Raw genomic sequence first — 72,089 nt, 5'->3', positions numbered from 1 at the left:
TTCTTCATGGTAAATAATCGAGTTTCGAAATCATTCATCCGAAATAGTTGCAATGTCATTTTATAACCAAATATTGGAAGAATTTGTTCTATAAGTATAAAAGAGACACATAAGAACTTTAATTGAAGATTTCAGATTTCTTTTACAAAGGGAGCGGCTCTTGATTTTTTTTCATATACACAAAAGGAATTACAAATTAATTTTTTTTACAAAATATGAAAATTACCATATAAATTTAATCACCTTTAACAAGCGTTAAATATTTTCATTTTTTAAAATAAAAAATGCCTAATCATTTCAAATGAATAAAAAATAAAAAACTAAAAAAATAATTTGAAGTTATATATAACAAATTATTAATCACCTTTGTTGTCTAATCCATTCGGTGACATTGTTAAACTAATTTCACTACATGAATCAACACTATCATCAATTAAATCATCATTGCAACGATTCTCACGATCATTAATATCAGATTTAATATTGAATATTTGATAAAAACGATTATTATCAATTGAATTTCCGCTATTATCAATATTATTATTTTTATTACTGCTACTAATTACATTATTACCATTATTTTGACTAATTATTGTACCATTATAATGTTGTAACAATGGATTATGATGATGATTATGACTATTGTTATTGTTATGAGAATGATGATAATGGTTTGTACTTAAATCCATATTTAATAAATCACTTGATTTATCTGCTATATCTAAAATTTTACCATTTTGTGAAAATGCTGATGCAACAACAGCTGCAGCTGCAGCAGCAGCAGCCGCAGTACCTAATGTTATACGTCCTTTAAAACGTTGATCAAAATTTGAATTTTGTAATAATTGTTGTTGTTGTTGTTCAGTTGAACTATTTATTAAATCATTATTTGCAATTAAATAATCATTTTGTATAGCGTTATTATTAGCACTACTCGCTAATAATAACTCAGTTAATTTTTCCCGTGCTGTTATATCACCACAATTATTCATCATAAAATGTGCTAAAGTTTCACGATATCTTGGATCCGAATGATTTAAAAAAGATCTTGGATCTAAAAAATTTGACATTATTGATGTTGGTGTTGATGATGTTGTTGTTGTTGTTATTGATGATATTCTTAATCCGTTTTCATCTACTGGTGGTGGTGATGATGAAGATAATTGTTGCAGAGAGTGATGGCGATCTATTGTTGATATTGAAAATCTTTTATTTAAATTTTGTGTTGTTTCTGCTGATAAATTTTGTAAATGAATTGCTAATGAATTTGTTGGATTCGAAAAGAAATGTGATAATCGAGATTCTTGATGTAGTGAATTATGTTGTTGTTGTTGCTGCTGTTGTTGATGATGACTTAAATGTGGATGATGATTTAAATAACCCATCCATGGATTATAAAATGGAAAATTATTTAATCCTAATTGTGTAAAACCACAATTTATTGATGGTGTTGTTTGTTGTTGTTGCTGTTCGGCTATTGCTACTGGTAATGTTTTTATTGACTGTTGTGATGATTGATATTGTGTTGAATCATTATATTCCGATTCTATTTGTATTTGTTCTGATGATGAAGGAGATGTTTGATGATTATCATCTTGATTATAATCTAAACTATCTAAATTGCTATTGTTATTATTATTATTGTTATATGCTTTTGTTGGAGATTCTATTGGTGAAGATGTTGTATTATTATCCATATTGCTGTTATTTGTTTGATTATTATTATTATTATGACTTGATAATAAATTTTCAATTGAAAATTGATTTGTTAAACGTGACATTCTTGTGTTAGATACGTTCAATTCAACACTGTTATTATTATTACTATTATTTAAAATTTCAATTTCTGTTTTATTTTTATCCATTTTGTAAAATAATTTTCTCACTTTTTAATTAATATTAATTAAAAATTAAAAATAATATAAACAATTTTTTGCTTTTTCCATAATTGAATATTTAATTTTATATTTAACTAATTAAGTTATGCGCAATTCAATCGAATAAAATCCGCACCCTATAACAATTCTAATTACCGACGACAATTCAAAACTAATTTATAATAATTATTGTTACCTATAATATTCAATTGTATTTATTATAAAAAATTATTCCAAAAAAAAATTAATAACACAATTTTATTTTCACGTGACCGCTTACATTGAAGTTAGAAAATGAACTGAAAATTTTATAAAAGAAAATTGTCAAATGAATACTCGCATGCCTGTCACCACATATTATACCCTATACATATATGCGGATATGTACACATGTATGCATAATTGCCAGTTATATTGTTTGTTTTTCTTTTTAAATTCTGTTGTTTGTTTGTTTATTTAAGAGTCATCCCTATATTCATAATAAAACATACAATTATTTATTTTCAAAATTAACTCATTCTATTTTATTTGTTTAACACACACACAGACTCACAATTCATAATTTCTATTAATATAATATGTTTGTGTGCATATACACTAATCCCCATTTATTAATTCAATACAAATAATTCGTATTAAGTGATTTAAAATTATCTTCATTTTGAAAATAAAACAATATAAGAAGAGTAAATGAAAAGGGTGTGGTCGCTTTTATACAATAATAGTAGGAACATTATGTATCGTTCAGATGAAGCGGTCTACTGTTATAATTGTGTATGTGAATTTTAAACTAACACATTCAAATAAAGCTCCTCCTTTAATACCATTGATTGACATTTTTTATAAAAATTAATATTTGAAATATGTTGTGTGCGCGCGTGTATGAGTGTATTCTACGAAAATATGGCCGGTGTATGGTAATAATGATCTTGTTTTTTGTCCGTAAAGTTACTTTAAGAACATTTTTGTGTTGTTGTTTTTTGTGTTCTTTCTTAATTTGTATTTAATTTGTGTTTTTTTTTCGAAATATCCGCTATGGCCTTAGTAACTTAATTGATTTCTTTCTTTGCCCCCATACTTTTAGAATTTTTCTCTAAATTAAAATTTAAGAACTTTATTATAAATGATGATGATTATTATACTTGGTTTTCCTCCCTTCCTTCCTGCTTTATATTATAATTTATAGAATATATGTATATGTAGATATTCTGCGGTTTTTATTTTAATATTTTTTTTTCTTTTATGGTAATTACGTTAAATAAATTGTGAAATTATTCAAATAGAAGATAGAATGGAATATATCATTAAAATATTTCCATTTATTTAAATATGATTGCGCAAATATGTATACATATGTATGTAAGAATAGTAAATAGAAATGTGTATTATGTGTGTATGTACATATTTATACAAATTATTAATGTTTACTTTAGCAAAAATGTGTGAGTTAGGAAAATATAATTATGAATTTTTGCGGTAAATACGTGAGAAATTAAATTTAAACATTAAATAAAGAAAAGCATAAGATCTATATACATACGTGTGTATATGCATGTGTACACGAGTATCTCAGTGGTAGATACATAGTCACATACTTTTGTATGTAAAAATACAGAAATGGGCGATTTTGTACAAATATTTGAAAATTTTCTATTGTAAATTTCTTTATGTTACGAATTGACACTAATAAAAGTTATCACAAAACTATAGAAAATAGACAATTTTTCTAGTGAATTGAATTAAAGGTCGCCCACAATTTTCAAGGTAATTTAGAGCAGTTTTAAATTTTAAATTCTTCATTTTACCTTGAATAATGGCAGTTTGTTGTTTTTTTAAGCCTTGCGATTGAAAAAAAAGATAATACTGAAATTTTGGGCTACGTTTTTTTTTGGATTTTTAGGGATTTTGGGATCTTAACCGTTACAAAACTGGTTGTTTTTAACGGTACCAGCGGTACCTATAATTGCTTTCCCATTTTCAAAATTTTGTGAAGCATGAAATGTTCACACACAATTTATTTACTTGGCGAGACTTTTCGGAGAGGCCAGAGTGTCAGAAAGCCTGAAAGATAGCAAAAATCAAGAATCTTAATGTGTAGATGAGTTCCATAAATCATGACTTTTATTTTAAATTTATAATTTTCTACTGAAAAATATTGTTTTTCCTATTTTAATCTTATATTAGAATTAAATTTATTAAATTTAGTCAAATAAATATTGTTATACGTTGCGTATAACAATATTGCCTTTTATATATTAAATTACTCTTTATAGAACATAAGAAACCGAGACACGAATGATCGAATATTAAAATTATTACAAATTTTTATAAGATCGCCCAAATAAAATATATTCAAAATTCTTATAATATAATTTAAAAACGGATGGAAACGGACAATTAATTTTATTATAGAGTTAGCAGTAAAGTATAGCAGTATAATACTTTCCCAAATTTCTTTATCAACACTCAAATATAAGCACAGATATAGTCAAAAATTTAATTTTAGCAAAATGTTGTATAAAATTATAATTTAAATGTGTGTATTATAAATTATTCTTATAAATTTCATGTGTTTGTGTGCAATTATGTATACGTTATATAAATTATATACGTACAATATATTTTGATGTAATAAAATGAAAAATATGATGGAAAAATGGGAAAAATTTTTAAAGAGGAAAAAGGAAATTGAGCAGAAATCTTTTAGTAATTTATTTTATTTCCTCTTTTTTTTTAAATTTTAATATTATACATTTAATTCGTAACACATACATACATACATATATAGATATAAAAGTTTATATATACATATAGACACCTGATTATTTTTCGTAATTATTTAAATGAAGAAAAAATTTTACATAATAATTTGCTTAGCAATTTAAAAAGGATACTAAAAAACTTTCGTTCTACTTAGAAATTAAGTCATAAAAATTTTTAAAGCTATGGGTGAAGAACTTTTTGTTAAAATATTGATTTTAATTAGTATAATAAAGGATTCATTTTATACAATGAAAATATTTCCATAAAAAGACTTTTAATTTTGCAATTAAATAAAATTAAATTTTGATTATATGAGGGGCATTATAATAAGAGTAAGAAAAGTTGCAAGAAAAATGGTACAGGAACATCCCATGACGGCAAGGTGATAAAGTATACGTAATTCTTAAAATACTTTGTTGCGGCAATCGAAATTAATTTGAAATGATGACCAATTTCATACTAATTAAAAATTAACATGTTACGATTTATATTTATAAAAGTTACTGTTTTTTGAATTTTCAACTTGATTTCGACTACGACTTTTTTTTTGAAAACTTTCGTATATATCAAACCAACCTCTAAAATGTTTTAGTAAGATAATCAAACTAAATTCAGGTTTTCATATAATTTGACTTAAAAGTCCCCTACACTAATATTCATATCAAAATTTTGCCAATTTATTTTAATTTTTTGCAACATGTGCGTTACTGGCTTACAAATCACGTAGTTTATGCTGTGGCTTGGAAAATCTAGTCTCAATAGATTTCAAGTTTCTGAGATCTTTCCTGTAATATATGCGGCTTAATAAGACGTATATATATTAAGAAGACTTGCAAAATCCACTATATAAGTACAAAACGCTTCTGAAGCAGTTTATAAATATAATCAATTTCAACATTACATGATCATTCAAATATATTCAAAAAACGAGATATACGCATTAGACGGCTAACTAATATTTAATGAGAAAAATGATTTGATCATTATAAAACCTGCATAAATTAAAATTCATCCCAATGATTTTCATATAAGGGGTGAACTGTGAATCCCATTACAAATTCAAGCAACTCTTTCGAAAGCTTAACCGTCTATTCAAATAATGGCGAAAACTGAATATTAAAAAAATACATTTCCGAGAAAAGCTTACTTATTACAACATCTTCCTAATCATTAAGCTCTAAATCATTCTTAATGTATCACAGAGTAAACCTATATATCAAATCACTTCGCATATTTGCATGTCCATCCACACAGTGGACTCTGTTCTATTTGGCTATACTAGTCTAGTCCTGATTATTATTTACGTAAGTTTTAACAAAAATTTTATAAGATTTTCTTAACTCACGTAATGGGGACTATGTGTTGCTAGTAATGTCGAATATTTTGACCAAAAGTTCTAGAACAAAAGTTTCTTATCTCATCATAGATTATGACGTCACAAAATATTGAGCCATTATGCGGAATCATCTATTCGCTACAATAGCTGTTATTTTCATAAAAGAACCTTCTCGAAAAGTAAATTCGTTGGTAAAATGCAAAAGAAGCAAAAATTTCCTTTAGTAAGCCGTCGGCAGACGGCCCCATCAAAAAGGTAGATTTTTTTTATTTAAAACGATTTACAATTTGAATTTTACCTGTTTACGAACTTATTGTAAAGATCAAAATTGATATAGCAAAATTTGACTTAATTTATTTAGGAAAGAAGCTCATATTTTGCGTTTCTGTCAAACATTTCATATTCTGTTGTTCTATTTATAGGTGTGGTACCTACATAAAAGAAATTTTAATAATTTTTATGATTCTGTTAATTTGTAACGCTCAAAAATAATTTATTTTCTGCTCTTATTTCTTTAAACTCTTCATTACTTTAATTTTCAACGTCTACCTTGTGTGAAAACTGTTATAACTTTAAATAACTTTTAATTTCATGTAATTTCTAAAAATTTTCTACTTGAAATATCTTTAACGAATAATTTTTCAAAAATTACAGAAAATACAATCTGATGAGAACAATTTAATAACAACAAAAGTTTTGTGCTTTAAACCACACCCACTAAATAAAAAAGAAAATAAGTGAGTGTGAGTAGATACACACACTATTAAATATTTTTCATTTTTATGTTTATGTGTGAGTTGAATTCTAATTATTACGCATACTCCTAAATTACAATGATTGTGTTAGTTTATGAATGTATGGGTTAGTTTATGAATGTATAAATGTTCAAATGAATATTTTTATAATAAAGGACTTTTTCATATTTTGAATTTTATTGTTATAATTTAATTGAATGCATTAGTATTAGTTAAGTGTGTCGCGAGTTTTTCTATTTATAATAATTAACGTAAATAATATAGAAAATTATAGAAAGATAATCTCTTGGTTTTTTCACATGGAAAGCTCTTAAATACTTAAAAATTTTTTATATACACATTAAGTAGATTGTCGCATTACTTTTACAATTATAAGTATATGTAAGTAAAATATTTAAATTATAAACGCGATATTTAAATTAATAAATTAGAGAATTTTGCATTCAACTGTAATAATAAGAACAACAACAATAACAACAATACTAGCTAATTAGCAAAAATTTTCATTCAACTGTGATTAAAGTCGACAAGGACTTAATTATAATTTTTTTCTTGTCTTCTTTTTTATTTATTGCTGAAAAGGTAATTAGCCATTAAAATATCATCAATCAGAATTATAATTATCTTAAATTATATAATTAAATAATGAATAAAAGCAAAATTAAAAAAATATTAAGGCTATTATTATTGTTTGCTTTTGAATTTATGTGAAAATCATAGTAGGCAGTGGATGGAACGTTCTTTTATTCTGTTAAATTCTGCTATACGGAGGTAAGAATCAGTCTGCAAGTTTAAAAATATTGACACCATCTATCACAATAAATTTATATACTATTCATTCCTTCTACATACTCAGTCTCGTGTATTCGAGAACCGATAGGCAAGTTGTACGTCCTTAGAAAGAATGAAACCATTGAGAAAAAAAAAATCTGTCGTTCTGAGAAAAACAATAATTTCTTTCGAAGTATGTATTTACAATGATAAAGAAGCAAAGATGTATAACTAGATATGTATATGTTTACGCCTGTAAGTATGCAAAATTTTTAAAAGTGCTAAACGTGCAAAATGAAATTAAGAGTCCGATCGTGTATATCGCTACTGTGAGAAGAAAATGATTAAATATCATATATGTTTGTTACAATGTAATTTTCGAGTGAGTTTATTTTGTTTTGCGTATCTCGGTTATTTCCAAAATGTATACAAAATTTATTCACTTTGTTTCTGAAGGTGCGACGTCCAACCGATAATTTAAGAAAACAGAGAATTCTGATTTGAAAGCGAATGAAAAGTGAGATGAAAAAGTGAGTTACGTGTTTAGACCGTATAATTTATACCTTTTACTAATGACTCTTAGCTACTAAGAAACTTACCAATAATTCCGCATAGGATAAATTTTGTAAAAAAAACAGCTGGTTCCGGGGATTCTAACAAAATATATCGTATGTTATCAAAAACGAAATGGAAAAATTGAACACCTTTTAAAGTACTAATTGTCAAAAGATAGCCCAAAATAATCTGAATATATTAAAATCTAATAATCTGAGAAAACTATAGCAGAAAAAATATTGGAAAACCTTTTGAATTTTATAATTTATGAAATTCTCAAATATGTCATACGGTATACTTTATTATATCGAAATATAAAATTTTTAAATGAAAACACTGACTAATATTAATTTGACTAATCTAATTTAATTTGATTGTTTATTTTAATTAAAAATTTATTTTTTGTTTTCAATTTCTTTTTTTCTATATTATTGTGCTAAAAATTTTTTAAATTCTTTCAGAAATTATAGAATTTTATAAAAGAATTTTCAATGAAATTTTTTCTAATGATTTAATTTTATTTAATGATTTAATGTCCGATTATATTTTTTGAATTAGTTTTTGTTAAATGAAATTTGTTATTTTGAAAGCCAAAAGAAAATTTGAAATTATTTAGAATTTAAAAAATAAGAACAAGGAAATTAATATAAATGTTGTGTTACTTATAGGAATAATCTTTATAAATATTTAGATTATACGGAAGTTGATTAAAATTAGAAAAAAAAATAATTGAAACAATCATAAATTAATTGAAATGATTTTAAGTTGTTTAATTAAAATTAGAACAAAATTAGAATAAATGGAGTTATTTTCAATAATTCAGTTGCAACTTGACTATAAGTTCGCAGTCGATTTCATACTTTTGGTATTGCACGAATTTTCCTAACTGTTCACATTTCTAATTTACATGAACAAACTGAACCTAATTGAAAATATTTCGTAAATTTTAATTTTACAACTGCTTGAGCTTTCCTTTCTACACAAATATCAAATTTGATGTTCTTGCAAGCGCGATTTTGCTTTTAATATCAAGAAGTTCGTATTGAAAAACATTTAATATATCTCTTATGCTATATATCTAATTATAATTTCTATCGTAGATTAGTGATCAAATACATTGATCGCATTAGATTACTGAAATAGAGTTAACTAAATAACCGACGGTCTGTACTAATTATAATTAAGAGTTTGTTTAACTTTCATAAATACTTGAATAATTGATGAATAAATTATAGAGTCACTAGTATTATGTATTTTCCTAGGAAGTACGAATTCTGACGAGTATAATATACAAAGGGAACGATGTTGAATACAGTAATGAAATTGATTACCACATTATGTAGACCATCTAAATTTTTTAAGAGAACTCTTATAGTTTAATACGACATTAAAAATAATTTTCCGATAAATTTAATTATTACTACTAAATTGTAGATTGCAGATTTCTAAGGGAACCGATTGGGGCAGGAATATTCCCCGGGCCACCGGAACCATTCGCGACTTATTGTAGCCTCCCAACGCCCCCCTGCAATGTCCTCATTCCAAATATGAAACTGGAATGATTACTACTAAAATTATATTTTTTGACCCCGTCTTGTTTATTTAATTTTGTGAAATACTTAACTCTCTTTGTTGTATTCACATACAACTTTATGAGCATGTATAGTAACCGGATTAGACAAATATATTGTAAATTTTATTGCTGTTATACAAAAAGTAATCAAAAATATAATGGTTACAACTATACTAATTGCGACATTACTATTTAAAATCACATCTCAAGGCTTCAAAGTTTGAAAATCAACTCTATTTAATTCACTCTATATTAGATATGACCATATAATACTAGACGTAGTTGTCAGAATAATTTAGAGAAGTACATGTTCCCAATGAATTTATTTTATTTTAAATTTCAAAAATTTCTAATTTTAATTCAATATACAAAACATTTTTAATATCTTAATCATTTTCAAAACTATATATTACAAGTGTATAATATAAATTAATCAAAATCAAAGAATTCATCAAAAGAGTTCCGAATTCTTATTATTATTTTTACATAAGGAATTTCAAATTCTTATTTTTACCATTTAAATCTTTATATTTAATTTTTCAATATATATTTACAAACATATATATAATAAGATTACTATAAAGTCGGCAATTTTTCAATTGTAATTCAATATAAAAATTCCCAGAATAAATCAGTCCATTAAGGTTTTGAATACCAAATTTTTTTTTCAATTCTATTTGTACTCATAAGAATCAAGGAAAAATTGAAAATGTTTAAATATTTTTAATTGCATTATCATTTTTTTTTATTAGACATTTAATTTATTTATGAGATTTGCAAAAAATAATGAAAGAAATTCATTGATTCTTTTAAGTTTTCAATGAAATTTTAAAATACAAAAACAAAAAATAAAAGAAATTATTCAAAAATTAAAAATTCTAATTGAAGAAAAACGGTGAAATTCTTGAATTTTAATTTTTAAAAAAATTCTTTTTTTTTTTTACTATGTAAAACAGTTAAAAGAATTGAAAAAACCAAGAGAGCTATAAAAGAATATGAAAACCATTATTCCCTGTAACTAATCGAATCGATTACTTTCAGAGAATAAATGCAATCGAATGATCAGAAAGGGGAATATGAGTATATTCAAAAGAGAGAGGAAGATAGAGGGAGAAATATTATATTCCCATGTCATAAGTTAGTAATTATCTTGTTAGACAATAATCGATTACTAAAAAGAATCATGCGATATTTACATTGTAATGATGCATGGAATTTAAAAAAAAATTTTTGTTCTATACCATTTATTATAGAAAATTAAAACATATTTGCTATGAAGTCTATTATATGTGTATGTATGTGAATATTAAAGGATATTTATAATGATTTTTTCATTTGCTTGTTGTATTTAATTTAACTCATTTATTGTGGTCAGTTTCTCATATCTATATATATAAGTATATTGTGCTAAAGCATTCATATATAGACAGTGAACCAAATCATTCAGGTTAACTACAATAATAATTAGAAGTTACATATATATAAATAAATTAAGAATTCAATAACAAGGTTCAATGGTACAATGAGAATTAAATTGTTGTAACATCATATTTTATATTAATTGAAATTAGAAAAATAACAGAAAATTATATTTAGATGATAGTAGAATCAAAACCCATATATTTGCAAAATTTAAAAAAGTTAAACTAATGACAATCTTGTGAAAATACACATTTTACTCTCATAAGCATGTCGCTAAGCTTTGCTATTTCACTAAAAAAAAAACAGATCGTAGTAGAAACAAAACCCTTAACATTTGAATGTAATTAAATGTATCAAAACCTTTTATTTGCAATACAAAAAATTTTTTGTAACAAAATCCCATGTTTGCTTGGATTGTAGTATTAGTAGCCGTAAAATATTGTTTCAAAATACATTATTTGTAAATTTAAAACTTGACATAACATATTTTTATCATGAAACATGATGTTAATTGACAGATTTCAAAGATCGGTAAGACTTTTGAGAGTAACTAATTTATTCTATATATATTTTATGGCTTTAGCAAATTAATAAAATAACTTGTGCATAACTTTCAAATGTTTATGCTATTTCTAGTTTTTAAACAGCTAAAATAATTATGCAATTATTAGCAGTCCGATAATTTAGTAATTATTTGCAAGGTCTGCAGGATTAATTAATATTTTGAAAAGCCTTCGAATTTGTGATTAATCGATTGATTGTGATTAAATGTAAAATTTTTGATAATTAAGAAAAGCTCGATAGTTTTTGATAATGGTATGAATTTTGCAGCATTAAATGTTAAAATGTTTTTCAACAATTCAGTAATTGAAATTGCGAGTAAAATCTCTATACCAAATATAGAACTTGTGATCGAACACTTGTATAAGTTTTTATTTACAATATTAATTTAATAATTTAATCTGAATTTATTTTAAAAAAATTTTCCAAAATCAAGATTTTAGTCACTTAAAACAATTTAATATTCACTTTTATAATTTCACTGTTGTTATTTTATTTGTAATAATTAAATTACCATAAAAATAAAAAAATAATTATTAATTTAAAATTATTTCTCAATATATTTTTATGTTTAAATGAACAAGTTTCGTAAAGTATTACAGATTTGTCTATTCGTTTGTACGTAGTGCAAGTGCTATTCAGTTTGTACTTAACTAAGTTCACATATTTCGAAAGCTATTCAAAAGTGCAATTTATTAGAATTTTGCGTAGACAAACAAAGGTATACAAACAAATTAGGCTATCAATTATTTCCCTAAAAGCGATTGTATATTGTATGAGTATGTATGGTGATTACTGAGAATCATCGGTAGAATTTTTAAAATTAGCGGAAACACATAAATAATTTTGAGAACGTATATGAGAAACTTTTCATGTTGGAATACTTAAAATTTTAAAGAGCAAATTTTTGAGTCGATTTTGAGTCGAATTTTATTAAAAAATAATTAAGATGTAGTCGGTAAATTTACTAGGAAACTTTTTTATAATCATAGATATTATTTGAAAAAAATTGTAGTCAAATAGTTTCAATGTAATTCATAGAATTATTCATTCGTATAACCGATTTCGTAGAGTAGACAGGGTCAACTCTACCTTATTCACATGGTTCTTAGTATAGCTACCTAACATTAATGTTGCACATACAATTTATACACATTTTGTGTGTGTCTATAGTACAGCTAAAAGAATTTTTTAAATTTTAACAAGCATTTTAAACTTTAGCATTGTTGATACTTTTCCCATTAAAGGTTATTGAAGTTATAGAATTATAATTATGTGCATGGTACTACTTTTTTTCTATAAATTTTAAAATTATAACAATAAATATATGAAAACAACAAAAAATACATGAAAATAATAATAAAATAATGAAACCTATTAATTAGGATCAATTTAAAAACCATTTACGATGGCACAGGACTATATAATATAAAAGTTTCATTGGAACCCTTTCCCTTCAAAAAATTTTTCAATAAAAAAAAAATATGAAAAAAAAATTTAGTAAACAAATTAATGTTTACATTCATTAAGTGTTTGTAATGTTGTAAATATAACATTTTGTCAACAAAACTCTTTTTCTCTCTCTCGGCGGTGTGTAGGTACTCATAATTTTTTGTGGTTAGGAATTTTGTTTTATTGTGGTTTGGAGAGAAAAGTGTATTATTTTTTTTTTGTTTTTTATTTACGGTTGTTAATTTAATCGGGATTGTTTTTTTTTTGTCATAATGCATTAATAATATCAATTTTGTTATATTGAAATAAAACGTTATAATGTCATTATGAACATATGTCAAATTCACAAGTTTAATAATATAATGTTGTTGATTCTCTCTGTGCCCCTCTCAGGAGGCAATTATATTTTTATAATATTTTACAATGTCATATGAATAACTTAACTTTTTAGTACACATACATAATGTAAATTTTACATGAATTTATTTTAATTGTAAAATAATGAGAATTATTATAAAAAAAATAAATTGACTTTCGTATAGGGTTAATTGAATTTAAATAAAGTTGTATTTTAAAAGGCTATCTTCTATATGGAATATATCAGAGGACTGGGAATAATTTTTATATAATGATAATAGAATATAGGGGCACATGAAGGATGTATTATGAGGAATTAGTGAGTAGCCGGGTTCAAACTATAATAAGTTTTATGGACATTATCTCAATTAAAATAAAGACTTGTATAGACATTTGATTTAAATGATACTAAATCAAGCATCAATTTTCAAGTAAGTTCAACAGTTTTCGAAGTTGCAACCCAAATGTAAAATTGCCACAGAAAGAAAATACAATTTATTCAGACACAATAAGGGTTTTGCCATAATATACACTAAATATACAAAATTGGATACATTAAATTCAAAAATTCCTACAATTATCACAGAAACCTGGATATTAGAACATAAAATTGAATTAGTTAACATATAGCTTATAATACAAAATTGAAATTATATCTGAAATATAAGCTTATTAATTTGATTTCGAACCAAAAAAATCACGAACACTAAACGAAGTGGTAACTTTATTCGTTCTAATTCTAGGCGTTTTATTGTGTAACTCGTACATATATATCAACCAAATGCGGCGATATTCTGATCGAATTCGAAAAATTTTTCTAAACTATCACTGTAAAATTTTGGAATATACAATATCAAATTACCAGTATACATATATATTTGACGACCTGGAATTAAGTTTATGTATATAAGTATTAAAGTATAAGTATTCTTAATTCAATAACATTTATATTCAATAGATGTCGCTCCCGATTTCTGATATATATGAATTCCGGAATTAAATTGCTGTATATACCATACATATACATAATAATATATATTTTTTGTTTATTTTACTGTTCCAATTAATTTCAATTATATATATATATGTATAAATAATAAAATATACAAAATTAAACATATTTAGATTAACAAAATATTGAAATATAAAATTCCATTTTTTTTTTCTCAATATTGATCATCAACTGGCTGACCTCTCAAATCTTTTAAATCTTTACATATAAAATAAATTACAAAATTTTAAATAAATTATTATTTTTAAATTTTCATATATATATGTATGTACATACTCTTTTATATTTATAGATATAATTAATTAAATATCTTATAATATATTTCTTTTTAAAAACTAATTTTATATTCAGAAGACCATATAGCAATAATTTATTTATAATTAGCCTTAAATCAACGCTAAAAATTATTATCTGGCAAAAGTAAAATTTTGAAAATTTTAAATTACTCTTAGATTTCCGAAACATACACAATATTATATACGCTTTTATATATATACATACATAATTTTTCTGTTAATTTCTAACCACTAAAATACTAAAATATGCAGAAAAATTTAATTAATTCAAATAAATTTTTATAATTTATATTTAAAATTGAAAAATTGAAATAAAAAAAAAAATTTAAAATGTCTGCAAGTAAAATATAAAATCCCCACAAATTTTTATACATGATTTTTAAAAGAATTTTCAAATTTTTGCATTTCTTATATTTTTTAACAAATTAAATCTTGTTGACAAACAATTTTTTGTTTTTTGATGTACTAAAATTCAACTGAGTGTGTCATTTTTTGGCACATTACAAAGAAGGAATTTTTTTCAAAACCTTAAAAGTTTTCTTTAAAAAAAGAAAAAATTCCAGTTTTGTTGTTGTTATTTTTTTTTTGTTTAATTGTAATTATTTTATTGCCATCTTGTAATATTGTTATTTCAGGAAAATTGAGATTACTAATTTCGATGACAGTTTACAGTGAAAGCTTTATAAAATGTTATTGGAAAATTAGATGAAAATAACAACCACCTGGATTTCAATTGAAGCAATTAACAAGATTTTGACATGTGAAATTATATAATTTAACAGGAGGTGTTGTTAATAGTACATTTTGCAGAAAATATCCATATTTGAACTATTTCACTTAGAGGAAACTAAGTATAGAACTTATTGATTGTAAATAATTTTTTTATTATTTCAGCATAATTAAGTTTTACATATACACTGTTAAAAATTTAGGTATTAAATTTAATAACATTTTTTTCGTATGAACTTTGTGTAATAGGAAAAAGATGACGAAACTTTCATTATAACCAACTGACTTTGTTCATTGATTCAATAGGGTTGAAGTTAATTTCAATAGAGGTTTGGTGAAACATTGAATCAAAAAAAGTTTTTGAGAACATCAGAACTCAAGACATCTATACTTCTCTATGAATACAATCTAATAGTTTACTAGCTTTGTTAGAATTTGAAATAAATGTTGAAAGAACAGTTTCACAATGCTGTACAAGCTTTCCGACAAACTATTAGTGTAAATTCATATATACACAGGGATTTCTAAATATTATTTAAAAAATACACATTGCAGCCGTTTATATGTTGGTCACGTCAAAATTTTAAATTAACATGAGTTGTAAATTAAATTTGTAGACTATTAGGATGCCAATTGTATAATATTATTAGATTTATAGGAAAAATATATATATAAATTCAATATTATTGTAATATTAAAATTTAAACTAGACTAAAAATTCAATACAGATTGTGAAAATAACAATTTTATACAAAATTCTAATATTGTTCTCCTACATTAACAAGAAGTGTGGTTATTAAAATATTCAAATATAATTCAATATTAAAAAATCTGTACAGAAAAAATATAACTCGACTGTATATACTATATGTATGTATGTAAAATTAAAGAAAAAACAACGAATAATTTATTTTTTTAAAATCAATTTGTTTGTATATAATGTCGGAATTATTGCAAATCTATTTTTATGTGACTAAATAAAATTAATCATAGTGAATTGAATTGAAAACAAATTAAGGTTAAATATTCTTGTCGAAACGGATATAAAATTAATTTGATTTGTATTTTATAGAGTAAATTAAATATAAGTGACTAAATTGTTTCTTGTTCTTATAACTTACTTCCTTGTATTCTAATATGAATGTGTATTATACAAGTAAAGTATTATATTGTGTTTTGCCTGAATTAAATATAAGTTCCAGATTACCTTTGTATGTTCGCAAATAATAAATAAATGTTTGTAAAAGATTGTTCGTTAAAATTCCTAAGAAAGCGGCATAGTTCACTGTCTAATATTTTTAGGTTTATTAAAGAATTTCAAACAATTCCTGAGAATTTCAAGGCATATATGTATATTCAATTATTATTTCTCATATCAAGTCTTATATACTTATAACATGTACAATTAGTTAATAAACAATATCTAAATTTGTCTTATAATAAAATTGATAAACACTATTTGGATAATTTTACCTTATTATTGGAGCTCCTTTTGTTACCATATATTTTGGGTATTTATATATAACTCTCATTGATTTCATTAGTATAATTCCTATTAGTATAGCTCTAATTGATTTTATAACAATCTTCACTTTGTTAACAATCTTCTTAATAGAGTAATATTGGCGGTCCATTTTACTCTTAATTAGGAGCGACATAGAAGCTAAATTTTCGTCTCAGAATTCTTTAAAATTATTTTGCATTTCATGACAGCATGATATAACTTAATTTTCCTTTTAATTTGTGATTTTCTTTCATACATATGTACATTATGTAAGTATATGTATTTAAAGGCAGTTTCTGTTATACATAATTAAATTCTTGAAAATCATACTACATTGCCTTCCTTTGTTATCCTGGGTACATTATTGAAAATTCAAAAAATGTAGACCTTTTATAATGAAAAATTATAATAAATTGTAATTAATTCAAAATTATGTATAAACACAAAAAAAAATTTTATTCTGGAATAATATTGTATAATTTAAAATGTATACGAATAGCTTGCTATAATAAAAATATAAATCAAATTAATTTCAATACATTTGGCATTCTTTGATTTACACATTGAAATTCTTAAATTTTCAAAAATTTTTTTTCGAAAAAAAAAAGTGAAAACGAAAAATATGAGAGAGAAGAAAGAAATATAATTCCCCAATTTACAAGAATGAAGTTGTTTTTCTCTTGTCGCCCATTGTATATATGTATCTACAATCTACATGCATGTATGTATGTATATAATGTACGAGAATTGAAAATATTTGTGGAATTTTTAACAATTTGTCAGCAAACTAATTTGAATTTTTGTATTTAGTCTCGTAAATGTACACATAAGTACATACTTCTGATTCTTTTTTATTGTTGTCGAATAATTTTTGTGGCCATATCATTATCATTAGTAGTGCCACATTTGCTTTATAACAATAATAATTACATTAAAATGATGACGATATTTTAATTTTATTATATTCGAGATGGTCTAGAATTGGGAAAACTTTTATAATACCTTTTATTATACGAGTAAATATTAAAAAATTTCATATAACAATATTGAATTATTTTAGCAATTTGTGTCGTATTACTCGTAATTGAGAAATTTGAATATTTAATCTTATAAAATAATATGAATACCATTTTAATGACCTATTCAGACTATAGAAGAAAAACATATTATACTCTTTGATTTAGCATGTAATATGGCATATTGAATTCACACGACATAAGTAAGTTGTTGTGATTTAACACTCCGAGAAATAAAATTTTTTAGTTCTAAATTAATTTTGTTTGTCATATATACGATACGAACTAGAATCAAATGATTAGCTAGCTACCAGCCTCTGTGTTATAGGTAGCTAATGGTCAGCTAGCTAACTGTGTTCTAGCGATGGGTGCCGGCGGTAAAACTTTAACATTTAAATTAATAGTATATTTCGTTGAAAATTTTCAAAACTTTTGATTATAAATAAATTTATTTATTTTGAAAAATTATTTGTATTTTGAGGCCCTAAGTAATAACTCAAATTTATTTTAGCCTATTATTTTTTCGATAATTTTTAAGCACTTCTTTTTAAACTATACTTACATATTGAATTATTTTCCTCTTATATTTGTTGGTGTTCCACTTACAGAAAATTGAAAATTTTTTAGCAAAATATTTTCCCTATTTATTTTATTTTTTGATTTTCTTCTTATGCATTATATGCTCCAACACATAATATAAAACGCTTGATTTAACAAAATTAACATATATAAATTTTTGTTTTTGTATAATACTGTAGTCTCCTTTTCTCGCCTTTTTACTCAATTTTAAAGACCGCTTTATATTCTTCGGAGATGTCTTTCATTACTTTAGTAATGAAATTCACTCATTTGTATCGCTCTCTACGAGTATATCACATATTGATGATAAAATAGCGAGAAAATTGTATAAAAAAAATCGCACAATAATCAAAATCTTTTAATATAATTTTATCATGTTATCATTTCTGTTGCCGCCATCAGAGAAAATTTTCAAAAGATTCAAAAAATCAAATTACTAAAAATAATGACAAATGTTGGATTTTAAAGGAATGCGGTGATTTACGCAATATAAAAGGAAAAAAAAAATTGTATTTTTATTAGAGTCATTTGGGAACTACCATTTTGTGGTTGAGTGATTTTTCTTGATTTTTAAAGAATATTTTTATTGTGTTGCGGACTTCTTTTGTCATAAATATAAAACTTATTTAATAAAAAAATATAATGTAGATATGAGTGTCGCATTATTAATGATAAATGAGTAAAGAGGAGCATGAAAATTTTTATATACAACATTGTAAGTACATTGTATACTAAATTATTCTATATGTTGTGACATAAAATGATAATGTAAAAGTAGGCATCTGCTATATGAGAAGGTCGGAATCTATTTTATATAGATATATGTTTGTTTCTTTTGTTTATATATATATATACAATATGTATATGAGTTTAGCATGTGCATTTAATCGCTTAATTTGTTTATGAAGACATGTGATTAACTAATTGTTATATGCTTACATTATAATTATGTCAACAACCAAAAAAATTTGCAAATTTACACTTTTTAATGTGTATTAATAAAAATCATTCAACAAGAAATCATTTAAAATTATTTTTATGATATTGTGAAGTATATATACATTTTATATATATAAAATTTAATAAAATAAAATTAAAAATATAATGACGCTTTGAAATTATATGTGTATAATATAGAATATTTTATTGCCAGGCCACTCACTACCAGCACATGTGAGAATAGTCGAACAATTTTAGATAATTGGAACAGAAATTTTAAAAACTTTTGCTTTTTTTTTCAAAAATGTTAAAATAACACAGTCTCGTTTAAATTATATTTGACAGAACTGTGGTTTTTCTATACTTTGTTTTTGTTTTTCTTGTAAATTTTAACATTACTAGTCTTTACATTAATTTATTGTATAAAAATCATGTATCAATTCATTTAAATTCATAATTATATTTTAATTATTTTCTTTTTGTTACAAAATTATTCAAATATAAAATTGAAATTTTTGTTTTTATTTTCTAATTCATTAAAAAGTACTCTTATGGTCTTCGCCTAAACATATGCAATTATTTATGGCATAATTTTTAGAAGTAAATAAAATTTACGATATCATCTGTTAGCATCTAAAATTTACGTTCAGTTTAAGAAATGAAATAAAATTTAGTGTTTTAAATTTTTTATAAATGTTTGAATTAAGAAAGAAGTAAATTTTTTCAAAATTTATTTCTAAATTATAGATTTCTTAAATTATAATTTTCTTTCTCGCTTATTATTAAAAATATTGTGTGAATTAAATTGGAAAATTCGTTAAAATAATGGTACTCGTAAGTTTAATGAATATTAGTAAATATCAAATAGTAGAAATAAATCACTTAACTTATTGTTTTTGTATATTTTGTAGATTTTTACAAATAGGGTATGAGTGCATAACGTCGGCGTATAAGGATCTATTGTAGGGTATGCCCCGCTTGAGATCCACCTTCCTAATGGGTACACCTTTGGAGGTTTGAAACAGACCACGGAATTTTCTTAGATTGTAAAAGCTTAAATTAGATAATATTACATGTTTTGTAAAATATCTTGAAAAATGTGTTCGTGTCGATTAGATGTGCTTTTAATAGATTGTATATATTGCATATATTATGTATTACAACTTTTTTATCAATAATCATATTTATTAAGACAATAGATTTACTTTTATAAAACTTATTCTTGTAGAGTGAATATATACTTGTAATCCTATATATATAGTGTAAGACAAATAAAATTAAAAACTCAAAACCAAAGGATTATGACCAATGATACAAAATAGTTCATATGGTCATGGAAAATGTAGTCTTTACGTTTATTTAGGAGATTTTAGAAAATTCATATCTAACTTAGATCTTAACATAAAGTATACTCAATAAATTAAAATTACGAAATTTTTAAATGTACATGTTCAATAAGTCTTTACTTAAAAAAGAAGCTCGTTCGAAATTGGTAGCATTCTCCAAGTTCTAAAGCATTTTCAGATTTTTTTTAATTACGACAAAAATATTTTTATAGTCACATTGAAAAATGTAAGATATTAAAAATCTGTAAAAAGAAACTATTATTTTCTTTAAAAAATAATTAATATAATATCGTGAGATTTCATGCTACAACTGGATAACTCGCAATTATTAATTTAGAAGTATTGATTTTTAAAGATACAAAATTTAGCAATAACAAATAATTTATCATGAAGATATCTAGCCCTTTGCACTCCAGTCAAGTATCGCATAGGGGCTACCAGCAACTCTGGCACAAATACATACTTATGATATAGAAGAAAAATAGAGTCGTTTCAATGAAACAAAACATTTATTTATGGCTATATGATTTTTTGTAAAGGAATGTCGCTTCCCGTAATATTACTCCATACATTGCCGTCTACTGAGGGTGTATCTTCGTCCTCTGAATCAAATTCAATAATTGCAATTCTTCTTTTTTTTCTCACTACTATTACGTCACTATCGTCACTATCTGCCTCTAAATGATCTTCGAATTCTGTTTCACTTAAATTGTTGTCAAGCAACGCAAAATCGAGATCATCTTCCACATCACTTATTTCACAATTATCGTCAAAATTTTCGCCTTCCATCTTCACTGCACGAAGGGTTATAACTTTATGACTGTAACGAATAGAATTTGAATAGAGCGCATATTATAATGTAAACATACTAAACGTATCATAAACACTATAAGATAAACACAGACTATTTTGTTTACGCAACTGTTAAAAGCGTCGAGGCGGCTAAAAATATCATGTCGCCGTAGCCCTTTCCACTCATTTGTCGCAAATACAGCGACAAATGAGTGGAAAGGGCTAGTTTTGGTATTATCATTTTCTTAGATATTGGTCACAGATAAAAGAGCATTCGATTTTATGGCATCTAGGTTAATTATCTGAAAATATAAAATTTTTTGAGTCATCTAATTGTAGCATCAACCTCAAGATATAAAAATGAAAGTCATTATTAATATTTTCGTTATAACAAATATTTATTAATATATTATTATTTATATATTATATAATATTATATTTTTATGTATGTAAATATATAATATATACTTTTAAAATATTATTAAATATAATTAAACAATAAATCTGTTATCGCTTTTTAAATTTTTTTACAAGATTTTTAATTATATAATTTTTTTTTTTTTGATTTTCTAACTTTATTTTCTAACTACAAAAAGATAATTACAATTTATGATTATAAATTTTATTTTTTTTTATTTTTTTTTTCTTTATTAAATTTTTATAAAAGAAAAAAATAAAATTTAAATTATATAGTAGTAATTAATAATCAATTATTTTTATATTTATTTATTTTTTTTTGTTTTTTTTTCTTTAAATTTATTGGTTTTTTTTATATTAAAAAATAGAAAATGTTATTAAATCAAATATCAAATTAATATACAAAATACAAATGACACTACAAATTACATACAAAATAGAACCAATGGTTTTCTGCTTAAATTTGATTAATTATTATTTTTACATAAACATACATACATACGTACTACTTTTTATACAAATTATATATTTTTCAAATACGTGTTATTTTATAGTAACTTTAGGGTTATTATCAAAATTTTTAATATTATTGTAACAATTTAATAAAAATATTTTATATACCTATATATGGGTGTAAAACTATATATACTAATAATATGTATGTATTCAAGAGTTGAAATTTATTGAAAGAGAAAGAAAACATAATAAATTTACAAAAATTATAAAGAATTTATAGCGAAATTTTTTTAATATTTTAATTATTTTCTAAATTTTATTTCTTTTTTAGCATTATATTTGAACTCATAATGTCCGTCTGCTTCTCTTTTGTAGGTTATCAAATTATTTTCTGTTAATCTTTATAATTTATCCATATCAAAATATTTAAGTTTTTTCTTTTTGTATATTTAATTGTTAAAGTAATTATAGATTCTATATTCTGTGAGAAAAGTAAAAATATAATAAATTTGATTAAAAAAACAATTTGATTTAAAATTAAAATTATAAGTGCTTTGTAAAGGTATTTTGAATGTCGATAATAAAATTTATTTATGAAATTTTTCAAATACAAAAGGAAATTTCCCGTAAAAAAGAAAAAATTTGAGGATATCAGCGTATTGTGTACGAAATCAAGTTGAAAAATAATATAAACTTATTTGAAAAATAGTTGAAATTTATTTAAATTTAAATGTTTCCCGTAATATTAAATAATTTAAATTTTTTTTGGGTATCTTCGATTCTTAATTCTTAAATTATTAATAAACCAATACAACATAGCAAATTATCGGAAAGAAACATAGCAGATTATCGATTGTTTAACCTATTCAATTTAAAATGTGTGATTTTTCTTACAATTTTTTTAGATTTTCTATTTTTAGTTCAATTCTCATACCTGCAAAGTATAATTGTTTTAACTTCTATTGAATTTTTATCGCCATCTACTTAATATATTTTAATTTTTACATAGAAAACTTTTGGTTTCTTTTTTTTAAAAAAATTTAATTATGAAAATTATGTAAATTATTTTATATGTAATTGACATTATGATATAAAATATAATTTTGAAAAAAAAAAATTAGACAAATTTTAAAATAATAATTTTTTAGAATTATATTTCTTGTTTTGAGTCATTAAAACTAAATAATTAAATTTGTAATTTAATTATTTTAAATATTTAATTTAATTTTCACAATTAATTTTATTAATTTTCTTTTATGTATTAAAAATTTACAGTTATGTCATTTATATAAATTTTAAATTTATATATGTAGGTATTTATTTTTTTTTTTTAAATTTTATATTTTTTTGTATTTTATTTATATTTAATAACAAATTACTTAATCTTAATAGCTTCAGTAAAAAACAAAAAAAAAATAATCACTTTAGCGCCATCTTACGGAAAATTTATTTTGTTTTTTTTATTTAAGACTGGTAAAATCACAATGTCACAAGAATAATAATTTTAATAATATTAATTTTTTTTTGTTTGTAATATATATATATACATGCATATATATTAATAAACTTAAACTTAAAAGTAATGAGTAAAATAAAGTTCCGTATTGCAATTAATATTAGAAAATTCAACTTATATGACGTTGAATTTTATATTGTATGACAATTTCTGACTTCAAAATTGCATAATTATTTTGTATTAACACACAGTTCAGTTAATGAATATGTTGTAATACAGTATTAATGCATTTTTAAAAGAATTTTACGGAATGTGTCAGATATTAAATGTTGTGTTATATGCAACAGAAAAACTAAATTTTTGAACTCATCTTTATATTTTATAAATTTATAACAGTATTTTAAAATGATTAATTATAATAAAAAAATTAAAACAAAATTTAATTATTAATTAACATTATTATTATTATTCCATATTTTTTTCATTTAAATTAATAAGAGAGGAATGTACAGAAGAAAATGTAAATTAATTATAATTTGTTATACAATTATAAAAAGTATTAAAAATGTAGAAATAATTGAAAATAACAAAAAATTTTATTTGTTTAATTTTTATTAATAGAATAACTTTATAATTATTTTACAAAAAAAACATTAATATAATTATTAATTATTTTATTTATACTATTGTATCAGCATATATTAATTTTGTTTAATTCTTTTTAATTGTATATAATAATTATTATAAAAAAATTGAATTTTTTTTTCATTCTATTTATTATTCTTAAATATTTTATTAATTTATATAATATATATACACGTGTATTATATAATATTTTATTTAAATCATATCAAAAAAGAACCAGCTTTTCTATTTTATTCTTTTAATTATTTTTATTGTTGTTATTATTATGAAAATATATAATATTTACTTAAATATTTATTATATGTATATTAATTTTAATATTTAAAATAAAAAAGAAGAAATATTTCTATTGTAAAATGAATTATACAAAATTGCTATATTTTATTTAAAAAAACATAAATTTATTATAATAATATTTTATAAATAATTATTATCTGTTTATTATATAAGAATTATTTTTATGTTATACTATTAAAAACAAAATACTTTGTATATTTTAATTATCAAATTATTATTGAAAAAATTAAGAATTTTTAAGAGGAAAATATTTTAAAATAAAATATAAAAAATTTTAATAAGATTTTTTTTAATAATTAACTAATGTGTATAACAGTTTTGAAAATTAAATAATCAGAAATTTTGAAAACCAATTAAAAATATAATTGTGTTATATTACAAATTTTATTTTTTTTCTTTTTTTTTTCAAACAAAGTGGCTCTCTATGACTAATCATTTACTTTTTAATAACTATAATTTTTTTTCTAACTTTATTTTATATTTTAATATTTTTTTATGAGTAGTGAATAGATTTTTTTATTACAAAATAATTGCTATCTTTATTTTTAAATTTAACTCTATTTAAAAAAAATTGTTATTTATTTTTTTTTTAGTTTTTAATAAAATATATAAAGTTTTTTTTTTTTGATAAATGTAAACAAAAAAAAATACAATAGAGAATAAAGTATAGTGAATATAGAAATTTTAGGAGTTGATTACTTTCGCAATGGATCCAAACTTTCTAATGAGAAATCATCAATTAGCATTTGTTTACTTGTTGTATTAAAATTACTCTGAAAATTAAAAAAAAATATAAAATTAACAATATATATGCAATTTAATTAATAATTTACAGTTTATCTCTAAAACAATTTGAATGTAACTAATTTTATTGAAGCAAAATTTTAAATTTTTTTAAAAAACTCATAAGTAAAATTTTAGGATTATTTTGAACAGGCTCTTTTATAATTGTAATTGGTGTTTAAAAAAAAATGAGGGGGCTTCATTTAAGTGAACAATTCTATTGGTCAATGAATTTGTTTGAATACTAATTGTTTTTTAAATGGATGCTTGTATACACAAAATAATATGTAGTATATTTTTTATTTTTAAGAATAAAATAAGAGGTACCGAAGAATTGAAAAATTAAATTTTGAAGGTAGTTTTAATAAGAATATCAAATATTGGACATTAGTTTATATAACGGTGAAATCATTATTAATATTTTCTTTTAGATTTTTAAATTTAAATTTATATATTAAGCAAATGTTGAATACAAATGACAAATATAATACACAATTTGCAAATTTAGAACTAGACTCTCTATACTCGAAGGACATACTTTTTTTTAAAATAATAAGCTATAATATTTTCTTTGAAACATTGTAGCTATAAAATATCTTCCGACACATTTCAATATAAATTTGGCTTATACTAAAAATCTAAGTTATTAATAGGATTGTGTGTTTTATTTACATGAAAATGTTACCGTACTATTTAAATGAAAAAAAAATATTTTATGTAATGAAAAATTATTTTCAAATTAGTTACTAAGACTTATTGCCAAATATGATGCTTCAGTTATAATTTTATAAAAAGTGCAATTAAACAAGTGCCAAAATTTCTTTCAAACCACCAAAAACAAAATTATAAATTAAATTTAAAAAAGAATTTTTATAAAATTACAAAAAAAAGAAGTATGCATTTAAAAAAAATCAAATTATTAAAGCATTTTTAATCTTTAACTACGATAATAATGAAAATAAGAGAATTATATACAAAATTTAAAATTATTTAAAAATGGTTAATAACATTATTTTTTTATATTACAAAACTTACTTTATTCTTTATTTTTATTTTGATTAATAATATTTTAAATTTAAATATATGTATGTATATATTTATTAAATAAATATATATGAGAAATTGTTTATCCATTAAAATTAAATCCGGACATTTTATTTGAAAATTCATTTTGCATTTGTGCTGTTTGATTTTGATTTGATTGATTAAATTTCATTGGAAAACTGGCACCAGTCCGCCCAGATGGACTTAATTCTGAAAATGCTTTTGTTGCGGCATCTTTAAATATATCAAAACTACTTGCTGCTGAATTTGGTCCAGCAGAACTAGCTTCACTTGCAAAACCACTACCACCACCTACACTACTACCACCACCACCACCACCACCACCGTTAACACCAGCATTAAATCCACTGACACCCAAATAATTAGAATTTGTATTTTTAATAGTAATTGGATTTGACATTGCATTATTTTGAAATATTGATGTTGGTGTTGTACATGTTTCCATACTATCAATATCTGGTGAATTTCTTAATGCATCATAATTAGAACTAGCAATAATACTGCTACGGCGTGGACTTAATAATACTTCAGATGCTTTTTTTGTAAATGGATTTGATAATGGTATAGAAAATCCAGATCCTCCTGATATGTTATTATTATTATTATTGTTACTATTATCAGTACTACGTCCTTGCATTAATATTGAACTAAATGATGATGATAATGTTGATTTATTTGTTTGTTCATTACTATTTTGAAATGATGATCCGCTAACTGAACTTGAATATTGAAGATTTTGATTACTTTTTAATGCATTATCAAGTTTATTTGAATTATTTGCGAATGCATTTAATTCAGATGCAAGTATATTCCGATTTGCTGTATCATTCATTTCATAAATACCAGATTCAATAAATGGATTTGATATATTTGTAGTATTTGTTGTTTGATTACTACTACTGTATGTGAAAGTTACACCAAATGAATTTGAATCATTTATGTTTGAATCTTCTAGTACTGTACTATTCAATTGTAATGCCGGATATGAATTTAAGGATAGAGGTGGTGTTAATTCATTTGTATTAGTACTAATTGTACTTTTATTGTTTTCGTAAGTATTGCCGCCAATTTCATTCTGCATATAGTTTTCAAGTTATTTCGCGTGAGTGTATTTTGTAGCAATGAATTGAAGTAGATTTTGTGCGAAAGTTATGTTTTTTTTATCATTATTTTTAAGTGTTGTGGTTTTTTAAATATATTTTTTTTTTGATTTTTATTTTTTACATGTGTGTTGAATTTAGATTTTAGTGTAAAAAAAAAGTAGTGAAATATTAAATAAATAAAAAATATTGGAAATAAAATCATAAAAATATTAAATAAAAAAAAATAAAATATGAAAAACAGATATTAGACATTACAGTACAATAAAATAAAATACAAGAGAAAGGTTAGTAAATTACAGATAAAAAATGTTAATGTTAGGTAATTTTTTTTCGTTTCTTTAAAAAAAAACAATACAAATAATGAGTAACGAAATAAAAAAAAAATTAGAAAACGCCAATTACAAAATGCTAATTTATATATTTTACCATTACCAATCCAATTATTTATTTTTTTTTTTAAATAATCAATTTTTATTTAAATGCAACAGAAAACGAGACATTACTAACAAAATAAATTACTAAACTAACATTTAACATTTGATTGTACAGAAAATTTTGTGTGACATGTAAAATTTTAACATTTTTATATACATATATTGAATTTAGGCACTCACATCAAATATGCTTGGAGTGTTGGGATTAAATGGAATTGATCCAAATAAATCTTGATTTCCATTCATAAAACCATTTGTATTATTTGTATTATTTGTATTGGGTGCTGTTCGCCTTGGTACTGCAGCTTTTGGTGGTGGTGCCACTAAAATTATATAAAAAGTTTTATAATTAAACCAAATTTAATTTATATGCATTATCAAAATTTATTTATAAATGTTCACAATAAAAAAATTAAAAACTTACATAATGGCGGTGGACTAACTGAATTAATTCCATTTCCATTTGTCATGACATTGATATTACCATTAAGATTACCATTACTGTTACTATTATTCATACTAATATTATTATTACTATTATTAATATTATTGTTGTTATTAATATTGGAATTATTATTAATATTATTATTGAACAATTGTTGACCAAATGATTTTGGTTCAAATCCAAATAAATCATTACTAATTTTATTTCCATTATTATCTGATTCTTCAGCTCTTGGATCAAAATCTGAATCTGAATCTGTATTCAATAATAATTCTTCCATTTTTAATCCACTTGGTTTTAATGCTTCCAATGTATTATTTATTTGATTTTGTAAATTTCTTGGTGGTATTATTGGAGCAAATGATGATTTATTACTGCTTGTTTCAATTAAAAGTTTTTCATCATTTGAATTTTCTATAAATGAAACAAATAAAAAAGAAAGATTAAATATTAGCCGTGAAGAGTTTAATATATTCAAAAATTTCAAAATGCTTATTTATATTTTTTAGAAAAATTTATTCAGTTCTGTGGGCTGATTAAAATTGCAGTGAATTTCAAAAATTTAGATAATTAAGCTCAGGACTAAAACATGCATTTCGTTACAAACAAGTTTTTTTTACTCCAAAAAACACAATGCGTTCGTACATTTTAATCAAGAAATTAAAGTTCAGCCTGCGTTTTCATGTTTTTCGATTAGTTTTTTTTTTATTTTCCTTACCTGAATTTTTATTTCCATTTAATAAATTCTCCTCTGTTGTAACATCTTCTGGTGGTAGCTCATAAAGATCTTGAATACCCATTCGATTCAAAAGTTTTTCTAACTCAGTTTTTGGAATAATTTCAGAAAGTTCCTTTAAACGATTTTTATAAGCTGCCATAGTTTTTTCTAAATGTTTTTTTTCTTGTTGTAATTTTGTTAATTCTGTTGTTTTTCCATTTTCTTCGACATATCGTCTAAAATTAAGAAAAGCTTACATATAATTTTTGTCACAAAATTTTTGTTTATTTTCATGCATGAATAATCGCTAACAAAATTATATTTTCAACTGAACACTAAAACAACTGAAATGATTTCGGTAATTAAAACTGGTTAACACAATATTTTTATTAGAAACAGTTGTTTAAATTTAACTTCAAATTTTGTCGTATAGTTATGCACATTCGTACAGTTATATGAATTATTCATTGTTTAAAGAATATCTTAAATAAATGGCAAATACCAGACGTGTTAAAATATAAATATTGAAAATTAATATTTATTTGCTAATTAATTTTTCACCTGTGCGCATAATAACTAAGCATTGACGTTTTTTTTTTGAGCTATGAAATCGAAATTTAAACCTAATTAAATTGAAAATATTAAATTGAAGATTTTAGATAGTATTACAAATTAATTAAAATTTAAAATGGCAGAAAAAGGTATTAAAGAAAATCTAAATAAATGAAAATATTAAAAATTTTCAGGCTTGTTTCTTCGAGTTTTAGTTTTTTCATGAAATATCTATGTATCTGCATAATTCTCGAATAATTTTTGTATGTAAAAGCTTACCTATATGCCAAATCAAAGGCTTGACCAATTGTTAATGTTATATCTGATGCTAATTTACTTGATACAAAAACAAAACATTCATGTTTTTCATCAGGATTTGGTGTTGTTGTTCCATTCATTGATGGTGTTGTTTTACCATTAATTATATCATGTCCATTCATTTCTTTAACACTACCATTTTGTTGAACATTTTGTTTAGCAATAAAACTAAAGAATTTCTTAACACCTTTCTCATCAGCACAATATGATATATTATGTAACGGATATTGAAATAATACTTTTCTTGTACGCGGTTCTTGAATTGCAACACCATCAACACTAATTGTTATTTCAACTTTTTTCAGTTTAGCAGCATTACCGGTTTCAGCTTTTTTTATTTGTTGATTAAATTGTAATCTACGAATGGCATCTTTAACAACTTCAATACCTTTTGGTTGATCAACAGATGTATTACCAAGAAACTAAAAAAAGAAAAATTAAATTATTTAAAATTTAAATAAAAAATTTAATACATAATTAAATATTTTGCGTATTTTACACATTTTAAATATTTCTCTAAAACAGGACAAGCAAAAAACGGGTATTTTATTGGAGTGGTGTTGTTTCACGAAAGTAAAGCACTTAATTTCTTTTTACTTTTGTGATTGCGCCTTACGAAAATTACTCATTAAAAAGAGAATGAGTGAAATCTACATATTATGAGCAAAAACTCTTTTCTAATCTCACAATAGTGCTTTTAAAAGACTATTTTAAATGGAAGATTTTTTTGCTGTTAAGCTTAATTTGGAATTGAAATTCGAAATAGGTGTCGACAAGAGTAGAACAAGAGCTATTTATCTAGCGGAGATGTAACTTTAAGCACTATTGCATATGTATGTGCATACATATATTTACATACATATGTATACATATATATACATATACATATACACAGAAAAAAAAGAGTAGAACATTTAGCTAAAACAATAGTATAAATCACCTAATGAAATGCTTGATTTTCAGCCTCCTAAACTATTTAGCTGCATTGCCTAATTTAAATTAGCTGAATTTATTTTGTAATATTTAGGAAAATTAACCAAATAAATTAGCTGATTTATCTACAATACTAGCTAAAGTCCCTAAGAATTTAGGTGGATTTCAACTAAGCAAATAGTTGGTTCACCTAATCATTTAGTTGATTTATTTTAAAACCTTTTTGAAATTTAACTAAAGAAATAGGAATTTCACCTAAATAAGTAGTTAAAAAATATTCTCAACAATAGATAATATACCTAATTATTTAGTTAGAGAATAGAAAATATAACTATTTTTTAGTTAATTATAATAGGGTTTTTACCTATTATATTAGAAAAAGTATCTAAACAAATTAGGCTCTTCTCTAAATTTATTTAGATTTAACCCTGAAAATAAAAGAATGTTATAAATTAAAAATTAAGTTTTGCTTCATTTACGAGTAATTTTATTTTGTTGTTTATTTTTTTAGATATTTCACATTATTTTTAATGTAAAAACATGAACGTTCTTCTAAACAGCCAACAACAATGATGATAGGTTCTGTATTGTTAAATTTTTTGTCAAGTTAGTATTCCTCCTTTATATAATAAAAAATTTTCTTATCACGTTTCGTAACAAGTAATGCAAAAGATTTCTGTCCATCTACAATAAATTGAAGTTTGCCATTGCTTTTTTGTTTCGGCCACGTATGTAAAATTTTATCGTTTGTGGTTTCAAAATAGTATTATATTCTATTTATAGTATAGTCGTAGTATAATTTTTACAATCTATAAATCAAAAATAATAATTGTTATAGAACTTTTAAAAATTAGTTAAAATTTATTTTTCAAATTACCTTTGAATATCTTGTTATAAAATTGATAAAAGCTTAATGTTTTTCTGGTTCTTCCTTTGTGAAGTGAAAATGTTTTCTCGAAGTCAAAATTCAATCTAAAATACAATTGAATATTTTTGGTTAGTTAAACAAAATAACTTGATTATATAAAAACTTACCAAAGAACCTCCAAAATTTATTTCACAAAATCTTGAAAATGTAAACTATGCTTGTTTACTATGCCAATATTCACCATATACTAGCTTCTTTTCAAATACTTTAAAAATTAGAATACAAAACAAGTAGCGGTACTTTGAATTTTTTTCTTGATAAAACAAGTGTGTTTTTCTAAATTCAGCTAATGTTTCCGATATTTCAACTAATGTTTTAGTTAATTCCTCTTTAAGTAAAATAATGTGGCCGAATTAACTGAAGTTATAGGTAAAATATCTAGAAAAGTAGTTATTGAAGAAGAAATGTAGCGGTACTTTGTTTTTTTTTTGTAAATATGTAAAACATTTTGATCTTTTCATAACTCAACTAATGTTTTCGGTAGTTCAGCTAATGTTTTAGTCAATCTTTTGATATAAAATGAAATAGCTGAATCAACTAAAGTTGTAGTCAAAATATTTAAAAATGTAGTCATTGATTAGGAATTTACATAAAAACTGTAAACTTATTTTTTTGTTTTCTTTTCTAAAATAACTAAATGTTTAGGTGAAATATCTAATTAAATTAGTTGAACTTTTTCAACTATTTATTTTAGATAATACATCTAAATGAGTAGACAAATCACCTAATCTTTTTAATATTGCATTCAACTAATTCCAAATAGTTGAGCCAGCTAATAGTGAATTTTAAAACAGCTAAAGAAGTTTTCAATACTTCTAATTGTTTATATAAAACACCTAATTTGAAACCAGCTAATTACGATTAGTTGAAAAATCTAATTCATTTTTTTCTGTGTACATATATGTATATATGCATATATTTCAGAATTTATTTTTAATACAATTATAATTTCAGTTCAAAATTGAAGATTCTTGAGAACTAATTTAAGAGAATTTAGAGACATGAGAAGCAATTTATTAAAAATTAAAGCCTGAGGACTCTTGCAGACATGCAATTTTAGTTTTGCAACTGTTTTATTGCTAATTTGTATTCCATAGGTTCATTTTCAAGCGCGCCCACGTGCAGCTGTATGGTCGCATGCAAATAAGCAGTAAAACTGTTTGTAATTTTTTACAAATGGCACCTGATTTTAACTACGCAACGATTTTACAATCAAACAGTAACTGCAAAAAAAAAAATTGCATTTCTACCTACGCCCTAAAAGTATTTTGGAGCTCTTACAAAATTCGTATGGTAAGTATGCAGTATATATATACGTTATTATATTCTCAAAAATTATACTATACTAAATAAAATATTTAAATTAAATTGCGGAATTTTTTCGTATCCGAAATCCGAAAATTATACTTACTTTGACTAGATAAACGACATGACCGTTTAGAAGAACATCTGGAGCATGTAACCAATTACGTTTACCATTTTTACCTTCGGTATTATTTTGGTTATTAGCCCCGTTTTGCTTATTCCAAAACATCAAAGTCGACATGATTTTTTCAAAGTTTTTGTTTTTTCTTCTTCTTCTTATACACTCTTATTGAAATTAATTTCACCTATATGTACACTGTGTTCCTTTAAACTTGCTTGTATCCAGAACAAATGTTATGCTTTAATAGAAAGTAGTTTTCTAAGTAGTTTTCTTCAAATTATGTAAATTTTTTCTTTATTGTATTTCCGTAACTTTTAACTTGTTTTTTGTGTATTTTTTTTCTTTTTTTATTTTTTGGCTATAACTCTTCCTTCATACAAATATACAGCAATGTCATCTATTCATTAAACATTTGACTTCTATGGAGAAAGTTCAAGTGACCGTAGATCAAAGAAGAGAAATGTTTAACAAACAAAAAATTAATGCGATTTTTAAAGAATTTAAATAAGTAGAGATTGTTTTAGCAAAACAAAAAGAACAAAAATAAATTAACGATAGTGCCGATGTATAAAGTTGTAATTATGTGCGCAGTGATTGTAAAATAACGACTGTTTACTCTTCCGTATGTTCACCAAATTACCATGTGTATTTTATGCAGAGAATTTTAGTGTTATCTTTTTTTTGAATTTTTGTAAAAATGCTCCTAAAATTAAAAGAAAAAATGTAAGAAAAAAATAAAATTAGTAAAACCATTAAAAATAAATTATAGTTATAAAATTATCATATAAAATGAGTTTAAAAATAATTAGATTTTAAATAATAAATATGAAAACTTGTAGCGAGAATAACTTTTAAATTACAGAACAAAAATTACAAACATCAAAGTGTGTATAATAAATTGAAAATTGCTATTAGACTATGATTCAAACTCTATTTCACAATTGGGACGTTGTAAGAGTGAAAACATTTCAGTTCTTTTATTTTATTTTACAAAAATCGCCACTACTGTCGGAATCAAAGGACAGTTTTAGGACAATACTTTTAAAGAATAACGATACACTCTTAAAATAATTACATTAACCCATATAAAGCAGTAATTTATAGGAGCAGTTTCATACATATATTCCAACAGATAGCATAACATTGTTATTCTTGTATAAAACGATTCTTGTAGATATTAACTTTTCATTCATAGTACTTGTGTAGCAGATTGGAAGATTTTAAGCGTAAGAACTAGAAATTAACCAGTATTACTTATACAATTATACAATATTGGTTACATAAGCTCTCTAAAATCTAATCTCTAAAATGATAATTTAACTCTCCAAAACATGTTTGTTAAGAGAACAGAATAATTAAGAGAAGTTTAATCGTTTTTCAATAAAAATCTCGGATCACTTATTTATATTGAAAATCCCAACCACGCGCATCTACCGCCATCTACTTGTAATTGTTGCATTAAAGTAATAAAAATTATTATTTTTTTTTCAAAATGCATGTATTTCATGCTCGAAAGTAACGATGAAATATTTAATTACTAATTTATGTAGTGGATTATAATTTGCAAATCAATTAAAATTTTATACCATAAATAAATAATTCATTAATATGAGTAAATAATTCATGATTATAAAAGTTATATTTATATATACACTAAGACTCTTATTAAATAAATAAAGGTTAAATTTAATAACTATTCATTAATTATTTAATAAATTAATATTTTCGTTAACATTTTTATATTAAATTTGCATGTACGTATACATATAGAAATTTTACACCTACACACCATAACATGAATTTGTTACATTAATATAATCTTAACAGTCAAGGTTAATGTTAATAAATAATGTATGTAATTATATAGGTGTAAATGAATATACATATTTATTTCATATAGATAAATGAAATAATTTTTCTGCTATTATTATACATTTGAAAGGGGAAAGAACGATGATGATAACCGACCCACCCCTATGAAATAATGGAAATTTTAATAGATTTACAAATTATATGACTAGTTATGAAAAATAATGTTTTTCTTGATTTCTTTGAAAATCGAAGAATTTTGCTAATTAGCACAGCAGAATAGTCGTGTACTTAATTAGCAAAACAGAATATTCTGTTTAAGGTTATGCATATTAAGTACTTATAACATTTTAAATAATTTTCCAAGTGTAAACAGCTCTCCTAACTATACTTCAGTTTCTATAAAGAAATAGATGAGAATAGCAGATTCAAACTATAATTAGTGGTTCTCCTATATTTAACACGATATTCATAGATACCAACGTTATATTTACTCCGGGTAAATACCAATAAAAGCACCACAATTAGTGTTATATGTAAATATATAAATATAAAATTTTGCATATCCTCCTCCGACCGGTTAAGAAATATTATAAAACTTTCCATTATTGTTAATCTTCGCACTTTATACACACAAATTTTATATAAGTACTAGATACTATAAATTTTATATTCTAGAGTAGATTTAAAAAAAAATCTGAAAGGGTTAACTTTTTCATAAAGGTTAAATTATAAGGGTATATGCAATTAATTTTATTGACGCAATTCATTTACAAAAAATTAAAGTTATTTTTATTTAAATTTTTAACTTTATAAAATTTTGTTTATTTATCAATATTTATAGTAATGTTAAATACTTCAGATGTGTACTTAATTTATATGATAATTTGAATTTTCGAAATTTTTCAATGTCAAGGTTAGAAGAGTTTTTTGATCGAAAATATTACGCAACATTTATAGAGTAAATTTTAAGTAAATTAAATGAAATTTTATGTAAATAAGAAGCAATAAATAGCAACGATATTTCATTTGGAGCAGCAGGGAAAATTCTGTTAGACGAGTAAAAATTAATCTATAAATTTACTAAGCGCTACTTATTTTCTATATAAGAATGTGAAGTTTGGTAGATGGTTTACCGGAATAAATGTTTGAAACTATACTATTTTTAAGATTTTGATAGCAAATTTCCATTTTTTGTTAAAAAAGCTAATCATATATTTTTTTTATTATTAACCCTTTCAGTTCTTTTGTTTTCTATCGCGTGAACACGAATTTTAGTTTAAATACTCTAGATCCCTTTTTCTTCTTGTAATCGAAATTATCAATTTTTCAAGATGAACTTGCTCTCGTGAATATATTTTTTTTGGAAAATATGTATGTACTTATATGAAAATTAATTTGTTTTCTTAATTTGAAAAGAAAAGGTTAAATAAATTATTTTTAGTATTATTGTAATTAAATTTTTTGTATTTGCGTTTTAACCTGAATTCAGCAGGTTAACGTGCATATCAGTAGACAAAATAATAATTTTTGCAAAAAAAATTAAAAAATAATAGAAGAATTTATAGAGCTTTTTTGTATAATTAAATTTTTTTTTTTTACGATTAGTGCGACACACTTAGCATATGACATTATTTAAAATATTTTACATTTTTTTGTATGATGCTTAAGTATGTTTAACTTGTAATGGCTTTTGTTTAAATTGTAATCGCAATTCGTGATTTGTTTGTTAATTTTATTTAATTTTTTTAAATTATTCATATTTTTTTTAATATACGACGAGTATTATGGATTTTTTTTTTAATAATTACCGTACTTGTAAATATGCAATTTTTTTTGTTCAATATGTGATCATTGTATACTTATGAATGTGCATTTATTATTCTAGAAAATTAACATAAAAAGTCTGAGGTTTTGTTGAAAATTATTAAATTATTAAAAAAAAATATTTATTCCTTTCTTTTTGAATTGTTTATAAATTTGTGTTAATGATCTTTTGTTGAAGGAAACACAAACGTGATGACGAGGACATTCATAATTCAAAATAATTATCATAAATATTTTTATTATACAATGAATTAAATTAATAAATATTCACATATATATAAATAAATTATAAATATATGTATACATATATTTATACATGTGTACCTACACTATTTGTAGATAGTCGTAAATTTGCTAATTTTTATTTCAACACCTTGTTAATGCAATCATTTTTTAATCTCAAATAAGCATACATTTATTAAATATAGAAATATTTAAATATTTAATTATTTTTATTGCATAAAAAATAATATAAGTATTGTTAATAAAATAATTGAATTTAATTATGCATAAAATAACTTAAGATAACTAATATATATATATTGTTTTCCAAAGAAATGAAAATAAATGTATATTATATACGAAAGGTACCCTTGTAGTTTGAAAGAGCTTAAGAAAATGTTTGATTGTTAAACGCGCTACTCACACGACATTAACCTGTCGACATTTATAGCATTATATTGTGCGCTGTGAGATTGAAAATATTTACGTCGATTGTTGAAACTCTTAGACCAAAAATTATCACAATTGATTTTACAAATTTGTTTATAGGTAAAACTGTTGCATATGAAGTGAGATGAGTTCCCAAGTAGCCGACAAGAATCAATTACCTTCTAAAAATATAATGTTTAAAGAGCTTTACATATTATCAGAAATTATTTCTGTCAAAAAATAAGAACAAAGTTTTATATTCAATAGAAGGCGCTCAATCAATGGCTCAAAATGAGTCATCCAGAATATGCTTCGTTAAATATACGAAGTTCACAATGATAAAGTTCGTGTTTTATGAAAGAGGTTATGAAAATATTCTATTTCTTATTTAACCAAATTATTTTAAAATTAATTCCAATTGCTATACTTAAGCTGTTTCTAAAATAAATTATTGGTTTTTAACTAAATAAAATTGAGTGTGAACACATAATAAATTAGTTATTATCACAAAAAAAGTTTAGAAATGCACACACATACGTGAACAATTTTTGTACACAAAATGTATTTGAATTTGAAACGGACAAAATGTATTTTAATTTTAAATTTAAAGAAAAATTTTAAAAAAATTTCACTTTTAATTTTACTCTTACATCATTTTATTGCAATTATTTTTCGCTGCAAAATTCATAAATGTTTTTCCTTTATTGAACATACATACTTAAATATATATATTTTAATAACTTTACTCTCACTTCAAATATAAAAGGTTATCATATAATTCCAAAGTCACCATATATTTTATAAAATCAAAATATTAAAATTCATATTTGGATCGTAAAACTTTCAATTTCAAAATGTACTTAAACTTGCCTATTCTTTCATTTATTAACAGCAAGCAAGTAATTTTTATTTTAATAACTACCCGCGTTACCAAGTTATAATAACAACAATTACGTACACAGGTATGTAAAGGTATTTAAAATTTAAAATTAAAAAAAAAAAAGTAATAAAAATAAATTGACATTTAACCATTTTATGGCGCCTGTTATTTCTCAAGATGGCAAACAATTGAATTTTAAAATAGAAAGTGTCCATCTTTCGTTTCCCTATGTGTGTGACATTTTATGAAAATATTGCGCCTGAGCTCTCTATATCAACATAAATAGCATGAATTATTATTACTATGCTTGAATTATGAAATAATTTTTAAGTTTGTATTTTTGTATGTTTGCATACAATAATATTTTGCTTCATAAAAATTTGCTTGCTATGAAAGCAAAATTTTGCTATTTGCTATATGAAAATACATAATTGAAATATGGAAAGAAAAACAAAATCTACTAGCAATCTCGGTATGATTCAATAATCCATTCAACTGATATTTTAGGAAGAGAAAAATAAACAATAGCACTGCAAACATAACAGTAAAGTTTTATTTCACATAACTGTATTTCCTATATTGTACGTATTTATATAAACGTTATGCAGAGAAGTAGCGTTCCAAAAACAATACTCCGAATCAAAAAGGATAAAAAAAAATTTTGCAAGCTTCGTTTCCGTACAAGATCTATTATAGAAAAGTAGTGCACCAAATATCCACATTGTTATAATTTCAGCGAAAATAACCTTGTAGAAAAATTAGAGTTACTTACAAAGAAATTTCTCCAAATCGATATCATCAATAATTTAACGTGAGTTGCTGTATAGGGGAAAAAAAACAGCGAAACGCCGATTAAAATATAGCTTTTGCCGAATTTAAACATATTGACTAAAATTTTATTAGTATAAGATTTTGAATTTCTATAATCATCACTGTTGAAAAAGTATAAGAGGAAGAAGGGGATACATCTTATTCCAAAAGTTATTTACCTACAAATGTTAGCTAAATTTTAGCAAACATTAAACCTCAAAAGAAATAAAGCTTGATTACGTGCTACATATAAAAATTTCATAAAACAATTTTAAAATCTTAATTAAAAAATTTTTGCTTCTTAAATTTGCCTCAAATAATAATCAAAGATTTCCTCAAATATTTGCTATATTATGTATATATATTTGTTTAAAAATCAGAAGATTACTCTCGAACGCTATTGAAATTATCTTGAATATGTTATGTAATATAATTAAGTGGCCCGTATTTGTAAAAAACAAATAAAAGTAAAATGAATACATGAATTTGTGTTTAATGAGCCATTTATTATGTTATAAGACCGTGTTACTATACTGAATAAATTATTTGAATAGCAATATGTTGTGTGTTCATATAACCACGTCTTACTAATATAAATTTTAAGTGTTACCAAACAAATTAAGACTAAGAAATAGATCTGATTTCAAGTATATAAATATAAAATTTCAAGGAAAAATTTTAAATAACAAAATTGTGATTTTTTTTAATTATTACATTCTACTTAAATTCTTGGTTCGAAAAATTTATTTTGTTCAATTCATAGACTAATTATATACCATTAATTTGGACACGTCACTGATTTTTTCTTATGCATATAAAGTACATGAATTTATATAGTGGCGTGGGTATATTTAAGAATAACCATGAGTGTGGCTAAAAAGAAAAACAAAATTAAATTTTTTTTTCCTCTTGCAAATTTTTGTCTTTCTTGCTTTTTTTGGTTATTGCATATTTGAATGGCATGTAAACGTATGAAATTTCAAAAAAAGATAAATGATGACCAGCTGTTAAATAAAAGAATAGGTAAAAATTAATATAGAAAGAGAGAGAGAGAGAAAAATGAAATAAAGAAAAACAACAACATCAAATCGCGATTACCATAAGCTATAAACGTTAACATTTTAGCGATTTTGTATAAAAATTTTAGAAATTGAAATAAATAGCGAACTAAAAGCAAAAAAATAAAAAAATAAAATAAGAAACGAAATAAATGACGCGATTAACTGAAAGTGAAATCGAAATGCGCTAATAGCGGATTCCGAATTTTTTTTGTTTTTTAGAGGAACAACAATCATTTTAACACGTTGAACACTTTATGGTATATAAGATTTCAATATCCGCCATTTTTATATATGTATGTATATTTAACCGGCACGGTACGGTAATGAATTAATGAATAGGTGATTATTTTCTGTTTTTTTTTCTTTTTAGTTTTCTTTTGCCTTAAGATTTCCATGATGTCTATATATGTATGTATTAAGGCTCGTATATTCTGCAAATTATAGACAATCTATATGGGCACTACCAAATTGGAATCTTTTATAAAAAAAAAGATTTCCATTGTGTACCCTCTATCAAATTATTTTCAATAGAAAATTTAAAATAAAATCATGTAATCTGGTGAACTTATAGCTCAAACGTAATGTAAGTATAGAAAATGATTTTGGCTACCGCTCCTAAACTATAATATTAAATAATATTATTATAATTGGGTAGGGTAATAAAATAGTTTCTATTTTACTCAATGTTGTTAAATCAAAAGAAAAAAAAAAAAACCAAAGGGTACAAAAAAAATTTAAAAAAATTGAAATAAAAATAACACTTTGGTGTCTTATTCTAATAGGAAAGTTGAGTAATAGGTAGGTACGAAATGAAAATTATTTTGTTAAAAATTAAAGTTATGTAGCAACTTTTATTGAAATTGAAAGTTTTATTTTTAAAAAGTTATAAAACAAAAAAGGAAAAAGTTAAAAAAAGAAAAATGTAATTGAAAAGTTATTGACGATCTTAGAAATGGAATCGAAATTAAGTTGATTAAATGTTCAAAATGATCTTGTCTCCATCAATAATCGCCTATCATAGTCCCAAATATAATAGGATATTATTCATTCAATTGATAATTTTTAAGATTCGAATATCTTATTCTGGGGGCCCAAAACCGCACTGTCACCTCCTAGTGGTGGGCCCCGGTAATGGCGGAGGATAAAGGGGTGATTGAAACGATCAAAGTTACGTTCGTGTCGTGGTCATGTCTCGCGGCGAGCTTCTTGCTTTGTGAGTTTCAGCCCTATATCTATACGTCAGCTGACGACAGGCGTCCCAAGTCAAGGTGGAACAGCATATGCCGATGACTGCGTGGCTAAGGGGGAGCTTAGTCGTTAGTATGCGGACTCTGGATACCAGGCGCCCTCCAGTTTAAACGAGCCTTCCCATGGTATGCCGGGCTCTGCCATGGGTGACTTTACTTTCCCGCGCTATTCGTGGGACCAGTAATGGATAACAACAATAACAACAGTGACAATTACATACAACCACTTAGTGCTCAAGGGTCTTCGGAACCAGAGCTTCTCTTGACTGACGCAGAGGAGGAACTCCTTCTCACGCCAGTAGAGGAAAAGGCGGCGCCTCCGATGGAGACGGATAATCAGGATCCTCTTGGACCTATTATCCAAAAAACTGAGGAGGACCTGAAGGGGTTGGACATCAGGGGAAAAAAACAATATTTCTCTGGTGCATCCAAGCGGCGTATCGCGGCTTATATCAGGGATGGCATGTCCCCAGAGGAAGCTCGCAGATATGAGAAGGAAAGGCTGGAAAAGCTGAAGGCCTGCGGATCGGTTGTTGTGGCCGACCATCCCCAAAAGAGGGAAAGGTCGGAAAGAAACACCCCTGATGCAGGGCCCTCAAAGAAGAGGTCGATGAAGGGCAATGTTGAGGAAAAGGTCCCTGGGAACATTCCTCAACAAAACCCGAAAATGACTTCTTATCGAGATGCAGTAGCACAGGTCAAGGTGGCCATCACTCATAGACTGCATCCAGAGAAAAGGCTATCCGAAGTCCAGATGGGGAAAATCAAAGTAGCCATCATGGATGAAATGGATAGGGTTGTGGACTGTCATCCACAATTCACTGCAGCGTTGCAAAGGGACGGATGGATATCCGTAACATGCAACAATCAAAACACCAGGGAGTGGATAACCAGTGTCTGCAGGAAGATAAAGCCTTGGGACGGTTGCGATGTCGTGGTACTGGATGGCGACGACATGCCCAAACAGCATGTTTGCGTCACCTACGTACCAAAGGACGAGACAACCGTCACTCTCTCCAGGGACAAATTTCTCAGTAGGATAGGGAAGCAAAATCCCAGCCTCAAGATAAGTTCCTGGAGGGTGCTCAGGATGGATAAGGAAAAGGACGGGGGCTGCTCCATCACCTTTTCCGTGGATGATTCCGGATTGGAAGATCTACGGAAAGCGGAGTTCCGACTTTTCCTGAATTTCTTCCGTGTTACCGTTCGGGTTAAGGGAAGAAAATCCTTTCAAGGTGCTGGCGGCAGGGCAGGACAAAATAAAAAACCAGTGCCCACCGCGACAACGACGAGCACTTCAGGCCAACCAAAAGAGCCAAAACTCATTGGAAAGTCTGACGTCGCTCCGAAAATGGCGGCGAGGGAAACGGAAGGACCATCGACCAGCACGCCAAATACAAGCGTCCCGGGGGAACCAAAAGGGCTTAAGCCCATTGGGAAGCCCGGAACTGCTTCGGTGTTTGCTGTTGGAGGGGCTAGCATGGCACCTGGGGCAGCAAAAGAGGCTGTGGCAGGGCAGGCGCCCACCAAGATGTGTAAAAAGGCGACAATGGGTGGTAAGGCTCATGTTAAGCCTTTGTCTAAAGGGCCAAAGCCCATAGACAAGAGACGTAGAAAATAATATGGCTGTGAGGTGCATCCAAATAAATCTACAGCATGCTAGGGCATCTACTGATGTTCTAGCTCATAGATTTATGAAGGATCACCTCGATATCGCCCTTATCCAAGAGCCTTACATAGTGAAGGATCAGGTTAAGGGCCTGACAGGTGAGCTATTGTATGATAATACAACTGAGGGCAGGCCTAGGGCTTGCATTTTGTTTAGTAAAAGGCTAACGTATTTTCCCATTCCAGATTACTGTTCCAAGGATCAAGTAGCTGCGTTGGTGAAGGTGAAGTCCTGCGGGGGCTGGACAGAGTTCATTGTGTGCTCATCCTACCTCCCGGGGGACTGTGCCCACCCGGACGAGCAACTGAAGGATCTGGTGGACTTTTGTGGAAGGAGGAACTTCCAACTTATAATAGGAAGTGATGCCAATGCCCACCACACAGTCTGGGGAAGCAGCAATATAAACAAAAGAGGTGAGTGCCTACTTGAGTTTATATATAGCAATAAATTAATGATTATGAATGAGGGCAATAGACCGACATTCATAAATGCAATTAGGGAAGAGGTCCTTGACATCACCCTTTGCACTGAATTTATCGGCAGTAGGGTTGGTGGATGGCATGTCTCAAATGAGACATCCATGTCCGATCATAGGCAGATTAGGTTTGATATCATGGTCTCCGGGGGCCTGGCAGAGGAAATTTATCGGGTGCCCCAATCCACAGATTGGAGTCAATTCGAAACGCTCCTCATGGATGGGATTAGATCCGTTCCTGCTTCTGTCAGAACGGTGATGGATATCGAACTGGCCAGCGAGGCCCTGACGGCGGCTATTACTAATGCCTATCACGGGAGCTGCCGTGCTAAGCCGAGGCGGAGTAATAGGAAGTGCCCGTGGTGGAATGAAGAGCTTTCAAGGCTTAGACTAAAGACCAGGAAGCTATTCAATAAGGCCAAGACGTCAGGTTCGTGGGAAGAGTATAGAGACTCACTCACAAAATACAATAAAGAAATTAGGAAAGCGAAGAGAATCTCGTGGAGGGCGTTCTGCAAGGGCATTGATGAACTCCCCAGCAGTGCGCGTCTTCACAGAGTGCTTTCCAAAAAGTATGTTAGCGGGTTGGGCCTGATGGAACGTCCTGATGGCTCCATGACTGAGAACGGAAAGCAGACGTTGGAGCTTATGGCGTCAACGCACTTTCCTGACTCGGAGATTCTTCGGAATCACTCAAATGCAGTCATCGAACCGAGGGCATCCTGGCCCAGGAGGGATGACTGGCAACGATCCCGTCTGGTCTTCACCATGGGCGTGATTAGATGGGCTGTTTTCTCTTTCAGGCCCTTCAAATCTCCAGGTGATGACGGGATATATCCTGCATTTTTGCAGAGGGGTTTCCAACATATCGCTGGGGCACTGTTGGAAATTTTTCGCGCCAGCTATGCGTGGGGTTACATCCCTCAGGCATGGAGGGTGGCTAAAGTGACGTATATTCCGAGGGTGGGTAAGCGACCAAGCAACCACCCAAGGTCTTTCCGTCCAATCAGCCTTACTTCTTTTCTATTGAAAGCAATGGAAAAAGTGATTGATAGATTTATACGGGACGGTGCACTGGGAAGCAATCCCTTGCATGAATCTCAGTACGCCTATCAGTCGGGAAGGTCTACTGTACTCGCTCTGCAGAGTCTGGTGGGGGTCCTTGAGAACTCACTGGAGGTGCGGGAGGTGGCAGTTGGCTGCTTCCTTGATATAGAGGGAGCTTTTGACAACACCCCATATCATGTCATCTGTGAGTCGCTGCACAAACGAGGGATTGATGCGACGACTAGCAGATGGGTTAATCGGATGCTACAGGATAGGATTATTAAGTCCACCATAGCTGACGATATACTCTTCATCTCCGCTGCAAAAGGATGTCCGCAGGGCGGGGTTCTTTCGCCCCTCCTGTGGTCCATTGTAGTGGATGATCTAATCGCTGCTCTCAGGGGCTCCGGGGCGCGTGTCTGGGGATACGCTGACGATGTGGCCTTCGTCGTGCGGGGAAAATTTGAGAGCACTATTTCTGATCTTCTACAGCAAAATTTACGTGTTGTGGAAAGGTGGTGCAAAGGCGTTGAGTTAAATATAAATCCAAGCAAGAGCACTTTGGTCGCCTTCACCAGACGCAGAAGCAGGGACAGATTAACGAGCCCAATTCTGTTTGGTGAACGTATTAGTTACTCGAGGGAGGTGAAGTATCTGGGGGTAACCCTGGATGATCGTCTCTCTTGGAATACCCATATCGATAGAGTTATCGGGAGAGCTACGGCGGCCTTGTGGACGTGTAGGAGCTTCATCGGGGGGACCTGGGGAATTAGTCCCAGAATAGCACTGTGGCTATATACGGCCCTTGCTAGGCCCATCGTCACCTATGCGTCGATTGTATGGTGCCGTAAGGCTCAACAGGCGGGTGTGCGGGCCAAGCTGGAAAAGCTACAGAGGCTGGCCTGCCTGGGAGTTACCGGGGCGATGCGGACGGCTCCCACCGCTGCATTGGAGGTGATGATCGGATTGCCGCCACTGCACCTCCATATATTGAAGGAAGCTCGGCTGGTGACTTACCGACTTCTCTCTGGCGAGGACGGGGTAGGGCTAAAGTTGGCCCACAGGACTCACAGAGACTTCATTGAGGGCGATCCGATTCTAAGAATAACCATGTCAGATACCTGTCTGCCGCGGTACAACTTCGACCACAGGTACAGAGTTCTGTTTCCCGATCGATGGACGTGGGATCGGGGTGGTCCGGTACTTAGGTCTGGTTCGAGCGTGTGGTATGCGGACGGGTCCAAGACGGAGTCGGGTGTGGGTTCGGGCGTATACGGTGTCCGCCCGGACACGCGTATATGTGCAACCCTTGACCCGTATTGCACAGTGTTCCAGGCCGAAATACATGCAATAGAGATCTGTCTGAGAATCAATTTGGAAAGGGGGTATAGAAACCGCACCATCTATGTGTTCTCAGACAGCAGGGCTGCACTGCTGGCACTCCGTTCAGCTTAGGTTACATCCAAGCTGGTCTGGAGCTGCCTTGCTGCACTTATGGAATTGGCATCGGAGAACAGAGTAATGCTCATTTGGGTGCCGGGCCATAGTGGCCATGCGGGCAACGAAGTTGCCGATGAGTTGGCGCGGAGGGGATCTGGGGCTGCCTTTGTGCAGCCGCTGCCTTTCTGTGGTCTGCCTTCTTCCGCGGTGAGGGCCAGACTTGCCTGCCTACTCGCGGCGGAATGTGGCCGCCACTGGCGGGACACGAAAGGGTGCCGTCATGCGAAAGTGTTTCTTCCGGCGTGCTCCAGCGAATTCGCCGCGGAGTTACTGGGCATGAACAGGAGCCGGGTTCGCACTATTGCGAATTTCTTCACGGGGCACTGCCCGGTGAAGTACCATCTGCATAGGCTGGAGAAGGCGGGCTCCCCCCTCTGCAGATTTTGTGGGGATGGCGATGAAACCGCCGTACACATTCTCTGCGACTGTCCGGCACTGGCTGTTCGGCGCCGCAATTGTCTTGGACATGGGTCCCCAAGTGTTCGGGAACTGTTGTCCAACTCCCTTAGGGATATCTCCGGCTTTGTGATTGGGACGGGGATATTATAGACGGGGGAGTGGGGTGGCTACAATAAGTCAAAAATGGCTGCGGTGGCTTGGGGGGATGCTCCTGCCCCACTCGGATCCCTTGGAATCTACGAATCTACGAATCTTATTCTGAATCTTAAATTATTTCTTACGTGCCATCGAACAATTATTAATCTTAATGTTAATTCAGCGAATTTTAATTTACAAATTTTACTTAGCGGATTTTAATTCAACGAATTGAATTCACAATATGCATGTATGTGCGTACCCTACCTACTTATGTCAAAAAATTTATTGGGACAAAAAAAATTCTTATTGCCTCTAACTTTTTCAGCTAGGCACTTCTAAACTCAATAAAAATATTAGGTTTCTGATTTTTTTATCAACATAAACTAACAATTTTCAAAAAATTATTTAAGAGATTACACCTAGGTACCTCTAAATGTATTGTACATTTAGATTTTACTATTCAACAGAAATTGTAAAATTACTTTGAAGAAATAGCATAATTAAATATTAAGGAAAAACTAAATTTTAAGGAAAATGAAATAAAAAAAAAAAATTAAGCAAAAGATTGATATCTTGCGGAAAAGCTGAAAATCAAATAAAAAAACGAAAAACAACAAAAGAAAAATACGTGAAACAATAAGAAAACTATGAAAACAAAGGCAAAAAAAAAATACTTAAGGTGAGTCACGATCATGTTGTGGTATAATCAAACAGTAGGGTAAAAGTTTTGTTTTGCATTTTTATAGTCATTTACGTTATTTTTTTATTGTTTATATGCTGATTATCATTTTCTTTTTTTAATAATTGTTGTTCTTTTTTTACTTTACTATTGTTTTGTATGGTGTCGGGTAAAATGACCTAAGGAAATAGTATTTAAATCAAAGTTTGCTAATAAACATTATGAAAGAGCACTACCAAATTGAAAATTAATTAAATTATGAAATATTTTCTTATCTTACGTTTGCAATACCATTTTTAATACTTTTTAAACGAATTATTTGCTGGGAAGCAACGAAAAGTTCTAAGAAACTGATAAAGCGAATTCCACTGAAAAAAGAAGATGGATCATGAAGAAAATATTTTCTGATAACTTGTAAGGAATTTTTCAACCAATTGAACTGAATTGTAATATATGTTTAGTAGAAGATTTTGATATGGATGAAAGCACTGTGGTTTTATTTAATGAAACAGAAATTTGCCAAGAGATAAAGTCGCTTAAATCGAATAAGGACCCAGGTTTTACTCTTAACCTCATTCCTGCTGAAGTATTAAGAGAATTGCTGAGAAAGACTATCACATTTTTGAAAAAAAGTAATGAATTTTATACTATTTGCCATAAAGGTGAATTCGACATTGATTCATGTGACTTTTTTTGTGCAAGACACCCTGCAGTTAAATTCTTATAATTTTCATTATTGTCTTAATTCACTTTTTTTTTTTACTATTATTGTTAAGTTTTTGTTAAACTATTTTGTGTATTTAATTTATATGGCTGGCCTTTTTTTATTAAAATCTTTTTCTCTGTTGGTTGTTTTGCACGTTTCAACAAATCTTTTAAAAATTTTTTTTTCTGTTGATATTTTCATTTTTTTTTATTACTTTCTGCTGCTGCTGTTGACTTTAAAGTTGAAATTGTACATATATTTTGATTTTTTTTTATTAACAGATAACAGACACACAAATAAAAATATGAGTAAAAATTTCCGCCGAACAGACTATTCTTACCTACATATTTTATTTTTATTACGAAGGTGCACAAACTGTAGTAAATTTGAGCTTTTATTGTTTTGAATACTGCGATGAATTTTTTTCCATTTTATTGTTTTTTAAATTTTTTGGTGTTTCTGTTACTTTTGGCTTTTTATGAGTTCAAAGTCGATTTGGAATTTTTCTGATTTTATATTTTATGTTTTTATTTTGGTGGTGATATACCAATATTATAATTTTTTTATTTTAAATACTATGCTCATTGTTTCAATTATTTTTGTTTGTACTGTAGTATTATATTCAAGTATATGTATAAATATTAAATACAGTTTGAATATGTGCCGAAGTAACCACTATATTAAAAAATTATTTAATAAATACAGGAGCATTTGTTCTCCCAAATGCAACCAAAGCGAAAAGTATTTAAAAAAATCAATTCTTGTTTAATTTTGTGTTCTTCAAAATTAGCTCTTTGATTTCAAAACTGATATGTCTTAAGAATTTAATAAGTAATTTTGCTCATATCAAGTTATCCAACTTCAGGGACGAATTTTGAGATGGGGACTAGCTGAATACCACAATTTCAATAAATTTTTTTTAATCCATAATCAATATACGCAATAAATTTATTTAAACATACCTATTTATAAAAATATTCAAAAGAAATGCGGCGAAGAAGTGAATAAAATACTAACATCGTCGCCATATTTGAATCGAACTGATTTCTCCCACAGACGTTCATTGATTTATTGGAAATAAGCTGATCTAAATTATTTAAGATATGTATGTCCCTATGTATGTATAAATAATACGACTCCAATTAAAAATTTATAAATACAATAAAGTAGTTAATCCATCCTAATACCAAGATCCACATTCTGTATCGGAATAAAGATATTAAATAATATAAAAGTTACTTTGCTTAAGATTTACTCAAACACAAATTAAATCATTCCCAGCATTATCAATAACTTTTTTGTGGTGTAACAAATTAAAACAATTGAAATTATTCGTCGGAACCGATCATAAATTTTGCCTTATTCTTTTTTATTATTTTGTTTATTATTTTTACAATAATTATTGTCATTGCCTTTTGGTGTTGCATGTTGTTTACCCTCAAGTGTTATGGAATTATATTTACGTTCATTTTCTTCTATTATCTTATATTTTATTTTTTTATGTTCTTTTTGTCTTTAAGGATTGGTGACATACGGGGTCAATAATTTAAAGTGATTTTAAAATAACATTTTTGTTGTATACTTCTACTTTATTTGCATTAATAAAAAAATATTTGTTATTTCTACAATATAGACTTGCAATAAGTATATCTGATATTGTATTTTAACATGGAGATCGCGAATAGTATATAATGATGATCAATAGTGTCGGAAAATTTTATTTTAAGTGATGCTATAAAGTACTTATACACCATAACATAATTTCAATTTCATTGAAAGAAATTAAATTAAAAATGACAAATTCAATAATAACAATTCAATAAAATTAAAATTTATTGAAATTTTTATATTTTGTTATTGAATAAAAATTATGTATAATTTGAGAAAAGTTCATATATTGTACGTTATTAAGCATACAATACCAAATTAATTTCAATTTGGTAAAGTTCATTGCATGAATGAAGAATGAAAAACAAGCAATAAGTGAATAAGAAAAATTCATTCATTAAGAATTTTTTATTTATGCGTAGAATGTTATTGTTTTTTGCCGCGATGATTCATTCAAATAAAAAAAAATATGTTAAAATTGGGTTAAAATTAATAAAAAAAAAAAATTTGCAAACATAAAGGAAAAGAAATATTTTTTTTACAACTTTCTATAAGTAAATTTTTCTTTTGTAATTTTGATTGATAATCGTAAAAGTCCCACTCATAGCAGTGCTAACTGAGTATGACTAACTATAATGGTGAATAATATCATAAATAATTTGTGGAAAGCATAAAATTTTCATATACATAATAGTATAATGAAATATACACACATTTTTACTTTACAACAATATTTCTGAACCTGGACTTCTTTTGAAACGCTTACGACACTCAATTTAAGTTGTAGGGGAACAATTCGTTTACTTTAATTTGCGTTCCTTTTTGCAATTTTTTAAAAAATTTTCGAAAAACAAAATTATTATAAGCTAACCTTATCTATTACTTATGGTAGGTTAGTCACGTACTAATAAAAATAGGTATGACGAAATGAAATTAAAGTATGACTATCTATGATAGCATGCACTAGCCCTATACTCCTTCTGAGAGTGAACAAAGGAAAAAAAATTAATTAAGTACACAAATTTTGTGATGGCATATTCAAACCGAAAATAAAATTAAGTCAGGACATGTGAATACCATCTTTTGTTGTGATTTATTAGTTTGATCAAATTTGACATAAAAAATGCTGCAACAAATGGCTTTCAAATTTAGGTATCATAATGCTTCTATAACTTTTTAATACTTTTTGTACAACGGTGAATTATTGAATTTTTTGTATAAATAATTTGAAAGCTATTAAGTAAGTACCATAAGATTATTTTTTCTAAGATATTACAAAATTTTGCATTGAAATTTAATTTAAAACTCATTTTCTTAAATCTACCGTATAAATTTATGAACACAATTGTTTAATACTGCCATAATATACTTTATAACATAATATATACAAACACATAATAAGTGTCAAGAACTCTTTTTTTTTTTCTCAAAAAGATTTATTCATTTAATTTTAAAAAATTAATGTAAAGTATCTACTTCATTATATGAAAATTTAGATTTATTTCTCACTTGATTCCGATATATGTACATAAACCAGCGTAGTACCAACATAATATGTATTTATGTATGAGTATATAGAAACTTTTTAAAAAAATTATCTATTATAATCAGAATCACATCGCGCATTCAACATAACTATAATAAAACAACTCGCAGCAGTTTCACTCACTTCCTTTTTATGTTTTTCTAAGAAAAATAAATTAATCTTTTTCTTTTTTTTATAATAAATTTCAATATGTGAACATAAACTCTGCCTATATTGTATGCACAAATCATAATTTTTATACAATTACATTACATTTTATGGATATGATCTTCATATTTTATATGTTATACAATAAATCTCATCTTATAAGCGAATATTGAATAAATGATTTGGTTTATGTGCTACCAATGCTATACCATAAGTAGTTTAATATTCATCTGTTCGATTAATCCAAATATTTTAGTTACAAAAAAAAGTATGAAAAAAAAAGAACAAAATAATATAAGAAATTTGTATAAATTGAAGATGCCGAAGCCTGGTACCAAACATTTCATTACATTATAAATATTATTCAATTATACTTAGTAGTATGCACATACATTTATGTATATTACCTTATGTAAAAAATAATATTAGTATTGGTATAGATAATAGAAGATTACAGGGTGCGCCTTGTATTTTTATTTCATTGTTATTTATTTACCAAAAAGTAATTAAATTTTAAATTTTTTTGAAAAAGTCCAGCACAATAACTTGCATAAAATATTTGATAGTTTTCAAAATTGTGTAGAATTTGATTTGTCAAATTGTGTCAAATTTGATAGCAAGTGTGTGACGCATAGGGAGCTTTGATACGTTAATTGCCATGTCAGTTATATTTGTCTGACGCTAAGAAGCCAAATCGAATACGTCAAACGTATATGTCTACATGAGCCATGTTAGACATACATATACGTTTAACGTACTCGCTTTGGTAGAAGGCCACGTCAATCAATAATCTCCCACGCAAACGAAACAATTGCAATCTGTTTTTTGTATCATGTTGTATCTTTTTTGGATGCGTTAGACATATAAGACTAACACGACTTGTCGAAAAAAAAATGTTGCAACTCTTTGAATTAATGTTGCGATATTAAAATTCATGTTTTGTAAATTAAGAATTTTAATAATTCTTATGGGTTCTAAGTTAATTAAATATACCTACCCGCGTGTCGCTACTTGAGTTTAATGCTTTTTAACGAAGCCCTTTCAACATATCAGTAAATTTTACATTTAATTGAAAGCAGTAGTTGCTCTCATATTATTAGAACCCTGTATTACTTGTTATAATCATATACAATAATCACATAATAATTTTTCTCAGTGAATTGAATTTTTTAAAAATATAGTGTGACTGACAAGAAAAAATTATTATTTAATCTTAAATTGTATTAAATTAAAAAACAAGACATCGGCAATATTTTCATTTATGCATCAAAAACATAACAACAACCATAGAGAAAGAAAGAACAATAAAATTTAATTTTCTCATATTATTTTGTATAACAGATTTTTGTATAACAGATGAAAATGTCTTCCAGAGAACGAAAAATTGAAATTTGTTGAAAGAAGCAATCATATAGAAAAATGTAGCATAGCGAGAAAATGTAAGCATGTGATTAGTCAGTCAATCAGTTTGCCAATCATTTTCATACCAAAAAAAAGTATAGGGAAAAAATTTTAAAATTAGTTTGTATAAGAATATTTTTGTAATTTTTAATTTAAAAAAATAAATTAAAAATCCATATAAAAAAGGCTATTAAACACGATAAAATTGAAAATTAAGTGTGATGACTTAAGTGAAGTGTTACCCAATTCACCATATATAGTTGATACCTACAAAATTAGCTCAACGCTTTAATTTTTAATTTTATTTAAAGGTTATTTAATATTTTCAACATTATTTGTTTTTGTAGTTTGCATTTGAACCCATTGATATCATATGCAAGTTGCACTGTCACCAGAAAATAAACTATATTCGATACTGTGGGTATTCGAAAAACGTAATTTTCAAATCATAACGATCTTAATAAGATATACAACTACCTAAATGTCATGATAAGCTTGTGTTCTTATCATTAATCAAGTATTTTTGATTCCAAAATTTCAGAAATACTGTATCAACACACAATTTAGCAATTGGCCCTAGTGCTAAAGCTTAATTGTGAATTAACATGGTATTTCTAAAATTACGATATTAATATACTCCAGCCTCGCCACTGTTCATCTTTAAACTTATTATTTTTAGCTATTTATAAGAAGAATTTCTGCTCCCCCAAATGAATTAATGAAAAATTATGAAAAATTTTTGCATAATATGAAAATTGCTTGGAACTGAAAATTTAACAAAATGAAATCAATGAAAATCATCTTTGATTTTTTTTCTCTCTTAATTTTAAATTGATCTAACTAAGTATAGTATAAAACATTCTTTTCTTCAATATATTTTTCTATAATAATTATTGCATACATGCAACTTGGAATACTTTTAATACCATGCAAGTTGTTAGTATGCTGTATAAGTAAATTGTATATAATATGTAAATAATATAAAATGAATATATAATTACATTCATAATATAGCATGTATATGTAAAGTGTATAATAAATAATGCAATTTATGTTATGCTACAAATAATTTTATAGTTCATTTTGTTTTTTCTTGTGTCTTCATAGTTAAATAGTAAGCTGATGTACATAACATTATTATTGTTACATTTTCATTATTACCACATTTTTAATGTTGTTTTTGTTGTTTGATTGCTATATACATCCATATATACATAAGTTCATGCAAATATGAAATACAATGCACACATATATTTATTTAAAGTACATAATAGAAGAAGAAAAATTTAATAGCAATTACTAATATTATTTTTATTATTATTATTATTATTATTGTATTTTTCGTAATTTAACTCAAGTGATCATTTCCTTGTTTCTGAAGTTTCACATGCTTAACTTTAATAATGAGTCTATTATACATATACATACATATAGACATACTACTTAAATACACGTAATATTTAAATATATTTACATATATATATATATATATATATATATATACAAACTCCGTCAGATCGCACATGAATAAAATATAATTATGTGTACATGTAAGTAATAATATATTGTGTGTACGAAGATAAGTATTATGTGAATTAAATCCAATTATTATTTAGTTAGACGAACATTACATGCATAAAAATTAAGTGTATGTTATGTAAAATATTACAATATAATATGTAAATTAACTTTATATTGCATATATGTAATATTAATAGAATTTTATAAATGAAAATTTACTGGTTAACGTACCTTATATACCATAGTACTGGAAGGTATACTGGTAATAGCAAAGGGTTTTCGTTTTGTTGTTGTTTTCATTCAACGTTTTCTTAAAGAAAAAAATTTGTATTTTTTATGTGTAAAGTAATTTACACGCATGATACATAATGATCGTAATTTTCTAGTCTATGAAATATTTTTGTTTCTTAATTTTTTTTTTATTATCCAGGAAGATATTCAATTGTTAATAAAAATTAAAATTATAATTGCTTATGAATTTCGAAGGGATAGAAACTAATTGCAATAATAAGTTTTAAAAATGAAGGTGCGTAAATAAATTTTTTATTATAAATACACACAGATCCGGTTCGAATTTTTCGGCGCCCTTTGCAGAAAAGGAAAGTAATGTGGGTAACTAATTCTGATTTTTCATCAAGTAAAATGAATTTGTATCATACGTTTGTTGTGGCAAAATTTTTTTATTTCCACATAAAGTGAAGATAACCCTGTCTTCAAATGGAAAAGAAAGAAAAATTGTGGAAAACCATTATGTATGTAGGATCATGTACGTATGTATAATTCCTGATGCTGATAAGTTTGATAGGTACTAAGCATAGGTACTAAGTATATTATTTTTATAGCACTCATATTTTCTCACATTTAATATTTAAGAATCTCATATTTTCTATTTAAAATTTGATATATAAAATTGAAATAAATGTAAGTACATATATTTAAATTATTGTGTACATATGTACATATGTATGTAGGTGTTAATTTCTGTTAACATTTATTCTGTTCTTGTTTACTTAAAATTCTATAAAGGTATTAATTTTTAAACAAGGTTAATTATTTCGTATGGTAAAATTTATTTAACAAATTTTTTTTTTTTCAAAATCAATATTTTTAGTTAAAAAATATATTTTATAAAAATAACTAGAAAAATTTTTCAATATTCGGCTATTTTTATGGTTTTGCAGTGATAATTTATTCAAATTTAATTTTGAATGTAAAAATTATTAAAATTTTCAAAAATAACTTGAATACATTGTATGTACCCCTATAATTTTCAAATCAAATAAAGAAAGTCTAAAAATTTCAATTGTATTCCAATACAAAAAAAAGTTGTAGATACTTTGTGTCAAAATTTTGTACTATACCTATGTGTAAACACAAAAGTGAGGGGTTCAATTATAAAAATTTTTTATTATTGGTGAAAAAATCCAATTTTATTATTTTTCACTTTTATGCTATGAGATTGCGTTGTAAAATAAAGTAATTAAGTGAAATAAAATGAATAATAGCCTAAAAAACAAATATAATCTTTATATTATTATTGTGAACGTAAATTTATTTAACTTGAGGCTTAGAAATTTAATAGTTTTATTTATAAAATGGTTGTATGTACGTTATTTAAATGTACAATATTGTTTATGTTACAAAGGAGTTTTTGAAAAAAATAATTTTTTATTAAAACGTAGATGATATCTTTGAAAATAATAACATGCTCTCATATACAACATTTTACGCAGTTCGAGTTTTAAGTTAAAAAAATAACATTTTAATATATTTAAACGCTGAATAATTTAAAGTTTAATTTCTAAAGTCTTACATCTTAACTATAATAAAAATTTTATTTTCATTTTAAATTTTTTGTTTTATTGGCGCTTGAAGGTGAAATTTTTTCTAAATTATAAAATAAGTTATATAAAATTTAGTAATAGTTATTTAATTTAAAAAATAATAATGTAATTATTTAATATCTTTGTATATACTTTTATACATATATACAAATATAAATTTATTGAAAATTTAAGTATACCAATGAAAGAAAATTGTCTTTAGAACATTTAAATTCAAGAGTAGGCATAAGTGTGACTAATATACATTTGTTTTACAGTGTCCCATGCTAAAAAGAAAAAAAAACCGCCAAACTTAATCTTATTTGACTTTAAGCTAATTAACGAGGTACCTTGAGATCATAAAAACTGTAATCAAATGACATTAACAAAATTATTAACATACAATTGTTTTAAACCAAAAATTAAAATTTTTTCTTAGAATTCTTTAATATTAAAAAATAATTTCACTTCGATTTTACTTCGAAATAAGTGTACTGTACATATAAAAAATGAGGTAATAATAACAATATTAAGAAAGAATTTTGAGGCATGGGAAACTAGTTTCTTCTTGTTCGGCCTTTGAACAAACTGAAAACATTTTCAGAATTTACAGCGAGCAATCAATTGTGAAAAAGTGTGAAAAATTAGATGAAAGTGAAATTTTTTATTTCTTTTTTTTAGTTTCAGAAAGTTGTACATATAGAATGTGTAAGTAAAAATTTTTCGAAATATTTATTTTACCAAATCAACGGGTCTTGTGACCCATAACACTATATATATCTAAGATACATACACCTATATTGGTATTTTCACTATTACGTATAAACTTATAAGAGTTGACTTACAATTCGTTATTTGACGAAGTTAGGCACTATTGTTATGTAATTTTTTAAACATACTAGGTCTATGTCTACATTATATCTTACTTAAAATCTTTTTCGTAAACTTTGATATCAAAATCAATTTGATGCACTTGTTCCAATTCCATATTATTTTCATTGAAAATTTGATTTCAGTATTAAAAATACTCAAAATTAATTTTTTTTTTTTCTTTTTGGAATTCAAAACGAAATTTTATGAATTTAGATTAAAGTTGTACCTCGTAAAAAACATACCAGATTTATTGCTTTTCCTTTATTTTTTTAATGATGCTTTGTCACGTTTTCTCTACATAGTGTAATGTGTGTGTACAATACAATAGAAAAAATTGTTTAGATAAGTAAATAAAGGAACAAAAATAAATGGGCTCTTTGTATAATTTTCATTAAAAAGTTAACAAATAGTTTCAGAAGCAAAAAAAATAAAAAACTAAAAAAAATTATTTTAAATTTTCGAGCTTTTGAATTTTTATTTTCTGTTTTCTTTGTGTATTTTATTTTTTTTTCTTTTTGATCTTTTTATTCCAACATTTTATAGTCATAATATTTGCTTTAAAATTTAGCAGAAATTTATAAATTTTTTATTTACAATTCTGTGTACATATGCGTATATTTGCTCTTATTTTGTACATACTTATATTTGTACATACGTATATATATACGTAATAACTATTAGTACTATTGACAATAAGTGTATGTGTATGCAAAAATTTATTGGGTTCAGGAAATCCCATAGCAAAAGTCAAAACAAGAGTAAAATAAAAACACAATAAATTTAAGATAAAATAAAAAAACAAAAGCAAAAATTAAATCGCCCCCTGGTATCAAAAAAAAAACAAAAAATAATGATTTCAAACTGAAATTAATACCAAATTGACATCATCGAGAGTATTCGACAACATTTTGCTAACGTCAAACTAAATTAAAATGATTAAGAAATTGTTTGAATATAGAGGGCGATCACATAAAATTTAAAAAAAGTAAATTTTGGGAAAACCCACAATTTATTTATTTTTATCCTTGTCAGTAATAAAAAAAAAAAGGTGATATTAATTAACAAAATTTTAATACGAAATTTAAAAATATTTATTTTTAATATTTAAATTAAATGTCACCAGAATATACCAGAATGTTTTCAAAAGAACGAAATGTTGAACAATGCAATTAAAAAGATACGACTACATAACGCAAGTATATATATCGTACTTACTTATTTCATATAAAAATGAAAACTATGCGGTGGTGGTTGTGATCCCTTTCCTTTCTTTAAACAATTTTGTTGCAAATTTGTGCAAATTTTATTTAAAATAACTATTGTAATAAATTTTGGAGTTATAGTTCGAATATAAAATTCGAATAAATAAAAAAATCGGCATTTAACCACTAACCGGCGAGGTGGTAGTAAATTTTACACTCTCCGCTTTTTCTTTTGCAATTACATACTTGCTTATATTTCTCTCTCACATTTCCTTATTCTCTGGACCATCATATCGTTGTATGTTCTCTTACTTAGTATTAATTTTGTAATCGTGTCAGGCGTAAAATACGCATACAGGAGTTGGAAGAGAGGTGTAAGTGTAATAATTAATATCACCTCGACGAATTCGTTAAAAATTTCATCTCGTACCTATAACCAAGATTCCTAATTTAGACACTAAATAAGATTCAAGTACTCTCTCTGTATTAAGCCCATACAGTACTTGAGAAAAGTAATTATCCATTTTAATTTTACTTAAACTTGTAATGCTAGAAATTGCATAAATTTTAAGTAGAAGATTTTTTTTTTTCGTTAATTCAGTTAATTTATCATTGAGATTGACCCTGTCGGCAACTGAACAATACAAACTAATACTTCAACATTATAATTGCTTAAATATATATATACTATATGTATGTATATATACACATATTATGTATATAAAATATTGTATTTATTATGTTTTTTTCTATGTACATTTTTTTTGTCTGTCTCTCTGATTTATAATATGAAATCAGGTTTTTCAACAAGCATTCAATCATTACGATCAAGAGTGATAGTGATTTGCTTTCTATAAATGGAAATTACATAATTTTTAGTTTTTTTTTCTTTTTCTGAATTGATCTGTATCAATTGACAAGTAACAAAGTAATGAAAAAAACGAAAATGAGAAAAAAAAATTAATTAATTCGAAATTATTTTAAATAAAAGGAGAGAAAAAAAAATAATTTATTTAATTCGGATTAAAATATAAGACGCTTGTTTTGCAAATTTTGTTCGAGTTGCTTTTTGTTTTGTTGTAGGTTTTAAATCACGAAAATTTTAAAATTTAGATTAGAAGGTGTCAGGCTTTAATGTTTCCAATTTTGGTTTTTTGTATCCAATATAAGTACTTAGTTTTTTTTTGTCAAACTATTGAATTACTTATGTATTTGGTCTTAAAATATAAACAATAATAAATTCTTGCTTAATCTTTCCGGTATTAAGTAAATTTGACATTTTTTTTTTTAAATTTATATTCTGTTACTTAATTTTGTAGTACAACGTATATAGATTTAAGTGATTGCAATAAATTATTTACGACAATGGAAATAATTTTGTAATTATTTTAAATAATTAAGTATGCAATGAAATTATAAAGTAGCTATGAAGGTGTAGTTAGTAAGAAATTAGAGCGATAAATTTTTCGTTTATTTTAGGCAGGATTAAAAAACAATCATTTAATAATATTTAATTTATTTTTGATAGTTCTTTAATTTAAGTATTCTTTGGTAAACAAGTAATCCATTTACCAGAACATCTATGTAATTAGTCTTGGGTCATTCACACATATTGCTATTGTACATTTTCGAATGAATATGCAATTGGAGTGTGTTTAGAGTATTATATAACATCAAAAGGAACACATCTAAAAACGCCAAAATCTTAGTTTTTGAGTCATTCTATATTTAATTTAGTATAAGTATTGTTTTGAATTTAATTGAATTAAATTTTGATTTTAATGAATAAGCGAATTACAAAATGCATTTTATTTATTCAGTAAATTAAATTCATTACATATAAAACGCAAAATATTAATAGATTAGTCATTCAATTTCTAAAATTCTTTTGTTTCGAGTATACAGTATTGAATTTGTGTATACAATTTTAAAAAACCATATATAATGCGCTATGTATATGTATGTAATTATTTTAAATATTATTACACATTAATATAAACGACAAAGATATTTAAAACTTAAGCTCCTATTACTTAATTTGAAGCAATTATTAGCATTACATATATGTACATAGGTACATATAGCATAAAATATGCAATTCTACAAAATAAATCCAAATCCATTAATTTAAGAATGACTAATACAAAATATAAGTATAAAGTACAAGTTCTTAAGTATTTAAGATTCCATTGAATTCTCTAATATACAAATAAATTGAGTTGACAAAATATAATCTTAGAATCGTAAATATCAAGAAAAAGCAAAGGTTTCCGTAATTTATCAAATTTTTGTAATTTCAGCAATATTTTTAAAATTTAAATAAAACTGATAAAATTTCTCAGAAATAATCAATTTATCAAAATTTTCAACACTCAATTTTTTTGTGTAATTTTTTATTATAAAAAATTTTCAAAATATTTTTAGTGCCAATTAAGGGGTCATTAAAAGAGTTGATAAATGCTTAATTATTAACTGGAATCACAAGCTCTTCCATAGAATACATTAAAATTTTACTTAAGTAAATCAAATTAATTTTAGTTTTTCTTATTTTTTGTGTCAGCAGCTTTCACCAAGATTTAGAATATTCTAAGAACAATTATAATTTTTAAATTATTTTTTTATTTATTTATTTTTAATATTTCATAAATTTTTATCACTTGGTTTTTTTTTAAAATTACTTCAGTATAATTATGACGTAAAATGTGATATTCAACTTTTGGTTTTTTTTTGTAATTTATAGTGATTTTTGCTTCATAAAATTAAAATAAATATTTTTAATGGAAATTTTTTTTTCTCTTAATTTTCTAATTCTAATTATTATTTTCTTTTCTAAAGAATTATTCGTGACTTAAAGCTTTTAATCATTATCAATCACAATAGTTTATTTATTTATTTTTTCTTTCTACAATCTACACTACAAAATAATGCATATATACACACACTATATAAGCATATAATGTTGATCGTGAATGATTAATAATTTCTACAGAAAAAAATGTTTAAAAACATAAATTTCAAATATTTATTATGCTTCTTGGGAGAGATGAAACATTTTATTATGGATAAAATAAAAAGTTATTACACATTTATGGTAAAATAAATTAAAAAGTGAAATGGAAAAAATACGTACGGTAAGCATTTTATGGCAAAATAAAACGTTTTTCTCTATTCGTTTATAGCGAAAATGTAATTAATGTTTAAACAGGTAAATGGGTAAATTTTTTATTTTGGATAGGTAATATGATTTGTGTTGATATTTTACATGTGTATATTTTGCGATCACTGATTTTCAATACACAAATACTTGAATTAATTGTTACCAGAATTTTTAAATTTAGCATTTTTCAAATAATATGTTACTAACTATAAATGACATTGAAATTTAAAGTTGGAAATTTGAATAAATTTTATTCTAAAATAAAAACATTCAAAATATCTGATTTTTAGCAAAAACAATGTGTGTCTTTGCTAATTATCACATAATATTTTTTGTGATCTTAAGCATGTAACAATCGAATATGTGATTCTAGCAAAGACAAAACCGACTATCACAAATTCCACATACTCATTTCGAATAAAATGAATGTTTATTTAATTACATGAATTATACAACTATTTCAATTATTATGGGTTAAATCTTAAAAAAATTTAAAAGTTGAAAAGAGCGAATTAAAAATTAAAACCTTTCAACTAAGGTGCTATAGCTGATCTGATATGAATCTGATACAAAATCTTGTGTATAATCAAAGTCTGACAACACATAAAATCTGATAAGAAAAAAAGAAATATATCAGGCCATTATGAGATTTTCTGTAAGATTTAGGAAAATAAATTTTTAAAAACGTTTTGCCACGATCAGCTAATTTTAGTTTTTTGTTTAGATATTAAACATATATTTTGTCAAAAGTCTGACATTAAAATGAATCTGATGTTATCGAAGATTAGATATTATTGCAGATTAAATCGTAGATTTGTTCTGATGTGTAATTGGCTTCATTCTTTGTCTAAATACAAATTTCAATTAAATATAAACCAATTCGAGCTTCAGTAATAATATAAAAAATTTTAAATTTAAATATTATTTTAAACAGGCATGTGTATGTAAGTACCTATATTAAAATTGAATAAATGTACTAAAAAACTAAGCTTAACCATGTAACGTATATGTTAAAAGTCAAATAATTTGAATAAAAACCTTAATTTTTAAAATTTCCAGAAAAATTCCCATATATTATCACGTTTATTATAATTAATGTTTTAGCTTTTATATTATTAATAATTAAGTAGGTATAATTAATTTCTTTTCGTTTCACAAAATCATAGCTTTACAATAATTGTATTCATGACAATTAATATCAAAAGAACTCACCGTTCAATTTCTCATAAATTAAATTTTAATAATGGTAAAAAAAAGCAAATATAAAATTAAACAGAATAATAATTTATTAATAATAACACTAAATTAAAAAAAAAATATAACAATAATGAGTGTATAAAAGTATGTTAATTATTTTAATTCTGAAAAATATGAAACGAAAAAAAAAATCAGTTAGATGAGAATTGAAAAATTACAACAAAAATAAAAAATAAGCACCCAAGATTAAAAGTGTTGTATGTGAACTTTTTAACCTAAATTAAAATTTATTCTCTTATACCAATAATTAAATAAAAATGCAAAAAAAAAAATTAATAAGATTAATATGCTTTGAATTGAAATAAAAAAAAAAATTAATACCGCGTTATTTTTTTTTTTAAATTTTTATTTTCTTTTTTTTTATACTTTAAGTTCGTGAAATTCGCAATATTCTTACGAAATCAGCTGATTTTAGCATCAGCCTGTACCAGGCAAAACAAATTTTTTTATTTGTTTTTTTTATTTTTGTATTTTTTATTTTTCATTTACCCCATTGTTTTCAAACAAAGTTTTCGCATGATAGATAATAATATATGCGATAATATAACAATATATGTATATGCACGATACATACACAAACATATGCAAATAAGTATATAAAAAATAATTTGTATCAGCCAGTAATCAGTATAATTTAGTAAACATTAAATTAGTGTGTGTATTTCTTAGAAATATTTATATATATGTAGATTTGTACGGATGTATGTATATATTAAATTTATATATATGAAAGCATATTATATTATACATACAGGCACACCAACACACAAATACTTTGTAACTTTAAATTTTTTGTTGGTGTGCGATATTGAAATTTCGAGATGAAAAAAAAATTATATGGAAGCTTTTAATCTTATATAAAAAACAAAAAAATATATTAAAAAATATTTCTTTACTTGAAAATATATGTTTTTTTTTTCCTCTTAAAAAACATTTGAATAAATTCGCGAAAACGAATTTTAAAGAATAAAAAAACAAAAAAGACGAAAAACACAACGACCTGTTTTTCAATAATGAACTCGATTATTCGGGTTGTGTGAATGGTAAAAAAAAAAAAAAAACGAAACGAAAAAACAATGTTTTTGTTTTGTTTTGATTGCGTATTTATGTATATAACAAATTTATTTATGTATGGTGAGTATGTGCGTTCAAATAAAAAAAATTTATTAAAAAAATGTTAAAAAAATTTGAAAAAAAAAAATAAAAGAAATTTTTTATTGAAACGTAATTTAATTATTTCTGAATTTCTTTGATGATTAATAACTTTATTTTTTTTTTTAATTTTTTCTTAAATTTTTTAATATTGTCAATTAGAAAGCAAGAGAATTTTTGTTTATGTAAGCAAAATAAATTTGTTATTTGTTTTTTTTTTTTTTTTTTGTTTTTTTAATATTAAAATCTTTTCTTAATAATTTGTAATTATATGCGACTTCTTTAATATTTAATAATAAATTCTTAAAAAATACGACAAAATCTACTATTCCTCAAAAACACGATTTTGTCATATTGTTCTGTCGAACTGAGTCTGACTTTCCGACTCTCACTTAGTAAAAGTCGTAAAATCGTGTTTATGTAAACCTGATTTGATCAATAACATTGTCTGTTAATGGCAAATAACAGAAATTACTCTCTTTCTAATCATATTTATTGTCCAATTTTATAAAAGTAAAATTACGACAATTAATTTTTTGAGAAAGTTTTCAGCAGCAATTTATGTAGTTGGATTTTTATTTATTTTGATTATAATATTTGTTTCATATTGTTAAATTTTGTTGTAAAGTTTGAAATAATTTCCGCTTGAAACAGACATCGAACTATTTCATTGATTTAATATTAGATTTTTGTCGTATATGTAAGCTAAAAATTAATCATAATTTTTTTAATCGCAATATTTTTCTTTCATTTAAATTCAAATAATATTTTACATGTTATTAAATATTTTATGCTGATAAGGTGATAATGCTATAGGCATAATAAAACTATTTAGTGTAGACGACATACATACGTCGTATTTACATACTCGTATGTGGTTACTTGTGTATGTAATTCAATTTACATGTAAAATATATGCTTTTATTTTATAAGTACTAAATTATTACACAATATTATTTTATACTGTTATTTTAAATAATTTCAAAGAAAATTAGAAAATTCTTTAAAAAAATAAAATATAAGTAATTACAAAAGGCAAATTTGTAGTTAATTTTACGATATGTATACATATACTTCACTTATTAGAAATATAATAATGATAACATTAACTGTATACTTAGGTAGATACTTTTAAAGTACAGGCATGGTCCTGAAAATCTTCTACAATTTCTCGTCATATGTGCGCTTGTTTTCAAAATTTTGTCGTAAAATTTTGAAATTTTCCCTAAACAATTTATATAAAAATTATTTCTCTACATCTACAACAAATAATTTACTAATATGTGTATATTTCCCTTCAGGTTACCTATCTCCTTAATACTTTAAAAATTCAGTTGTTCTTGACAGTTTATTTTGTAAGCGCAAGAAATTTATTGCTTATAAATGTCTTCTATATGAAAAAATTAAAAAATCCAATCACCTTTAAAATTGAGTAAAAAAAAAACATTACATGTAAATTTTTAAACATACGTACACCTGTTTGTAGATACTAACGCACATACTAATGCAAATCAAGGAAAATTTTTAATTTGAAGTTTATTGCATGCGTATATTACTTAATAATATTAAAACAAAGTTCATTCACTGCGATTTTCCAAGAATTGCCATTATGCATAAAAGGAAGTAGCTATATATAACTCTAAAATATACTTATATATTTATATTGTGTACACATATTGCAAAAAAATAAGCATTTAAATATATATTTTTTTTTTCAAATTTTTTAATAGTGGAAAATCCAAATTGCCAGTTTAATAGCTTTTTTTATTATTATAAACAAACTTTTAATAATTTATTTGTTTTTTTTTTCATATGCGTTTTTCTTAGAATTAAAACTTGTTTAACCGGGTTTTTAAATTTTTATATTTGCAAATACTCTTTTTTTCTTTCAACTAATTTACAATATTTCATAACCAAACTATTCATTTTAGCATAAACTAGATAAAAAATTTGATTATTTTAAAGTTTTCATTCAAAAACATACAATTCTGAGTTTATTTGTATGTGTGTGTTTAAAATCTAATAGAATTTAATTTGTTGGTAAATTTTAATATATATATATTCCTACATAGATAGAATAAAAGTTATAACTTTAACATTATTACGTAAATATGAAATTTAAATCCTTATTCATGATAATTTGGAAATTCGAGAAATTGTGAAAGTATCAAATTAGGCAAATTTATAGGCGAGTATACTCAAAGACGCAACCAATATAAAAATGTTACCTATAATATCGAATGATATTTTCATGTGAATTGAATTTAATCAAAAACCTTTTATAATTAATACAGAATAATGATTTAATATTAATAGGCTAATACTTATATTAGCCTCGTAATATTATTCAAAATATGGTCCACGCTTAAGATCAAAAAAATTGCTAATTTATGAGTTTACTGCAACTGCATTTGCTTATATTAATAATTTTCTTATATTTTTGAATACTAGGTACTGGCTCCATTCTTACAGGAACTATGATCACTCAAATATTTTCGGAATAAAGAAGTGATAACACAATTCAAGGAATATAATATTTTTCTAAAATTTATAACAAAATGTTATTTCTTAATTAATTTATGATTAAAAAAGATTATTTTTTTTTGAGGAAATAACAAAAATATTGTTTATTCAAATATTTCAGCGAGTAAACAATTTTTTAATTTTTTTTCTGTTTAAAATTCCGCGGTATACTTCAAGGGGTGCAAATGCATATATCAAATTTTCAATAAAATTCAATATTCAATTACAATAATCAATTCGATTAAAAGATTTGTTTTTTTTCTTTTTTATAGAAACAAACAAATAAAAAACATTATCGTAATTTCTAAAAGATATTAAAAATTTAAATTTTTATATACAAGTTTATATACGAGTATGTACATACATATTATATTATATGTAAATAAAAATATGAATTCATTAAAAATGCTAATTAAAGATGATATTACATAAAATAAAATCGTAAAAAAAAAACACGAAAAATAATTATAGAGGTGTCACTTAACTAAAATATTTTGATACCCAAGTATGTATATTAATCTGATCCCAGAATACAAATGAAAAATTATCAATATAATTCACACTGCATACATATGTACACGTATATGCTATGAGTGAGTAAGTTTTTAAATAAATTTATTGAATTAAACAAGCACAACTGATTTTAAAATAGATTTCGATTTAAAACAATTTTATATTGTTCCTGCCCAATATGTACACATACACATGTTAAAATTATATGAATGAAATCAGTACCAGGCTATTGAATTCAGTGTCAATATGTAAAATTGCCTATTAATTGTACTATACCTTTCTAGAGCATGTCTTAAATTATCGTTGTAATTAACCCAACCAAAATTAAATTCTACATTATTAACAAAATAAAATAAGCCTAAAAAAGGCGGCCTTTAAAAGACCCCATCTTCTAAGTCCATTAGGGACTAAATAAATAATTATTTTTCTTTATACTAACAGAGCAGCTCTGGTATATGTCATGTCAATTGTACTAATATAGGGAATACGTTGTATATTTTACAAAGTTATAGCTACATCTCTTTATTATGATAATTTATACTATATTAGTACTAATGTAATTACATTAAAAAGTGACGTCACAAAATTTTAATACCAAGGTTAAATTTTTTAAATAATTTAGTTTTGTTATAGAACTTTAAAATATTATTATATATACTACATATACACTTACATAATATGAATAAATATATAATTAATAATTTAGATTTTTCTCATCAGAAATATTTTAAAAGAACATGAAAAAGATTAATAAAAACGATAAGAATTTAAAAAAAAACATTAGTAAATAATTGAATTAATTATGTATTCAACAGGTGTTTTAATTATATATACAGGTAGTTAATTATTTATTCGAATATATAAGTATATTTGTTTGCTAATAAATTTTGATTTTTTTTATTTAATATATAAGTATAAATTGGTTTTAGTTTTTAATATTATACTTTTTATTAGAATATAAATTACTTATATAAGGGCTTTAATTATTTAATTAAATATTTCAATTAAAAATATTTTTTAATGTAGAAAAAATTGCGTAAGAAATTTTTAATTCAAAACTTAATAAAAATCTATTGTTACAATTAAAAAATTAATTTTAGAATTATTTTCACATCAATTTCAAAAATTAAATATTTAAAATTTGGGCTAAAAGCTTGATCTAGATTGTGACTGACATAATTTTTTTGAATCTACAATAATCACATCCAATATTTAATTGATTATGCTCCAAAATTTTAAAAATTCGATTAAAAAGGGACGAATTATTTTGTGCTATAATCGGCAATAAATAAAATATATGTAATGGCGCCACATTATTAGTTAAAGATTTGAAAAAAAAAATAAACTACATATACTTATACTTGATAAGAATTTTATTTAATGCAATCAATATATAAATTATACTTGCACATATTTACATATACACAAATATAAAATGTGAATCAAAACGAAGAAAATAAATAATTTAATTAAATTATTGAAATTAAATACAATAAAATCAAATAAGTAAGTAATGTAAATGGTCAAACTAATATGATTTGCTGACTTTGAAAAAAAATATTATATTCATGAAGGTTATGAACTGTCTATAAGTTTATTATATTGATAATAATAAATATTTAAATAATTTAGTTCAAATTGATAATATAAAAACTTAGTGCATACTCTACATTATGTGTAGTATAGGCAGTGAAATAACAAATTTTATTTGAAAATTAAAAATGCATGTTATTATATAGATTCATTATCAAAAGAGCCGAGCCACTCCTTATCAAAAATATATGCATTTTTCTTTTTGTATATAATTTGCACGTTATTCTATTTGTGTTTTCTTCTATTATCAGGCATTAATTTTTTAAAATTGATAAAAAAAACAAATTAATTCAAATATGCATATTGATAAGGTTTAGATTTATTTATGTAATGATAAGAGTTACAAATGATGTGCAAATAAAACAGATATAGAATGATACTGAGTTCTCGAATTTACACTATTTGAACTTTGAAGTTCTCAAATTTATGCTCTTTAGAAATTTAAGAGAAAAGTTTATAAATATAAAATTCGTGATTTCATGAGTATCGCCCATCATTTATCGCCAAAATTGATATATTTAATATAAGATAGTAATGATAACATTTAGATTTTGTAAACTCCTAATTAATGAGGTAGATTATTTTTATATATTTAAGCAGAAAGACATCAGCTCTGAAAATGGATTATATTTTAGAGAGCTTAAAAATTTTTTTGACAAGCAATTTTTGAAACAGTGCTTGGGAAAATTATTTGAACAGCTAAACTCAGAAAAAAACAATGAATTAGCAAAACAACAATCTTAAAAAGCACAATCTTCGTAATTTAAGATTCTTATTAGAAATTAAATTTAAACACAGTTCTTTTTTATAATATTTCTGTATATAAAAGCATATATCGCACATTTTCGAGAACATTGGCATAAGTAAAAATACAGAAATGCTTTTCTGTAAGAAAATAATACAGAAAATTTGTTCATATACTTGTATTGTAGAATAGTTCTAAAGTATGCCAACGTCGGCTATAAATACTTTAAATTCCGGAATTGAAAAACATGTTTTTGAGTTGTGTCGTTATTCGTCTCAATGAGCGATATACTCGTATATACCCTGTTGTATAAGTATTAGAAATAACTTATAATAATTAATTTATTGTATGTAATTGATAATGCTTTGTTATCGTGTACCATATAGGACTAAATTTTGTGTGATCTCTTCAAATTAGATTTAATACTTAAGAATATTATCACCTGATTTGTTTTTATTCTTTTTTAATTCTTATTATATAAAAAATAAAATTTTATAATTAAAATCAAAAAAATTTTCCATACAGATGGCGTCTTTTTTTTTTTCTTTATTCTTCTATTTTATTTTGAAAATTATTTTTCAATAAAATCTGTAATTATTGAAGAATGCACAATGAATTTGTTTGTTTTGATTGAAAAACGTGAGTTAAACTTTTATACAATCGCGATTTCTATATATACATACTTATATATATGTAAATATAAATTATAATTATACAAAGTCACGAAATTTTGCCTTTCATTAAATTTGAAATATAAAATAAAAAAATGCTCAATAAAAATTTTTACGTAATAAAAATTGATTTTTTATTTTGTTTTTATAATTGAAAAATTCTTTTGAATTAATTTGAATATAAAAAAAAAATCAAAAATTGCATGTAAATTTTACTTTATTCTTTGCTTCTTTTTTAAGTGCATTATTTATAGAGACGGGGACGTATAACACTTATTATGTTCTATAAAAAAAAAATTAATATTTTATAATAGGGTCTTTTGTTCTGCTCTCTGGCTTTATTTTTTCTAAAATGTTAATTAAATGCAAACTTATATCACTTTTTATTTATTTACTTAAAAAATAAATCAACTTGTGTAATTTATGAAAATTAATTTTGAAATTTTTTTAAATATTAAAAATTATACTCACGAATTATGAATAAATAAAAATTTTTTTTTGTGTGTCGCATTCAGAAAAAGATGAAATTTGTGCAACTTACCTGAAATAAAAGTAAAAAAACAATATTAAATTAATTAAATATTTTAATTGAAATTGCAAAAACGTTTAAAAATGAAAAAAATATTTCAAATAATTTGTGACAAATTTTCAGTGAAAATAGTCACATACTTTTCAAATTTGATAAGAAAATCTATGGACAATAGGAAGTTTGTTTTAAAAAAAGAAATGAAAGTTTTTTGAACTTTAACAAGGAAAACAATAAGTAAAAATTTTTTTTTTTTGGAGAAATTAGGCGGGGAAATTATCGCAATAAATTTCGCTTATTTTACACGAACTATTAAATAAAACAAAAGGGAAAATCATTGTTTTTTTTCTTTATAATTTTTAAGATTATATAACAAAATTTTTATTTTATCTTTTAAAACCTATATAACAATAATAATAATTTCGCACGATCGTTAAACAGAAACACCTCACACCCTCTTTCATTTAAAAAAAAAAAACTAAAACAAAAATGCAAAGCACTTAAAATATAATTTGCATTACGGAAATGTCTGTCATGTTTTATTAAAAGTTTCGAAAATTTTAAAGAAAGAAAAATAAATTTTACCTTAAACCTTAAATCCCTATACAAATTGTAACATAAAAAGAAAAATCAGTCTATAATCGTGTTGTAATTTTGTATATAAATATTTTGGATGATTGTGAGTTTGTATACTTATATATTTACACACTCATTCAGTTACACAAACACATTTACTTGTTATTCGTAGTTATTTTTAAAGTGATTAATTTGCCTCAGGTAAACTTTTAATTTGACCCAGATGAATTGAAAAATAAAGAATCAAAATATAAAGTTCAAGACAATAAAATAAAACAAAAAAAAAAAAATAGTAGAAACATAGCGGATTTTCTTTTTCGTTTTCTGAAAATTTTTGTTAATAAACTTATCACGTAATTTTATGAAATTTTACGAAAGAGATCGTAAATTAACAAAAAAAAAACATTTTTTTTTTTTTTAATTTTATCTCTTTTCAAATTAAGTTGAGTAAAAATTTCATACTTTGGTTACTAGTTTATTGCAATATGGCGGTTTTTATTATTTTGACAATTTTCTATGCTAAATTTGGCATAATTTATGTCAAATTTGACATATTTTATTGCTAATTATACCCGTACGAACGTATGTTCGAAGGGTATACTAAATTTGCCTTACCGTTTGTAACGCTAAGAAATAACGGTGTTAGATATAGACTCAAGTGTATGTTTTTGATCAGCGTCAAATTCTGAGTTGATTTAGCTTTGTCTGTCCGTCCGTCCGTCCGTCCGTCCGTCCGAACGATAACT

At 25.3% G+C, this 72,089-nt stretch overlaps 2 protein-coding genes across 2 annotated transcripts in view; both read right to left on the bottom strand.

Moving 5' to 3' along the window:
• Positions 1–1,920, bottom strand: part of LOC129611099 (putative uncharacterized protein DDB_G0286901) — a 13,460-nt gene extending 11,540 nt beyond the window's left edge. The window contains exon 1 of the mRNA XM_055524049.1: positions 734–1,920. Coding sequence (XP_055380024.1) covers positions 734–1,865 — 1,132 coding nt within the window. The 5' untranslated portion in view covers positions 1,866–1,920. The remainder of the gene's footprint in view (positions 1–733) is intronic.
• Positions 1,921–25,135: 23,215 nt separating this feature from the next.
• On the bottom strand, positions 25,136–34,338 carry LOC129610797 (PTB domain-containing adapter protein ced-6-like). Its single transcript, XM_055523520.1, has 7 exons — positions 33,597–34,338; positions 30,286–30,746; positions 29,455–29,690; positions 28,716–29,150; positions 28,472–28,614; positions 26,725–27,829; positions 25,136–25,679 (listed from the first exon to the last, which is right to left on the bottom strand). The coding sequence occupies exons 1-6, from the start codon at positions 33,729–33,731 to the stop codon at positions 26,816–26,818; spliced, it is 2,424 nt and encodes an 807-aa protein (XP_055379495.1). The 5' UTR covers positions 33,732–34,338; the 3' UTR covers positions 25,136–25,679; positions 26,725–26,815.
• Positions 34,339–72,089: the final 37,751 nt, after the last annotated feature.

Source organism: Condylostylus longicornis, unplaced genomic scaffold (genome assembly GCF_029603195.1).
Source record: "Condylostylus longicornis isolate FDR11 unplaced genomic scaffold, ASM2960319v2 ptg000048l, whole genome shotgun sequence".
In the NCBI taxonomy this organism is placed as follows: Eukaryota; Metazoa; Arthropoda; class Insecta; order Diptera; family Dolichopodidae; genus Condylostylus; species Condylostylus longicornis.
The sequence above is the reverse complement of the archived record's forward strand: the minus strand, read 5'-3'. Positions and strand labels throughout refer to the sequence as shown.

Excerpts from the sequence above, each read along its gene's own strand:
- LOC129610797 (XM_055523520.1), bottom strand. The coding sequence starts at position 33,731 with ATGTCGACTTTGATGTTTTGGAATAAGCAAAACGGGGCTAATAACCAA. Across the intron at positions 30,747-33,596 it reads ATGTCGTTTATCTAGTCAAA|TTTCTTGGTAATACATCTGT; the intron begins GTAAGTATAATT and ends TTCTTTTTTTAG. Across the intron at positions 29,151-29,454 it reads AAATGGAAATAAAAATTCAG|AAAATTCAAATGATGAAAAA; the intron begins GTAAGGAAAATA and ends TTTCATTTATAG.